Here is a 72,089-nt window from a genome sequence, read left to right as displayed (position 1 = left end):
CTTAGTTCCTCTTCGATGGCGAGGAAATACAAGGAAATGGCCATTTGACACAGTCATATTTTCACAATGGACTTTGACCAATTAAAAAAAAATAGTTAATATAGGTTTTTATATAACATTTCTGAAAATACCCCTATTTTCTACCATCAAAGAAAGAGAGAAAAAGCAAGAAAAAAAATTTCACGTCTACTGTCGAGATCCAATCAAGTCTACCCAACACCAACCACCAAAAAACTTTTGTTGGAAAAAATGGTTTAATGGGTCAACTTTGAGCCCAAATTTCAGTGGGACCCACCTTTTAAATAATACGGGACCTAGCATATTCACGTTCTACTCCGCGAGATGATTAACGTGATATATTTATTTATCGAAAACCATTTAAAATTGAATGAAATATTAAGCGTTAAAGTAACCCACATAAACTAAGGATTATGGAAGAATTTGATTTGTCAAACACTTATCCCACATAGGAAAGTTAGGAAACTTTGGTGTGGTTTATAAGGTGGAAGTTTGGAATTGGGTTTGGGCCCCAAGGGGTACCAATAGTCTTTGGAAGGGGGAAGACCTATATCCCATTGGGTTTGGTCATAAACCCACACGCGCGCGCCGCCGCCGCCGTCCGGCCGGCACGGCACGTGCCCGAGTCCGGTCCGGGTCCGGGTCCGGGTCGACCTTTACACTATATTAACTTTTTGGACAAAATTTATTTAAAATTTTGGGCCAAATTGTAAATAATCAAATTCTTGGGTACAAAATTTATTTAAATTTTGGCTTATTCCGGGTGTTTTATTTTCTTGTAACAGTCGACTGTTTCGACTGTTTACCGACCAAACAGTCGACTGTTAACCGACTTAACAGACACGACTTTTAAGAACAGTATGTCTGTTCGGATTTTTGAGGCTTGTCTGAAAGGTGATGACTGTTCGAATGGCCACGAACAAGTCTATAAATAGCCAGCCTTTCTACCAGAAAATTTACACCATTTTCATTGCAAACTTTCTGTGCTTTGAATCTCATTTCCCTCTCTCTCGTTCTGATATTGTCTCGAAGTCAAAAACACTTCGTTGAGTTCGTTGGAACTCCTACTGACTGCAGTGCTGCTTCCGTAGGAGACGAAAAATTCGTTCTATCCTGGGAAACGATTGCTGAACGCCTTTAGCACCATTGAAGGCAGCAAATTCGTTTTAAGGACACATCGTAAAGTCGGTGGGCTCGAATTACAATTTCTGATCCTGTTGATCAATTCCTGCATTCAGGTAATTCTGTCCGATTGTTTTCGAAGGAGTGAATTCAAACTCTAGAAACAACAACTTTTTCATTTTCTTCAATACAATATCAGTTTTTTGAGTTTAAGCTATAGATACTTTTTTTATTTTTTATTTTTGCATTAAATCATATAGAATAGGATTATTTCATTTTGTATTGTCATCCAAATGAGTAAATAATGTCAAATCAAAATCAAATGCATAACCGGTATATATCTTTATTTTGTATTGCATGTATGTTCTATAGCTTATATTCATATTTTGTTTATTCTAGAATACATTAATCTTTTGAGAATAGTTGTCTGTTGAAAGTAAAGAAACTATTCATGTTTCTGGGCATACTTGAAAAATAGAATGGAATACTCATATTGATGTAGGCAACATATCCATGTTTGAAACCGGATCAAACCAAATAAGCGAAAATCAAGTTGAAAATAGATCGAAGACTCGAAATTTAGAATATGTTCAATCTTAAAACATACCGATTTATGACAAAATTTTATGTTTATTAGAACATTGCTTTCTCTTCGTAATTTTATTCCAATAAATTATATTTTGGCTTCTGTGTTGTTTGACAGAGCTAAAAAATAAAAAAAAAATATTAGAAAGTTTGGAAGTTCGTAATTTCAAAATTCTGCGAGCTTGGTTTACCACCGAATTCAATTCTGATAGAGGTAAAAGTTTATAGGTATACTATATTTGCATTACATCATTTGTTATGCACATATAATAAAAGTCCTCCTCAACATTTGTTCATTTCGCATTACATTTTCTACCTTGGTTCAATTCCGCATGTATGAATAAAAATAAATAAATAAATAAATAAAAATAAAACAAGAATAAAAATTTAAATCACCTTAATTAAATAAATAATAACTAAATATGTATAGATATCTTTCATAAAAAATGATGAGAAAGGAAAAAATAGTTATAAGGATCTTTAGAATAATTGTTGTAAGGATCTTTGGTTACAACTCAATCTTTTGAGAGAGAGAGAGATTAGTTACAATTCAATTTTTCATAAAACTAGAGATAAAAAAATAATAATAATAAAAAATAAAAAAAGAGAGAGAGAAAAAATAAAAATAGAAATAAATATAATCAGTAGAAAAAATAATTTTTAATCATTATTCTAGCGTTCGTAGAATGGAAAAGAGAAATATTGAAATAAACAAAAATGGATATTAATTTATTAATTAATTTTTTTTTTTTTGTGAAAGCCTTTAAAAATTTTGGGATGAATGAGAGACAAATTTTGATATTTTATTTTAATACTTTCTACTTAAAAGTTAGTATCTTAGAAACTTATAAAAGCTTTTAAAAAATCATTAACAATTTGAATATTTCAAAACTTATAGAGACATCTAAAAATCTTTAATTAAAAACACTATGACTTTCAAAATTTTTTCAAAAGTATATAAATGTTACACCAATACTTTAAGAGAGTTCCAAGAAGTTTACTCATAAACTTTTTAAATTCCAAAATTTTTTAAAAAGTTTCAATTAAATACATATTCAATACAATTCTTCTCAAAAAATTTAAATAAGGAAGAAAAAGGATCTGTGACTAGACAATGGCTTAGGGATGTCAACGAGTCGAATCGAGTCGAAACTTGAGGCTCGAGCTCGGCTTGGTTAAAATTGTCGAGCTTTTTTCTGGCCCGAGCCAAGCCAAGCAAAAGCTCGCCAAAATTTTAGGCTCAACCCGAGCTTTCGGCTCGAGCCGGGCCGGCCCATTTTTTTTTCTCACTCTCTCTCCCCTTTTTTTTTAAGCTGCTGGTAAATTTAAATTCAGCAACAGTATTGAATACATTGATATCTTAGTGGAGAAATTTACCAGTTTTGGAGAAGCACCAATGATTTATAAAGCAGAAGTAACTCTTTATATTTTGTTCTCCATTTATTAACAAAATGAACATATATAATATATTATTCTTGAAACCACGACTAATAAAAGAGCTTTTTCTAACTTATCACGAGGCAAAAGACATGGTCAATGAAAAATATTGTTATGGTTATGCTCTAGTATTTTGCTCCGAGAATTTGCATCTCTAAAGAATCTTATCTTTGTAACGAGTAAAAGTCCAATATCTTATGGTTGAATGACATTCTATCAAAGTTCTATTTCATATTATGACTTTATTTAGAAGGATAATACAGCTTGTACACCTCAAGGTGTATACACGGGTTTACATCCCACTCACATGAAGGGGACTCTACTCATAATTTATTGTATGTAGACCCCCCTTTATGTGAGAGGGTGTAATATACCATTAAGTATGTGTTGCATCACCCTAGAAGGGGAAACAGTTAGTTTTCTTATTTTCTTTTCCCCAACCTTTCTTTCGGGGTCTTTTTCTTCTTTGATGGAAGGGGGAACAATTAGTTTGTCCATCCATTCCTTCAATGTAGAAGGTTAGTCTGCCATCATGGCTCAATATACCTCCACATATGCTCTCAAGCAAGCTTGGTCTCATACCACCGAGCTTCACAATCTTTTACTTAGAACGAGCAATGAAACTATCAGCAGTAGCTGGACACAGTCACCAATCGTCAAGCTCTGATACCAAATGTTAGAAATAAAAATGGGATAAACACACTTCTTATATTAAATAAAGACAAATACAGGGAACTTAGCAACAATCACTCACAAGACTACTGTTATATTTCTGCACTCCCTTAGAAAGGAGCCAAAGCTCTCTCACTCTCAAAATTTTTCAAAATTGATCATAATGCACTCTCTCAAAACACATTAGAACATACACTTAAAACTAATCAGAACATCCTTAACAAAATGAGGTAGCTCCATATTTTATAGTATCTATTGGCGGTCGGATTGGAGCAAGGAGCAGCATCATCAGACCAATAAAAATTGAACACATCAACAACCCATCTTCAATTATAAGTCCAGCCAATCAGAATACTATGCAGATCTCTTTGAGCATAAGAAAATATGGTGGCTTGGAGTTCTTCATTAGGAAGAAAATGGTCAAAGTTTGCAGTTGGAACTTCACAATTAAGAAATCATATTATTGCCTAATATATGTTGCTATGCTTTGTGATTTCTGGGATTTTAGCAGAGAAGACGTGCTGATTTTTAAATTAAACAAAAGCAAACCAAAATGCCTGGCAATGGAAGTATCAATATTAGACCATTTATATCTAGCTCAGGATTATAATTTGACGAAGATTGAGACTACCGAAAGAAAGTGCCTAATAAAATCGCTACAGAAGGACCAAAAAATATCGCCAAATTCCTTCAAATTAAAAATAATAATAATAATAATAAATAAATAAATAAATAAATATATATATATATATATATATGAAAAAGATGAATTTTACTTTTTTTTTTTTTTTTTTTTTTTTTTTTTTTTTGGAAAAAAACAAAAAAAAAAAAGGAAGCCATCCGGGGCTGCCATATAGCACCTGTCACCAAACCCTGTTTTTTTTTTTTATCGTTGTCTAAGTAGGTTTATTCGGAGGATTAGGTGGCCCATCCTACCCCTAAACCCCCGCCTCGCACATGCATACGCTCTAAATCTCATGATGATGCCGTAAATGCAGTGGTAGTGAGCATTTGGTGTGCAAATAAAAAAACCAATAAAACAAATATGACAGATATTCCAACAATGCTGTTATAACGAAAGATAATAATTACAGAATCTGTATATAATCTTATGGAGGGATGGGTTTAATTCAAAAATGCCGATGATAGCTATTATACCCTGAAATAGCGTTAACAGATAAAGGCCCAGAATGTGTTCATCATACCAAGGCAGTAAGCGACAGAACTAGCTCAGCTCAAAAAGTGTTTAGCGTGGAGCTAATATCCTTTGCAGTTATGACAGACAATGGCGTGTTGAGCACTCATGCTAAGTTGGACTGTCTTGAGCATTAAAATCATGATTATATAAAAATCCTTTCAATTTACATTAGTAGAATATTTATATAAAAATCATGATTAGAGATTATGTTAATTATATTGATAATGAGTTTAAAATTTCAAATTAAAAATTAAAATTTCAGTTTTCAATTTTTTAATTTTTCAGTTTTTGATTTTAACTTTCAGATTCATTACAAAATTTTAACCTCATTATTATATTTGTAACTTATATTTAATTTGATTAATTTTCATTATGAGAGTATTGAATTTTTCTACTCTAAAAAGGGCTACGATTTCTCATTGATTTTCACAACACAACAAAATAAACATTTGAAAATACTCTTTAGTCACTTTATATTTTCTTTTATAATTTTGACAACTGATAAGGGCTTGTTCATTCCCTCACTTTGATGAGCCCATAGAAAGAGAATCGATTACAAGTTTTAAGGGTTTTATGTTGGGGTGGTGCAGTGTTAAAAGTACTCGTAAGAAGGGGAGGTCATGCGACTTTAGAACAGCTTTCGCGACTCTCTTAGGCCAGCTTTCTAGTTCTATTCTCATATTTATATTATTTGACTCATGCTTATAGTTGACAATTCATTGCACAAATCACGTAATTTTTACAACAATCTAAAGTAGTGTGAGTGGTTTGTGTGATTCATGGTAGTTGTTAATGTACTCATTATCATTATACTTCAATTTTTTTATTTGATTCTTTTAAATTTTAAAACCTTTTATAATTTCCATTTTGAAACTTACTGCATAAATTTTGCATTCTTGGGATCTTATAGAATTTTCTTCACATTAAAAATAACAGTTTTCTAATTTTTCTTTCACTATTTTAATTCTAAGAACGTGTTCCATTTTTATAACTTATTAAAAGTTTTGAAACATATTGTTATTTACTTGTTTGCTAAGCTTACTTGAATTTTATTTTGCATTATTATATACGTAATTTCTAATTGCATTCACAAGTTAATATCACATATATTTTAAATCTTGGACACACAAGTTACAATTCTGAAAATGCTATGAACAATACTCATTTTATTGTCTAAAAAGTCCATTGTTAATGTAATATTAATTTATGATTATTGTATTTAAAACCTCAATATTCGCTCAATCTCTTATATTATTACTTGGAATAGTTGATGCTAGAGAATTAATATAGTCAAGTTTTAAATGTTTGACTTAAGTGAAAATTTTATTGTTGGTGTTTATATATATACACAAACACACACACACTTCTCTTTCCCTTAGTAGTTCATAATATAAGAATGACACCTCGTGAATATACTAATAGTGTTAAACTCGAAAATTTTGATGGAAAAAAAAATGGAATATTGGTTTACCATTCTAGGGTTAATTTCAACTATAAAAGAAGATAATGAAGGTAGAGAATCTACCTCATGGTATAACCCAAAAAAAATTTGAACTCCATTGTCATAATCAAATTTTAAGTGCTCTTTTTGATAGACTTTATAATATTCATCAAAATATCATGAGTGCTAAAGAGCTTTGAAAAACTTTAGAGGAAGAATATAAAATTGATGATGCTGGAGTCGATAGATTTAATGCGTCAACCTTTAACAAATATGTTATAGTGGACGAAAAATCTATAAACGAACAAATTCATCAATTCGAAGGTTTACTATGACATGTAAAAGAAAAATGGTCAAGTTTTAGTGATGACTATAAGGTTTCATGCCTTACAAATAAACTTCCACCTTCTTGGTTGGATTTTGCTAAATGACTTAGACATAAGCAATGGATTTAAGCATTAAACCAAGTGTTCAATTCTTTAAGGATAGAAGAGCATCACAGAATTCTTCTCAACAAAGTTGATGAATCACATGCTAAAGCAAATTTGGTAGAAAATTCAAAAACCCCTTCTAGCTCCTCAAAGCAATTTAATTCTCGAGATAATAAGTGGTCTCTACTAATACATCTTATTGGAAATAAACTATTAATGATGAGTATGAGTCCATTATACAAAATTATACTTGGTTTTATGTGATTTACCTCAACACAGTAAGGAAATAGGATGTAAGTGGGTATTTAAAAAAACATTGAAACCTGATGGAAGTATAAATAAACATAAAGTTAGGTTGTAGCTAAAGGATTCACTCAAAAATAAAAAGTTGATTATTTTGATACATATTCTCCTGTTATTAGAATAACTACTATTAGTACATTGTTTGCATTAAATACTATTTATAAATTGATTATTCATCAAATGAACGTTAAAACTATATTATTGAATAGTGATTTAGATTAAGAAATATACATGGAACAACCAAAAAGATTTAAGGTCAAAGGACAAGGACAGAGAGTATTTAAATTAATGAAGTCATTATATGACTAAAGCAGGCTCCTAAACCCTAGCATAAGAAGTTCAATAGAATTATACTAAATTATGGATTTAAAATTAATGTACATGACAAGTGTGTATATTGCAAAGAAGATAACAACGAGCATATAATACTTTGTTTATATGTAGATGACACATTAATATTTGAGATAAATTTAAGATTTGTTAATGACGTGAAGAGTTATAAAATTGCTAAAATAATCGATAATGTTGAGAAATTTTATCTTCAAGGACTAGTAAAGACAAAATATGTTGTCTTGGCAGATGGGTGTAACTGTTTCCATACTCCATAACCATATGAGAGTCCAGATCTAATTTTGTAACTTGAAATTACATTCGATATCTATACCCAAGGATCTTGAAGAAGATATGACTTTTCAAATCATTAAGGACAGTAGAAGACAATTAAAATCATCTTACATGCAGTGCTATTCGTTGCTGAGCTTGCAACAACACACTATCTTACTCAAGTTTACATTGTGTTGTACTCTAGTTTTCTCACCCATCTTTTTTTGATACCACTAAGAGCTGTACAAGAAATTTTTGAAACTATAAATCCTAATAAACACAAAATGCATAGCTTTGGAGTTTCATGTTTCTTTACCTTTCACTAGATCAAAGTTATAAGGAACCTAAACCAGTGTAGTAAAAGACTGATTCCAAAAGAAAACATAGACATAGAAATAATCAATAGAGATCAATAGAAATATAATTTATTAAACATATCCTATTGCAATTAGCAAAATCATGAGAAGAAGACATATTTCAAGAGGAAAATTGGTTTGGACAATGGAAAAACAAGTTCACACATTATATTATTTGCATGGAAGTATATCTGTAAATTAGACCACTAAATTTCCATAAACTAGTTTTTCAAATATTATAGCGCCAGTTATAGAGATAATGCAATCCAATGTGAGGGCTAAAAATACGAGTAAATTTAGCAAAACAAGATACAGATGCTAATCTTTCAAATAGGGGTTTTATTTTACTGTTTACTGGTCATTTTGTCTTCATTGGAACACATAAATACTTCTTCCCCCACCCCTACCCCACCTACCTCCACCCCCAGGCCTACCTCAAGGTCCCCTTTGACCGTCCAAAGATTTTGAGACAATTCTTTTTGGGGTTCAAATTCTATTGAGAGGTTTATTTAATGATTTTGAGAATTAGGTGTTTGAAACAAGTACTATATAGGCTATAAAAATTAGTATTTCCTTTTTCATATTGAATATATTATATTACATAAGAGCGAATGAAATTGAAAGGGAACAATTTTTTAGATAATCAAACTTCTGATCCTGAGCAACACAAGTGCAGTATTTCGATATGATCACATCTCCTTGCACTTCACTATACTGTTTTGTGAGTAATATAATATAAAGCATCTATATTTGACGAAAATTGTAACCAGCTTGTACCATCATATAATATATAATGTCCACAAAAATTCATTATGATCATGGTATTATTGACTTCAATGTAAGGAAACGACTCAATAATATTGCAGCAACTTGCTTGATATACTAGTCAATATGCATTTAGTGGTTTCCATATTGGTAGAACCTATCTTCAATTTTCTATCACAGATGCTGAAGTTTTATACATCTTTAGAAAAATAACACATACATATGGAGTTCATTCATGTATATGTTGAACATATAATATCATATTCACCACTGAATTAAGTGTAAACTCCCAAGAAAGGTCAGGCTTAAAAATTTTCATTCTAGCAAGATAAAAGTGAGCATGCGTGTTCTAGATTCTGAAATCAGGAAGGTATCAATGGCTATGTCATCAAAAGTACATATACCAACGCTGTCCAAATCAATGTGGCAGAAATCAATCATATAGGATTTGTTTTTTCCTCGAGTGTTTCAATTTTCAATTAGTAAAGTATGCGGGAATTGAATTATGTCCTACAGTGTATCCTTACCATCACAATTTAGATTGCACTACATTGGTTCTCCTATTCTGGTTCTCCCTGCATAGAATTTAATGTAACTAGAAATCATTACAATGAGGAAGCAAGAAGGATGTGGACGGGAAAAAGGGAGATTTTAACATAATGCAAGGCGGCATAAGGCAATTGGAATCTATGCAACTCTTAAAGTGGAAAAATAAGTTATTCCACAATAAAAGACACATCATGCATTCAGAGATTGGTCAAGTTTAACATTCATGCAAGTGGCGTAACTTCTTTTTAATACCAAAGCAGCCAGGATATAAACAAGTATTGTTTCTTGTAGCTTGACACTGATTTGTATGCAGTATAAGATCTTGTGTCAAAAGTTTTATTAAATGTTTAAATATAAAAGTCCTTCTAAGATCCTCAAAAACAATAATTTTGTTTGTTGATCACATAAGAAGATACATGAAATCCTCTTTAGAGATATGATAGATATCAACGGTGCCTCTTCATCCTTCTTCAGTTCTTAGGTCCTTGTTCTCCTGTCAACTTCTAATACATTTGTGTGTTCAAGACAGGCTTCACAATCTTTCTCATGGTACCTAATGCACACCCGAAATTTCTGACAAGTGATACATAGCGATGTTAATGAATCATCCTTATAACAGATGCTACAACTTCTGGTTAATACTATATGTTGGAGTAGATTATAGATACATGATCATCATTGATGAATGCTTAGCATTCGAAAGTGTATTAAATTGGAAATATTTCTCTTCGCAAAATTTTAGAAAAGTGTATGTCCTTGATGAAATCATTATCTAGAATGAGATCATTATCCTCTGTGCTCACAGGTACATTATTCACCAAAATCTGGAGAATAAAGAAAAATCAGGGCAGTGAAGTGTTTTCAGAACCGTGAAAATTGTTTGCAGTAAACTTTTGAAGGATTTGGAATTTACCTCGGCGAGTAGGTGTGTTTTTCCCACAAAAGAAATATTGTCTTTTAGATCGATGACGTTTTGGCTGGAGGCATATGAGATTAAAAAAAAAAAAAAAAAAGAGTAAGAGAAATTTCTTAATCAAATCAATGAGAGTCTTTACACTATTCCTCCGGACACAAAGCACAGATTGACATGGGAAGATCAAAATAAAGAACAAGGTTTCTAGCCAGAAGACATTCATCCCCATGTTGAACATGTCAATAATCAAAAATAAAAAATAAAAAAAGCTTGACGTAAAAGGTAATAATCACCTTTCACATAAATGAAAATTCTTTCATGGCTCACAAGACCACCGACATCCAGAGAGGATTACTTCATGGCAGTTCATACAAGTGAGTTGCAAGTGGAGAATGAAAAAGTTTTACCTGAACTTTTTGATATTCTTACCCAGCTATCAAACAGGGAAAACAAGAAAACATATTACATCAGTAGATTATTACAAACTTTGAGTATCTACAACTACCACGATATCCATTTACATATTTAGCCTACTGATAAATGTACATTAATCAATGATGTTCAATTGGTTTGAATATCTTCAGTGGGTAACAGTGTCATTCTAGAAATGATGCAGAAACAATTTGAGATAACACCAGAACAAAGCCAGCTAATGCATAATATAAAATGACATCAATCCCAATCCTAAGCCCTAGATCGACAAGAAAAACATATGACAAATATCCACGGTAAGATATAAGTCTTAAGTTTACCTCAAAATCGCGTTTCTTTTGTCAAATTGATTTTTAAGTTATATAATAAAATTGACATACTACTCTAGGCATGTTGACCAGTGGAAGGTGGGTTAGAACCAGAAATTTCTATGCAATTTGTTGAGGAAATACTACGAAGCTAAACATTTCTCTTTCCATCCAACAAATATTCCTTCATTGAAACATAAACACTTTACTTTCTTATCCTCAATTGTTTGGCAAGGAGTTTAGGTCAGAGTGTTGGAATAATTAATTATTCCATATGTGGGCTTCACATTGGATTGCAAATTTTACGGGTTAGATGTATGGCTCATAATGATATTTGTGTTTGGGCCAAATTTATTAAGTGATCAATTGGGCTTTTTACACCTTACGGGTTGTAATTAATTTGATGTGGTCATTTAAAGTATGTAGGCCGAAAATAAACCCTAATTAGAATTCTAGTCGTAATGTGACGACTCAAATTATTTCCTACATATAAAGGTTAGATCCTCTCTCCTCACCATATGTTTTATTGGCTTACCTCATTGATAGCTAATACTTTGTGAGGAGCAAGGAGGGGAAGATCTTGGCCGCTATTATAACTATTATTCATATCAACAATGACTTCCACAGGTATGAATTCGATTTATCAATTTATTATTCTTTGATTCTTGTTCTTAGCATGATTACAATAAAATTCAACACAGAGACTCATTCAACTCTAAGGTCTCACCAAGCTTCATCCTGTTCTAACCTAACATCTATGCGTGGTGTGGCACTGAACTAGAACAATGAGACCTCAATGCTTTCAAGTGTCCAATATAAATAACGAGTATGTAAATCCAATTATACACCTAATGACAATAAGATAAACAGTTCTCTAAGAAATCTACCTCTTTCATCACCATTACATCCTTTCTTTCATTGTCTAAAAAATAAGTATGCCCCATTGATTTTAAAACTCTCCATGAGATTTGCTGCGTTAACATTTTCCCAGATCCTCCTCCACTTCATTCTTCAATTATTTTAATCAAATCCTCGACAGCATCTATCCAATATGCTCCATCAAAATAAGGTCAATGAGCTGTTGTTGTTTTAACATTGCGCTTCGCTTTTGAAATAAAAAAGTGATCGTAGAAATTGGTGCAATCCACCACCCCATCATTTTCCAATGCCTTTTTAATCATTTTCTCACACCTGTGTGCAAAAAAATTCATTGAACAAATATGAAAGCAAAACTTTAAGACAAATAGACTATTGTTCTTAAGAAGTAATCCAACTTCTGTAATGAACTCATTCAGGCTGAATCAAAAATTACTAGGTACACAAATGTATATTGAAAAAGCTATCTAATAAAAAAGAGTGACAAATAAATCATGACGGATACTTCATGTATAGTGCTATATTATATTATAACACTACGTATGAGAAAGAGAGGGCAATGGGGAGAAAGAAGGAAAAAAAAGATATGTACCAGTTGCATAGCTTATTTTGATTTGGTGTCATCTGCTCATTTGGATGGCAATAAAAAATGTATTCATCCCCTTGTTGAGGTGGGCACGCCCATATATAGCAATTTGTAAAACCATGATTCGTTCAGTAATCAAGGTATCTAATCTGCGATAACATCATATAAAAAAAATAGCCCAGTCAATTCACATGTCTCGTTAGCAACTTCAGTTGCAAAATAGAAAGAAGAAGAAACAATGTAGTTGGAGACACAAAAATTACTAGTATCTCATGGTACACAAAGGTACGTAGAGAATCACCGGCAACTATTTTTTTTTCAGGTATAAAATAATTAACTGAATCAAGATGAGAAACATAGACACAACTCGAATTGGGTTCTCTATAATTTGATCCAAACTCTTGGATATACATAGCAAAGACACAAACATCTACGCCTTCATTGTTTTGGAACAATAGGATCACCTAAAATGAAAGGATTGTCCAATCCAACAATTAAAACTTAAATATAATAGAAAAGAAAGGAATACAATGAGATCAAAATTAAAAATATTTTCAAAAAAGAGTGAAAATCTGCATTACATGCATAGCTTCTTCCAACTTTTATTCTATATGAAACATTAAACATTCATTATATCATAATAATAGCTTCATTTATTCATACTATGTCAAGCATGTAAAGTCAAAAGTTAAGGGTAAAGAAGTGGAGAAGACTACAATCAATTCAACATACAAAGACATCCCTTCCAAAAATCACAACATCACTTTTTTAACAAGAGCCTATTTAAATCTACACTAGACATGTCCTAAACACCAAATTCATCATTCCCTTAATTTATCCTCAATCACTACTAGCTCCTTCATGTATATTTTCATTTCTTATCCCATCCATTCTAGTATGACCACACAGGGCCGCAAGTCAAGGGAAAAAATGACCGATGAAATAATCAACCAATTTTTTTTTAACATATTCATATGAACTAGTATATCTTACCTTGGAAACTCTACGTGATACTTATGAGTCTTGAAAATATTTAGAAATTACTGCTTCACTTTTAATTGTTCTTTGGTAGATAAACCACAAGACCTGATACTCGTGAGAAATAGAAAAATACTTTAGATTATTGTATACATCTGTGACATGCCTAGGGAGAAACTTTAACAAAGGGCGATAGCTATGATCCGGCGAACAATCCATATGGAACCATCAAGCAAGAAAATCTTAATACAACGACAAAAGTGTAATAAATTATGGCATAAATACACGTATAATTTTATAAAATGTACATATGGTAACTTAAGCATATGCCAACAACTTTAATATGTACGACACCTTCAAGTAAGCTTATTTTTTAGGAAAAAATTTTTGTGTTACTTTTCATTAGCAGAAAACTATTAATTGAAGTTTTCATTCCAACGATATGAAATTGTTTGTCTAAAATAAGCATATTTGATGATGAAACAATTTTTGTAGCTGGTATGTGGCACTAGTGGTGCAAACTACTCTAAATCTACTTGCAAGTTTTTTAGGCTACGACTAGGCAAGGCTTGTGATGGGTTGCGAATAGATAATATAATGAAGATTTACCAATATTGCAGACTTACTTTTAGATAAGAAATTAGGATTAGCTATGAGGGAATCCTTATATTTGATTTATTCTCTTTAGGTTCAAGAGTCTCATCGAAGATTTTAATCATAAAAGGGCATCGTGCTTTTGCATCACACAAATTATTGAATATCAAATGGAATTGATTGACATCGAGTTTCCTCTCTTAGTCCCCGTTTGGCTCCCATTAAATTATATTTTATTTTTCTCTTTCCTATTTTCAATTACACAATTTTCCATAAAATAACATTACACGTAAATCGAAATTTTTTCTTCTTTTTCAACCACTCATTTTCTAAAAAAAAAAAAAATACTATTCCACCAATTTTCATTTCAAAAAATGGGGACAAACGGGGGCTCAATTTTATCTTCTCTCTTGCTCTTTTAACTCTCTTCTATCTCTCTTCTTTCCCATCTTCTCTACCTTATGTTTTTACAGAGTGTGCTGCATCAAATTCATTATCCAATCAGAGTCAAGATTAGAAAATTAATATTTAAACATATTATATGTGTTGCTTCAATGGCAAGCACATGTCATGGATGACATAGATGAAAAATTATTTTCCACCACAATATTTAAGCATTCTACATTTGTGTCTTCAATCCAATCTTTTCCCTTCTTTTTCTTGGGACAGGGAAATTGAAATGAGGAAATACTCGCAAGTCCAGTCATTGTGTACAAATCATTTAACTCAGTAAATTTTCTATTCTCACTATTTTCCTATTTTTCTTTACTTTATCCAACCTTAGCTTCTTTTACTCCTGGTGTAGAATAAAAAGAAAATGTGGAAGCACTCTCGATAAGATCATTATTTTCCTTACTAATACTTCGTGATGCAATAGAAACTTGATAATAGGCAAAAAATAGTACAGGAAATTAGAGTCATTGAGAAATTTTCATATTTTAAATAGATAAAAACATATCAAATATGAATTGCATATCAACTTTATAACTTACATCGTTGTCATATTGCCCAGATGTTTCTTTCTCTTGGTAAAGACTCTCAACTCTAAATATTCGATAAGCTCTATTTTGGGTAGATTTTTTTGCTGCTATAGGTATGGATTTTTGACCAACTTCTTTCTCATCTAAGTGGCAAATCGGACAAATATACTTCTTTTTCTTGTCTGGGTCTAGTTCTTCATTATACAGGGTACAAATGTGATGTTGCCAGTGTTTGCATTTGTCGCATCTTACCCACTAAAAGCACACAATATTAAAGGCATGAGGTTTTAAAATGTACAAATAAAAATGATCATAACTAAAGGTTTAAAGAGGGACAAGCTGACCGGTTCTTCATCTATTGGTTCATTCTTTTCCGCCTGAATGTTACATTTTAAAATATACCGTTTCCCACCCAAAGATATTCTACGACTTTTAAAATAGTGACTTGTTCATTAATCTCATTGTTCGTCCTATAAAAATCTGCGTTACATTCGACAAGTTTTCTGCACGATGAACATGAAATTGATGGTGGAGTAAACAGTAGCATATCTTTGGCACATAAACGACATGTATTCTCACTAAGGAAACCCTGCATGATGCTCAGTGAAAAGGGAAAACATTAATACAAAATCATAGATGCTTTTTATTAAGCTAACATAAAAAAGTAATCGACAAACCTGAACAGTGTGCTTATTCAGACTACGCATGTGTTCTTTTAACCGATTTTCGTGAAAAAAATCGTTTAAGGAAACTCCAGATCTTTACATTTGCAACTGAAAATAAGTTGCATCACATGATATGGTTATTTATTTTACATTGGTTTTGGAACGATTCTAAGAATAAATCATGGGAAATTAATGTTAATTAAAAAAAATTTGCCTACAATCCATTTACAACAACTAACTGTTGAGTAGTAAACTTGATTTTTGGACTAAATAATATGGGCTTAAGGATTTTGCTTATAGGCTCAAATCAATTAAAAGGCCCAACATGCATAGCATTTCTAGAAGCATTATCTAGAAAAATCTATATAAATATCTACTAGAAAAATCTATATAAATATCTAAGTAAGATATGTAGTTTTATAAAGAATATCTAGAGAATTCTAGGAAAATATCTTGATATGTGGTCTAGGTGTCTCTAGAAAATGTGTGGACTAGAATCTTCTTGTAAACACTATATAAAGAGGTGGTGCCCTCCATTTTGTAACAAGCCAAAAAAGTTTGTAAAGTCTTGAATTTGAGAAATACAAGTTTCCTTTTTTCACTTCCTTCTTCCTATTAGTGTTGTCCTCTCAAAAGCCTTAGACAATCCAAGTTAGTAAACCCATCTTTCATCCAACAAACTGGTATCAGAGCCCCAAGGTTCTTGTGAAAATGGCAAGTGGGATGATTCATTTTCAAGTCCCCCAACTCAACAAGGATAACTACGACAATTGGAGTATAAGGATGAAAGCATTGCTCGGGTCGCAAGATACATGGGAGATCGTAGAGAGAGGCTACACGGAGCCACAAGACGAGGTTGCTCTATCCCAAGCACAAAGGGATAGTTTGAAGGATGCAAGGAAGAAGGACAAGAAGGCGCTCACCCTCATCTATCAAGCCTTAGATGAAGGCATGTTCGAGAAAGTAGCTTGTGCTACTACAAGTAAGGAAGCATGGGAGATCTTGCAAAACTCACACAAAGGAGTTGAGAAGGTGAAAAATGTTCGACTTCAAACACTTCGAGGTGAGTTTGAAGCTTTACATATGAAAGAATCGGAATCAATTTCTGATTACTTCTCTAGAGTATTAGCTATTGTGAATCAATTAAAAAGGAATGGAGAAAAGTTGAACGACACTCGAGTAATAGAGAAGATACTTAGGTCTTTAGATTCTAAATTTGACTACATAGTTGTAGCCATTAAGGAATCTAAAGATCTAGATAGTATGAGTGTCGATCAACTCATGGGATCTTTACAAGCCCATGAGGAAAGACTAAGGAAGAAAGTGAAAGAAGAGCCATTAGAGCAAGCTCTTCAAACAAAGCTCACTTTGAACGAGGGTGAAGGAAGGTTCAATAGTAGAAGAAGCCAAAGAGGAAGAGGACGAGGCCAAGATCGAGGAAGAATTGCATTCTACAAGGAGGAAAGAAGACAAAGTTCGTTTTCTACTAGAGGTCGCGGAAGAGAAAAAGGTACGAGGAAAAATGAAGGACCAAGGTATGACAAATCTCAAATTAAATGTTACAATTGTCAAAAACTTGGTTATTATGCTTCAGAATGTAGAAATATTACTAACCAAGTTGAGGAGAAAGCCAATTACGCTTGTCGGGAAAGTGAAGTAGATCCTACACTACTATTGGCTTACAAAGGTGAAGAGAGCAGAAAAAAAAATACTTGGTATTTGGATACAGGAGCAAGCAACCATATTTGTGGAACAAAAACATGTTTGTGGAGTTTGATGAATCAGTAAGCGGTAACATTACCTTTGGAGATGAATCCAAGATCCCAGTGAAAGGAAAAGGTAAAATCTTGATCCGCTTAAAAAATGGTACGTATCAGTTTATCTCCAATGTTTATTATATGCCCAATATGAAGAATAATATTTTAAGTTTGGGACAACTCTTAGAGAAGGGTTATGATATTCATTTGAAGGATCATAGTCTTTCAATAAGAGATCAAAGAGAAAATTTGATTGCCAAAGTCCCTATGACAAGAAATAGAATGTTTGCGTTAAACATTCAAAATGATGTTGCTAAATGCTTAAAAGCTTGTTTTAAAGATTTATCTTGGCTTTGGCACTTGAAATTTGGGCATCTTAATTTTGGAGGCTTAAAGTTGTTAAGTAAGAAGAAAATGGTGAAAGGTTTGCCTCCAATAAATCATGCGGATCAATTATGTGAAGGATGCTTACTTGGAAAGCATTTGAGAAAAGGTTTTCCAAAAGAAGCATCTACAAGAGCTAAGAAGCCGCTAGAACTTGTACACTCCGATGTTTGTGGGCCAATTAATCCAAGCTCTCTCGGTAAGAGCAATTATTTTGTTCTTTTTATTGATGATTTTAGTAGAAAGACTTGGGTCTATTTTCTTAAACAAAAATTGGAAGTTTTTGAAACTTTTAAGAAGTTTAAAGCTCTTGTTGAAAAAGAAAGTGGATATAGTATAAAAGCCTTGAGATCGGATAGAGGAGGAGAGTTCACCTCCAAAAAGTTTGAGAAATATTGTGAGGAGAATGGAATTCGTCGTCCATTGACGGTTCCATACTCTCCACAACAAAATGGAGTAGCCGAAAGAAAGAATAGATCCATTCTTAACATGGCCCGCTGCATGCTCAAAAGTAAGAGATTGCCCAAAGAACTTTGGGCTAAAGCTGTTAATTGCGCCGTGTATCTGTCTAACCGATCACCTTCTAGAAGTGTGTGGAATAAGACACCACAAGAAGCATGGAGTGGAAGAAAGCCCAGCATCTCTCACTTACGAGTATTTGGGAGCATTGCATATGCTCATGTACCAGATCAAAAAGGGTCCAAATTAGATGACAAAAGTGAAAGGTATGTCTTCATTGTCTATGACTCTCGCTCTAAAGGCTACAAGTTGTATAATCCAAGCAATGAGAAGATCACCATAAGTAGAGATGTCGAGTTTGATGAAGAAGGAGCTTGGGATTGGGGTGTCCAAGAAGAAGACTATGACTTCTTACCATTCTTTTATGAAGAAGAACAAAAGAATGGAGAGCAGCAAGAGATTATCAGTCCACCTCTATCACCTACTCATGGAAATGCTTCTCCATCATCTTCACAAGGAGAAAGTTCAAGCGAAAGGACACCACGGATGAGGAGCCTACAAGAGCTATATGAGGTAACCGAAAATCAAAATGATCTCACACTTTTTTATCTTTTTGTCGATTGTGAACCAATAGGGTATGAAGACGCGGTGCAAAATAAAAGATGGAGAGATGCTATGGATGAAGAGATTAAGGCTGTAGAGAAAAATGACACGTGGGAGCTGACAACTCTTCCCAAAGGAAAGAGAGCAATCGGAGTTAAGTGGGTGTACAACGCAAAGAAGAACACTAAAGGAGACGTAGAAAGATACAAAACAAGATTGGTTGCCAAATGTTACAACCAACGGTCGGGAATTGATTATGAAGAGGTATTTGCTCCTGTTGCTCGTTTAGAAACCATAAGATTAATTATCTCTCTTGCAGCGCAAAATAAGTGGAAGATATTTCAAATGGACGTGAAATCAGCTTTTCTAAATGGTTATCTCGAAGAAGAAATCTATGTGGAACAACCAATGGGTTATAAAGTAAGAGGACATGAAGGTAAAGTCTTGAAACTAAAAAAGGCTTTATATGGGTTGAAACAGGCTCCAAGAGCATGGAATAGTAGATTTGACAAGTATTTTCTAGAAAATAACTTCACAAAATGCCCTCACAAATATGCCCTTTATACAAAGGTAAATGAGAAAGGAGATATTTTGTTTGTTTGTTTGTATGTAGATGATATTATATTTACAGGAAATAATCAAAGTATGATAACTGAGTTTAAGAAGGTCATGGCTCAAGAATTTGAGATGACGGATATCGGTCACATGGCCTACTATCTTGGGATAGAGATAAAGCAAATGGAGGACTGCATTTTCATTTCACAAGAAGGATATGCAAAAGAAATTCTAAAGAAATTCAATATGGAGGACTGTAAGCCCGTATGCACCCCCGTCGAATGCGGAATCAAGTTGTCGAAAAATGATGAAGGTGAAAAAGTAAATTCAACACTTTTTAAGAGTCTTGTTGGAAGTCTAAGATATTTGACGTGCACAAGACCAGATATCCTTTTTGGAGTTGGGCTCATTAGTCGCTATATGGAGACACCTACCATGACCCATATGAAAACTGCAAAGAGAATTCTTCGCTACATCAAAGGTACACTTGATTATGGCTTAGTCTATTCATCATCTAATGAGTTCAAACTTGTTGGATATAGTGATAGCGATTGGGGCGGAGATAGTGATGATAGAAAGAGTACGACTGGGTATGTGTTTTACTTGGGCGACACAGCTTTCACTTAGAGCTCAAAGAAGCAATCGATCGTAGCACTATCTACATGTGAAGCTGAATATGTTGCAGCTACATCAAGTGTCTGCCATGAGATTTGGCTTAGAAACTTGTTAAAGACGCTTGGAATATCACAAGAAGAGCCAATCGAAATCCATGTTGATAACAAATCGGCATTGGCATTGGCAAAAAACCCAGTATTCCATGATAGAAGCAAGCACATTGATACAAGATATCACTTCATAAGAGATAGCATTGCAAAGAAAGAAGTGCAGCTGAAATATGTAACCTCCCAGGAGCAGATAGCCGACATTCTCACTAAGCCACTCAAGCATGATGTGTTCCGCAAATTAAGAACTCTACTTGGAGTAGCAAAATCAAGTTTAAGGGGGAATGTTGAGTAGTAAACTTGATTTTTGGACTAAATAATATGGGCTTAAGGATTTTGCTTATAGGCCCAAATCAATTAAAAGGCCCAACATGCATAGCATTTCTAGAAGCATTATCTAGAAAAATCTATATAAATATCTACTAGAAAAATCTATATAAATATCTAAGTAAGATATGTAGTTTTATAAAGAATATCTAGAGAATTCTAGGAAAATATCTTGATATGTGGTCTAGGTGTCTCTAGAAAATATGTGAACTAGAATCTTCTTGTAAACACTAAATAAAGAGGTAGTGCCCTCCATTTTGTAACAAACCAAAAAAGTTTGTAAAGTCTTGAATTTGAGAAATACAAGTTTCCTTTTTTCACTTCCTTTTTTTTATTAGTGTTGTCCTCTTAAAAGCCTTAGCCAATCCAAGTTAGTAAACCCATCTTTCATCCAACACTAACTTTATTCCGATAAATGAAGAGGTCGATTAGGCTTCGACTCAATCTATAATCGTTGATTAGGTAGTAGTTCACATGTTAGAGTCTTGAGAGATTCACAAACTTAGAATCGAGCTAAATATCATGAATCAACTCCCACCTGGATCTAAACTGACGTTGCATTGTGCATCTAAAGATGATGATCTTGGGCATCATACTCTTACTAATAACATAGAATTTCAGTGGCATTTTTATGATCAGTTGTTTGGACATACATTGTTTTTCTGCACTTTTGGGTGGGGTTCAAAGAAGCAAAGTTTTGATGTTTTTACTTCAATATTTGGAAGTGGAAGATTTTCTGATGGTCTTTGCTTTTGGCTAGCTAGGAGTGATGGCATCTATTTTCATAGTTTGAAAGGAAGCACTTCCAAGGAATATTACTAGAAATAAAAATGATTAATATATGATTTATTTTGTGCACTCTATATGTATTTACAAGTGAATAAAATTAATCTATCCATTTGCTATGCCCATTTCAAGTTCAAATTTATCATGAGAAAGAGATTTGAAAGTCTTCAGAGATTTTACGAGTAGATTATGGATTCATATACAAGTACAACGTGTTCTTGGAATTTAACACGCAAGGAGAAGATTTTGATTACCTTGAATTTCCAGAGCTCTCACGACCTATCCAATCTTCTTCCTCCACGAAGAGTGTGCATAAAAAGCAGTGGCAATGTAACTGGGTAAAGGGATTGAAGTTTTGCAAATAATATATTAAAATATGTGTGTATATATGTCTCATGTATATATAGATATGGAAAGAGAAGAAGCACACTCAGCTTTTTCTATTACATGTTGAAAGTGGAGAGAGAAGTGTGTTATTTTGTTTCTTACCGATTTTGCCCCAAAATATTTATAATGATTTTCTTGATACAATCCATGCAGGGATACTTTTATCACTTAAAATGAAACACAATGCATGCACTCATAACAGTTGTACCATTTTTGATTAAAAACAGAGAGAACTCGAGTGCAAAGCCGCCACATCATATTAAAATTTTAGGATAAATCTTGATATACATAATTTATTTATATACTTAGGGGTGTCCACACCTGTACACCAAGCACAACCCTTCTAGCTTTAATTTTGTTTCACTCCAATTTCTAAATTTAAGGTCTATTATTGTATTATTAGATAAGAGATGAAAGATAATTAAAGTTTTATATGTTAATAGTATCTAGTAATCCTCAAGTAAACGTAATGAAAATTTAAATTATTTGCTAATATTATTTTACACTTTATATTTTAATTTACAATCTAAAATCAGTAACATTTTACTCTCCCGTATTAACAATCACGCTGTCCCAATATACTCATCTTCGACACCATGGTTAGAGGCGGATGGAGGGGATGTAGTAACTTAGCCCATTTACAAAAATAAATTTGAAAAGGGAACGATACATAACTCAAGCGTTTAACGTGCACCACTTCAATTTTAAGAATCAACAAATTGGGTTATATATATATTACAAACGGCTCCTTAAAATAAGTAACCTGTTACAATTTCAACAGAAATTTCGGTTACAAGTCGACGTCATATCTAATAAAAAACTATAGCAATCCATAGGAATGGAATCTTTGCGATTATAACCAGTGAATTTGCTAGTTAATGTTATCGAATCGACCGTTACAGCAATTGAAATTAATTGATCCCGAATCAAGCAACCATCATTCTTCGTTGAGATATTTTGAATCTGCATTATAATCAGGTATGTGATTCCAGGTTTGCAATCATATGATCGCGACTGTATTCATCGTGTGGGGTCGAAATCAACCCATTCATGTTTCGACGTGTTGTTGTGTGACTGTAACATATAAGCATTACGATTTATTCGTCGATTGAGGAAGCTGCATTACGAGTGTGGACGTGATATCATTTCGCAATAGACAGTTGCTTATGTGACCTCAATACATTACTTACGAGGCCTCGATATGTAACATATATTTAGATCTTTGATGTGACTGGGATTAATTTCTATGATAATGTTATACGTGTGATATTGAAATTTATGTATGTGACCTTGAGTTGTATATAAAACCATAATTTCTATCAGTGCCAAAAACTATGTGAAATGTGACCATAATCGATACTTCAAACTGATTTGTAACCGGTATTCTCATCTGAAACTGACAGTTTTCCTGTGCAATTTTGCAAAAAAAAAAAAAAGGATATGTGCAGGTTTGATTGTTATATGGATCACAGTCAGCACAATGATGCTTGATCATAATTGTTAATTAAAGCTCGTGGAAATAGCAGTGACAGAGTTTGCTCTAAATCCTACTTAGGTGGCTATCACAATGTCCTACATATTGAATGTTGATTTGCCTCCAATAAGAATAAGTAGTAACAGTAATGTTCTATTGTACGTGACTCTACAAAGTTTCGAGCGTGACCCTTCAAAATACCCAGTAAACGTTGAGGTGACATCTACTGAAATAGGATAAGAATTGCTCAATTTTACATTGGCCAAGCCGAATGAATTTAACGTACAATCTAGTGCAAAGGTATATCTATTGTAGAATATAACAACTAACATATGTGAGGCAGTTGTAAAAACATCATGTCACATTAATGAAAGTGTGATCACAATTGTTTCCGTTCCTGATGCAATGAGTATAGAAGAAGACAGAGTGTTTCGCAACAAGAAAATTCTCAAATTGAGCATGTCTTTCTTTGCAATAGAAAACATGCTTGAATATGCGGTAGTTCGATCAGACAAAAATGAGTATCTTGTCAAGTGCTCACAAAAATGCATCTCCCCACCCCCCAAAAATAAAGCTCAAACAAGGGCTTAGTTGGGCTTGGACTTCATATATCGGAAATTTTCGTATCAACATCTTTATGAAATAAATATCCAAGATTTACATTGTGATTTTTAAAATCCAAGTATTACTTTGTGGTATGTTTAATATTTTTAAAACATGTTTTCAATTCTTGAATGATTGAGATGGATTTAATTTTTCTACAATTACTTGATCACTAATTGTATGAATATTGTGGCCTGTTTTACCTTCAAAAGATAGAAAATAAGGTAGACATAGTGTCAATTGTCGTAAATTTCAATAGGGAATAAAAATATATCAATATACTTTACGTGATCTTTAAGTATTCATAGGGATGTCAATTTGATTCGTTGACTCAGGATGCTCAGGGCTCAACCTGAAAAAATGCTCGAGCCAACCCGACTCGAGGCTTGGGCCGAGCCTCATTACAAAAAAAGGTAGGAGAACTGCCTTTAAAAAAAAATCAAATTGTCTCAGCTCAATAAGGTCAAAGTTGAAAGCTCGGGTTGAGCCTCAAATTTTTGGGCGAACTTTTGCTCGGTTCGGCTCAAGCAAAAAATAATCAGTCTTAATTTTACTCGAGCCGAGCCCAAGCCTCGAGTTTCGATTCATGAGCCGGCTCGACTCGTTGACATCCCTAAATATTTATAAATTTTTAATGCATTTTATATGTTCTCATTAGTCATAAGCCCCTGATTGGCCCCATTAAATTACATTTCATTTTTCTCTATCCTATTCTCAATCTCACAATCTTTCATAAAATAACATTACGCATAAATCGAAAGATTTTCCTTCTTTTTCAACCACTCATTTAAAAATAAAAAATAAAATAAATACACACACACACACACATTATTCTTCCCATTTTCATTTCAAAAAATGGGGGCCAAAATAATATTACATGTAAAAGAGATTAATATAAAGCGATTTGAGATCCTAGTACGCTTTCATCATCATACTTTTATAAAATTCACAATTAATTATAATCTTGCATTTATTTTTTATTTTTTTTAGTTAAGTTATGTCTTGCATTAACAAGTAGATTATTTAATTTATAGAAAGAATCACAAATTTCAATTGTTTCGGTTAAAGGTAAGTTAATTCGAATTTGAACTAGTACAATATCTGTGGGAACGATACTTAGACTTAAAAGTCCATTTTACTACTTTTAATCGAACCACTCACTTCTGATAGTTTTAAATGGAAAGATATTTTCGTGAATAACGGACTTTCATATGAAGACCAACAACTACCTTCCGCTATCCACTGTCACATGGATGTCTAAAATTGAAGTCTCAACCTGATTCTTCTTCCTCAAATGTTTTTCTCAATCAATAATTAAACTAGAATAAAAACAAACCAAACCAGAACCGAATGATTCGGTTTCTATTTGATTCCATATCTTGCATAAAAAATAAATAAATAATCATTGGTTCATGGTTTGATTCGATTCACTTGGAACCAGAACCAAATAAACCCGTTTTGACCCCTACTAACAAATTCATGCTCTATTTCCAATCTTGAATCAAAATTTGAAATAATTTTTATACCATTTTGCACTAAATTTGATATCGACTCCAACCCATTATACCACATTAACAGTGTTCATTTTCTTAATTTTTTTATTCTTAACAATTTATTTATTTAAAAAATTATTTTACAATTACATAAATTACTAAATAAATATTTATATTAAAATTAACGATCATTAATAAATTTAAAACATATAGTATAATTGATTGAAAGAAAATATTAAATCGTGTCATTAGAAAATAGTTTTGTTTGTGATATATTTCGTGTTAACTTTAAATAATCGTTTTTGTTACATTTTAAATTTTTTTCAGCATTCTTATTTTAATTTATTCCTTAACTACTTTTTATTACATTATTAAAATACAAATGCAAATGCAAATAATAATAATAATAATAATAATAATAATAATAATAATAATAATAATAAATAATGTATGACACAGATGGACACAAATACCCTTAACCAATTTTTTGCAAAGTGAAAGAGAATGATAAAATTGTATTTAACCATTTTGGTGCAAAATATGGTGTTAAATTGACCGAACAGAGTTTGCACCATTTTTTTGAGTACAAAATGGTGTTTTGAGGATATCATTGAAGATTGCCTAAGGTGATTAAACACAATTCAAAAGACTATTAAAAAATATATATTAAGAAAATATATTCTTGACAAACGATAATAGAGAAAATGAGAGAGAAGAATTGTTGAATTCAAACTTCCTTGACATTGATTGTAATTTGAAATGACAAAGCTCTGAAAATTATAAGAAAAACTTTCAACATTTAGAATGCAAATACAAAGAGCATAAACAATTTCTACTCGAACAACTAAGTACACGAGTAACATAATTTATTAGAATGTCCATGAACCTTGATATTCTAAGACCAATGTTCTATATTTTAAGGAAGTGACAGAGAAATCAAAAGATAGCCATGGTGGTCCATGGCACTTTGTTAGATTGTTAACTGTGTTTGATCCTCCTAGACATGACAGTGCCAAGATCATCCGTCGAGCCTAATTTTTTCTTTGCAAATTACAACTATGCCAGGAAAAGGTATCCATTTGGCCCCATGACGGTAGAATTAAAGATTTGTATGGAAATTCGTTTATATACTAAAAAAGAATGATATTATTTCTTACTTAAATCTTACATAGTCAACTAAGTTAGTTCACAATCAACTTTGAATAATTGAATCTACAGAAGTCATCCTTAAACCTTAGGATCGTGAATTTCAGAATTTAATAGCCATATAATGCATTGCCATCCTAATATAATAGTCCATCCACATGTAAATGTATTTTGGGTTTTGCTATACTAACATAGAGAATGACATAAGGAATGACCGAACACACATGTGAGAGATCGACATTTTTCAATTCATGCGGGACCCACGTGCAAAATGTAAGGGTCGGTCACCTCCTCTTTTATCAAGCAATTCAGTCACTTCAACTTTATCCAAGCATTTTTAAGTTTAAAATTGCACATCTTTGAGGTGAGTTATATCGCCCAGGTCCTAGTGGTCCAACTAAGTGGCCGCCTGGCTTTGTCACTCTGAGAAGGGACCGAATAAGAATCCTTTTTCACAGTAAAAGGCCTTCTAACGGTTATTTTCTTGAAGCTTATTGGGTGCCCAGCTCAAATTTTGTGTACACAAACTGGTCAGCCCTTGTAAGCAGTTGATAATAAATTTAAATGTGTTATTCCAATGTATTATGTGGTCGGTAGGATCATGCTACATATCAATGGTGTCAAAGGAATCAATTAAACTCCTTGGACGGTTGAAAACAAAAAGCAAGAAAACAGACTGATTTGGATTTTTTTTATTGGATGTGATTTTTAAAAAAATTTCGAACTGTCCAATTACTTGTCGACACGTGACGCCCTTATTTTTTACCCTATTTTCTACCCTGGATCTGTAACATCTTTTCAAAGGAATTGGGTTGGATAAGATTATGTCAATCTAGCCGTCAGCTTGGATGTGGTTTAACATATTTTTCATGAATAATGCTATGTGTAGTCGCTCACTGCGGCAGTCGCCTTACGTGGCATACACATGGCAGGTAGTTATTTGATGTATTAATGAATAAAAAAACTACCATATTAATGCAAATTTATATATTTTTAAATAGTGTTTTGATATCATTTTAACCACACATTCTTCAATAAAATAATATTATATGTAAATCCAAATTTTTTGTTTTATTTTTTAACCACATATCTTCTATCAATACACTATTTAAAATACATTTTTCTCCAAAATAGGACTCAAACAAGGGCTTAATTCTTACTTTTCTCAAAAGATAACAGTTAATGTTTACTTCAATCATAATTTTTTCCTCTCTTAAGTTCACTTTTAATGTCAAAATTGTTTCTAATTAGGTCTTATTCACTATCAAGTTCGTTTCCATAAACCAACTTTCAACAATATCCGAAAGCCACAGGAACATCACATCACCACTACTTGTCCACAATGATGAAATGGTCTCTAACTTGTTTGGAACGAGATTATAATCCGTTTAAATTACAAATAAATATGAGTAATTGACAAGTTGGCAGTATTTGTGGGTCGAAAGAAATTTTTAACAAAAAAAATATTTATCAAAGTATTTATAATTTAAACATTTCCCAAACAAGTTTGAGATCTTTATTTTAGTGGGTATAACAATAATCTACTGAAAGTGGAAATTTTATTTTATTTTTTCCTCTTAATGTGCTAATGAGAATCATGACGAAGATGAAAGTAGAGTTCTACCTAAACTTATTCATTTTCTTGTTCATATGCCAAACTTTTGAGTTCAAGGTGGTGATTTTTGAGTTCGATAATGACATTTCTTTGCTTCTTTAATTTGTTTTTATACTTTTTTGACAAGGTTGGCTCAATTATTTTAATTTTTTTCAATTCGTGTATGCTTTTCCTGTTTCTTGAAGCACGATAAAATTCTTATGTAGAATTAAACCAAAATGTGTATTTCAACATAAGCACATTAATTAGTTGTGTTTGTATTTCATTATAATATTCGTATAACGAGAGAAAAATGGGTTCATGAAAAACATTGATAGTAATTGTGTATATGAGTTAAATAACCCCATATACCTGAGTATTGAGGACAGAGTTGAAAAAGATTGATATAGAAGAATACCGCTACCAGTCAGTTCAATACATTATAATCAACTACTATAAAAGCTTGACTGAAAATGATAAGTAACTTACATTTGCTCTTAAACATAGACAATGCATATATTTTAAGAACGAATACTATTTTATCAATGGTTGTAAATATGAATATGGATAGCAATTTAAAAGCACATTTGACACATACTTTTTTAAAAGAAAAATAATTTTTCAGAGAATATGTGATTAAAAAGTAAAGTTATGGACTAATCTAGTAAAATGTATGTTATTTAAAATGACTTTCGAAAAAAAAAGTAATTTATAATAAAATTCTTTGACAAACAAGCCTTAAATCAAATATTTGAACGTTTACAAAACGCTTGCATGATATCTTCAACAACTATTGGCCATTGGTCTTTAAGATCACTGCAAAATTTAGACTGTTCGTTAATGAACAATACAATAGAGATTTAAGTGCTTATGTAAATATAAATTGAAGACTACAAAATGTAAATTTTCCCGTTTAAAAAGTTCATTTTTGCACTTCATATTGTTATTATCACATATTACTGTTTCAGATCGAGAAGAAATATTAAAGTTATCCTTCTAGATTTTGTTAAAAAAATGTATTTTTAAGATTGCAAAAATTAATTAATTAATGTATTTTTATATTTATACTAGTTGACCCGGTGGTCAGAGTATAAATAGTTGTCGTACTTTTTTTTTGGAACGATGACCTTCTCATTCTAAACGTGCTCTTTTGGCATGGCTTTTGAAAGCCAAAAGGAGCGTTTGAAGTCCAAAAGCAATTTTTAGATCAGTTTGGCTAATTTTATGAAAATGCTTGTTCTAGTTAGAAAAATATTGAGAGAAAATTGGTCCAATATAACTTCTTATCAAAGTACTTTTAGAATAGGAAATTCTTTTAAAAATTAGTTTTCAAATGAAAATTAAAATAACGTTCTCCAAAGGCTCTTCTACCAAAAAATAAAAAATAAAAAATTAGTAAACGGACTAGTGAGCACGTAACACATAGATAGTCGAGGTGGTGGTTTGGGATTAGTTTATAGTGGGTGATAACAATTTTGAGCTCAATATAATGAGCTTTGTACCAAATTAATACCTCATTTTAGTGATGGCAACGGGGCAGGTTCGGGGCGAGGCGCCATCATTCTGTCCCGCCCCGCCCCGCCCTGCCCTGTTTCCCTCAAACCCCACCCCGCACGGCCTGGGACAGGGCAACTTTTTGTCCCCTTTGTTGTCCTGTTTATTTTTTTATTTTTTATTCTATTTTTAAAGTTTCAAATTATGTTATTATTAGAAAATAAAATACAAATTCAAAATTAATTTTTAACGGGTGAATTATCTAAAAATAAAATTATTTTTAATCATTTTTTCTTCACGGGGCAGGTTCGGGGTTGGGCATGGCAGGCCCGCCCCACCAACCCGTTTAGGGAGGCGCGGGTTTTATTGCCATCCCTATCTCATTTTAGTTCATGTTTGAATCTCATTTTTTGAGAATATATCTTGTAAAAAGTAAATTTTTTTTTAGTTAAAAAGGAAAGAAAATTTAAATTTATGTGTAAAATTATTTTATAGGGAGAACGTATGATTGTTGGAAAAAATGAATTTAAAAAAAATGAGTCTCAAATAATAGCTTAATTTACTTCTTACTTTTCTGAAAAGATAGTGGTTAATGTATACTTCAATCATAATTCTTTCCTCTCTTAAGTTCACTTTTAATGTCAAAATTGTTTCTAATAAGGTCTTATAACCATCAAGTTCGTTTACATAAACCAACTTTCAACAATAACCAAAAGCCACAGGAACATCAGTACTACTTGTCCACAATAATGAAATGGCCTCTAACTTGTTTCGAACGTGGTTATAATCCGTTTGAATTATAAATAAATAAATATGAGTTATTGACAAGTTGACAGTATTTGTGGGTTCAAAAAAAAATTAACATAAAAATATATTTGTCAAAGTGTTTATAATTTAAATGTTAGATATTTTTCATCATTTTGTATGTATTTATTTTTGTTTTGCGAATGATTTGCCGCCCCGAAAGAGAATTGTATTTTCAAAAGTATTTGAATAGGTGCATTAGTTCGTTTTTAACAATCACTTTCAGTAGATGTACGCAAGGATTTCAAGGGACACACTTATTCGAACGGTTGCCTCAATTTCTATAAATTCTGGGCGAATTCTCGTTTGCAAAACACATTAAAAAATTATTATTCTTTCTTTCTCTTGGCATCAATCAGTTATTTTCGAGTGTCTTCTTGATTTGATCAAATAGTCACAATTTGAATCAAACGTCTCCATTATATCCTAAGAGAGCTTTTCTATCATACCCCAATTGTGACTTTGTTGAATAGGGGAGAAATATCTCTTAAAAAATAACGTTTTTTCATGTCTTGGAGTTCATTAAGTATTCAGATTTCCCTACAGTTTTCTCAACATTAATACTTCCCAAACAAGTTTGATATTTACCTTATTGAGTATAAATGTAATCTATTGATAGTGGAAATTAAATATATATATTTTCCTCATAATGTGCTAATGAGAATCATGACTAAGACGAAAGTAGAGTTGGACCTAAACTTATCCATTTTCTTGTTCATATGCCAAACTTTTGAATTGAAGGTCGTGATTTTTGAGTTCGATGGTGACATTTCTTTGATTCTTTAATTCGTCGTCATACTTTTTGACAAGGTTTGCACTCTTTTAATTCTTTTCATATCGTGTATGCTTTTTTTCCTCTTTCTTGAAGCACCGTGGAATTCCTAGGTAGAATTAAACCAAAATGCGTCTCTCTCTCTCTCTCTCACACACACACACACAAGCGCACAAACGAGAAATAAGATATTTATTATTTTCATTTAACTTAGTTTGTCAATAAAGCAATTCAGCGAAAATAATTGTATAACCATACTAGAATGTTAAAAATAAAAAGATTTTTTTTTTCTCAGGCGAGTGTAATATAAAGCGAAAGTAACAACTTAAGCACGTTAATTAGTTGTGTTGCTGTTTCATTATAATTTTCTTATAAGGAGAGAAAAATGGGTTCAGGAAAAGTATGGATGGTAATTGCGTATATGAGTTAAAATAACGCCATCTACTAGAGCACCGAGTACTGAGTCGGAAAAGACATTAATGATCAAGAAGAATATCACTTGGATCAGGTTAATACATTACAGTCTACTACTATAAAAGCTCGACTGAAAATTATAGGTAACTTATATTGCTTCTCAAACATAGACAAAGTACAAATTTTAAGATCGAATACTATTTTGTCAATTGTTGTAAATATGAATATAAATAGCCAGTTAAAAGCACATTTGACACATATAATGTTCTAAGAAAAAATTATTATTTTAGAGAATATGCTAATCCAGTAAACTGTGTTATTGAAAATGATTTTCGAAAAAAATAAGGTCCTGTTTGATATGGTACATTTTCCATGGAATTTTCCACCTTTTGGTACCATGAATTTTTTGTGGGAATTGGTTTTCCACCCTTTTTTTTTTTTTTTTTTTGGCTATTAGAACAAATTTTATCTACAATTGTAATAAATTATATTCCTTTAATTAACAGTTTTCGTGAAAAATAAAACCAAACGAATACCAAAAGATTCAAAATTTTAATACTTTTCAGGTGAAAAAGTATATCAATCAAACACATTTAATTGATAATTTTCAATAAAACAAGTTCTAAACAATTCAATTCCTTAGAATTCGTTTTCTTTTTACCCAAATTTCATTCTTACAATTAAATGGATCCTAATTTATAATAAAATTATTTGACGAACAATCTTTAAATCAAATCTTTGACCGTTTACAAACCACTAGCATGATATATTCAACAACTAGATTGGACCTAATTGGTCTTTAAAGTGCTCATGTAAATATAAATTGAAGACTACAAAATGTAATTCTTCCCGTTTAAAAAGTTCATTTTTGCATTTCATATTGTTATTATCACATATTACTGTTTCAGATCGAGAAGAAATATTAAAGTTATCCTTTTAGATTTTGTCAAAAAATATGTTTTTTTTAAGATTGCAGAAATAAATAAATTAATCTTTGTTCTCTGAAATTGAACGTGACCTGGACTATGCAAATCTTTGCATGTTATTATTATTATTATTATTACTTTTTTAATTTTCTATGACAAATTGATGAATAAATAATGTGGCAAAAAAGGTTGGCAATTTTATTGCAGTGTGCAAAAGTTGTCACCTTTTTATAAAATATAAACTCTAATTCACGCCGCCAACTTTGGCTTTGAGGAACTTACACTTCATTAAGGCGTCTACACATTTTTTTTATTAAATTGGAATCTTAATTAATTAATTTAAACTTTTTAACTGAAGAATTCAGAAATAAGCAGTAAAAATAATTTCTCAGTATATATCCTCCAGTATAGTTAGTGGCATCGGATTCCAATCCTGCTTTTTAGGCTATGCGTTGTGTTTTAGATTATAAAATTCCCATTATTATCGTAATTTTGGAGATTCTCGCCTCAATAAAATAGTTTCAGTCCACAAAATATTTGATAATTCAAGATTTTTTTACACTTATTTACAGGAAAATTTGCATTGGAGTTATCCCAGGAAATATCAACATAATTAAGTTCTTATACGGGAGAACTAAAAAGTTTATTTTCATAAAAAGGAGTGATGGATGTATAATGTGAGTCCAATATAAGATTAAAACTTCATATTTGTGCAAAAGTTGTCACCTTTTTATAAAATATGAACTCTAATTGCCGCCGCCAACGTTGGCTTTGAGGACCTTAAACTTTATTAAGCCTCCTTCGGTAGCAATTTTCACCATAAAAATTCAATTTCTTGACAGTTATTCATTATTTCAGTCGTCATTTTGACGTCTTCATTTACAGATGGGATCCATTTTTCTCTAACGATCAAAAAATCAATTTTGATACTCACTATCGAACCGGCTCTGGGGTTTCTCCACATTTTCTTATTAATTGGAATCTTAATTAATTAATTTAAACTTTTTAATTGAAGAATTCAGAAATAAGCAGTAAAAATAATTTCTCGGTATATATCCGCCAGTATAGTTAGTGGCGTCGGATTCCTAACCTGCTTTTTAGGCTATGCGTTGTGTTTTAGATTATAAAATTCACATTATTATCGTAATTATGGCGATTCTCGCCTTAATAAAATAGTTCAGTCCACAAAATATTTGATAATTCAAGATTTTTTTTACACTTATTTACAGGATAATTTGCGTTGGAGTTATCCCTGGAAATATCCACATAATTAAGTTCTTATAAGGGAGAACTAAAAAGTTGATTTTCATAAAAAGGAGTGATGGATGTATAATGTGAGTCCAATATAAGATTAAAATTTCTGATTAACTTTTATCTCTATTTTTTTATGAAGTTTCCAAGCATTATTAAACAAGTATTGAAGAAAAAGGAATGATTATGCAATGCAATCAGAGTCGATGACATATTATTATTACAAAAATGCTGTTTGTACAGCAATTTTCACACTTCCTCGCAAAGGTGGAGTTCACGATTATTTTAATCGTAGACCCTACCCACTTGCATGTGTGTGCGCGCTGTGAAAAAGGGTGTGAAATGTGATGTACTTGTAGAATGGTTGTTATTATTATTATTATTATTATTATTATTATTATTTTTGGGACAATACTTGATAGATTTTCATTATAAATTGGGAAAAAACACATAAAAGCACTTAATCATAGGCTGTCAAATTATCCCTTTTATTTTTCTCCGGTTTTTAGTCATCGTTTGTTCAGCATTTTCGAAATGAGAAATCTTTACCCTGTACACGTATTTGTGTGTTTGAACTTCAAAAGTGAGACGCAAAATAGAAAGAAAATACTATTTTGAACATTCTTTGTTATTTTATATATTTTTTTAGAAATTTTTTTATATCATCACTTGATTTTTCTAGATGCATAAAAGGTTTCATCCCGCGTTATCAATGGCAATCATGATAAACAAAGATAATTATTCAAGGATGAAGGGCGGCTTGACTAGAAATATTGCAAAATGCCGATTAACACTTTAAAAATTGAGTAATTCGTGTAGATTATCGAAAATTTGGATAAAGTACGAAGAAAATCATCTCAAAATGTTTTTATTTAATTACTTCAATAAAAAAACAACCAATTTACAATAAATTCTAAATCTATTAAAAATTTAATCTTAACTTTTTAATAAAAGAAAGAAGTAACCTCGACTTACCCTTCTAAACAATACAACTAAAACTAATATAAACAATAAATGAACCCTAATTTCAACAAGAATATGAAAAAAGATAATTTGAATTTATAAATGACTGAATTTGGACAAAAAAAAACCTAATATTTTCATTTTTTTTCATCTAACGGCACTTAGTACTACTAGTCAAAATTGAATGTACGTTGCGCGTTATTCTGAAATACTTTATATAAAATAAATATTTTTTATACAAATTTGTTTTGAGGATTTGATAAGTCTCAAAAGGAATTAAAGAGAATAAAAAATTGTATCCTTAAATCTCAACTTCTGTGATTCTAAATTTTTTGATAATGAAATATTACAAACGAATAACATTTTTATTGCATTTGGTACATAAGAATTAATTGTTAGTACATAAATACAAACACATTAAAATTCCTATATACATGAATGAAAATAAATTCATTTATAATAACTCTAGATTCAAGTAGATCAAGATTCATTTAGTCTATATTAATGTAATTGTTAATTAATTGAGAATTAATAATACGAAATTTGTACATGACAAGAATTATACAATATTTATTAATATATTGAAAAATGAAAAGTAAGGTATTATTGAAATAATTGAATTATAATAGGGTTAAAATAGTTCAAAAAATTATTTTCACTTAATATGAAATTTTATTATTATTATTATTATTATTATTATTATTATTATTATTATTATTATTATTATTATAGATTTAGTGCTCGTTTGGTACAAATTAAAAGTCAATTAAAATCAATTTTTTAATTGTTATTTCATTATTCCAACCATTATTTTTGAATTCTTCTCTTAAAGGTAAGACCTGTTTTATCTCTAATGATCCAAAAATGAATTATCAAAATTCCTACCAAACAAACTCTTAAATTGATGTTCTAACACCAATCTTATATATATACACGACCCTGCTACATTTACAAGGGTTTGTCTTTACAGACCCTTGCCAGACACTCACAGTGTGAGCCTCGGCATTTTTTTTTTTTTTTTTTTTAATGTAGGACCGACCCCTGACTGGGTCAGGTACAGAGCAATTTCCATATATATATTGGGCCAGGGTTGCTATTGCTTTCAAATATTGCGTCCTCCAATAAAACAGTTGTCATAGATGCATCTGATGCATTCGCTGTTCTAAACGTATGGATTTCAGTCTTCAGTACGCGTTAGGCTCGCCACCTTTCCCACCTCGGACACGGACTATGTCTAATAAAATAATTATTATTTTTTATATAATAAGCTGTTGGTCACATCAAACTTACCAAGTTTTTGGCGTTGGCAGTATTACTAATACAAGCAGCATGTTTGAAATTGCTTATAAGTTGTGGGGTACCCTGACTCTTCATTTCCAATGTTGCATATTGAATAAGAAAATTAAATAGTTATGAATAACATAATAAAAAAAAATTAATTTTTTTTTAATTCGAGATCGAGTTAGGTCAAATAATTATCATTTCTTTATTTATTTACATATTTTTTATTAACTGAACAGGCTTATTTTTGGGCCCCCTAAACTTCATGTAGATATTCCCCCCACTCCTCTCTCATTTAACCAATAAACAGAGGCAGAGCAATGGCAAATCAGGCAAAAATACCAAACCGCAAGCAAACCAGCCATACCCTTTATTCCTCTCTTTATCTAACCCAAAGTTCTCTCTTTTACGCCATAATCTCTCTCTCTCTCTGGAGTTCTTTCTCTCTAAAGCTTGTTAAGGTTGCGTGAAGAATGGTGAAATACCAGAGATACAATCTGTATAATCACTGGAAGAAAAACAAAGAACACGTGGTTCATGATGACGAAGAGTCCTACCTCCGTTCGATATGTGGAAACTCTGGTTACTGCAATAAGAAGCCAAGTCCCAAGCTTTTATATTTCGCTGTTCTATCTCTCTTATCTTGCAGCTTGATTTTGGCACCTCAGATCCTGTCCTCAAACTCCAACTTCTCAGTATTTTGTAAGCCCTATTTCCTATTTTTTTCTTCGCTTTTTTTTCTTTTTTTTATAATACTTCTTAGTTTATTTATAGTTTTTGTTTTGTGTGGCTTTGCTGATCCTTTTCGGTTTGATGATGAAGGGCTTGGTTCTGAACCAGATGGAAATGGTTTATGTTCCTCTGTTCCTAATGGTTAGTATGCTCAAAACCCTCATATATTTTATTTTCTCTCTGTTTTTCTGTATGGGTGGGGTGGGGTGCGGTTGGGGTGGGGTAAGGGTTGGGGAAATCTTTGGGAGCCTGATAATTGTGGGGTAGGCATAAATCATAACATTTATATGTATCTTCAATCAAGTGGGCTATGGAATAATTACTAGCTTTTTCTTTCAATTAATGCCTAAGTTTGGATATATTTTGCTGTTCTTATTGTTTCCTTGACTATTCTAGCATATTTAGATACTATTAAAACGATAAGAATTTTGGAGAAATGGGTAGATAGCTTTTTCCTATTTAATTCTGAATTTATGACATGATTTTTCCAAATGCAGGAACTATTTGTTGTGATAGAAGCAGCATGAGGTCAGATATATGCATAATGAAAGGGGATGTGAGAACTCACTCTGCCTCCTCTTCTATCTTCCTCTATAGAAACAATGGAGTGAATGATTTTGTTTCGGCCCCATCTGATGGTGAAAATGACGAGCTAGAAGTTATTCAGCAGGAAAAGATCAAGCCCTATTCTAGGAAATGGGAAACCAGTGTAATGGCCACTATTGATGAGTTAAACCTCAAAGTAAAAGGAAAAGAATCCAGCATCCATCACCGGTGCGATGTCCAGCACAATGTCACAGCTGTGTTCTTTTCTACGGGAGGCTTTACGGGTAATCTTTACCACGAATTTAATGATGGGATTTTGCCTCTGTACATTACTTCTCAGCATCTGAACAAGAAGGTTGTTTTTGTCATTCTTGAATATCATAACTGGTGGATCATGAAGTATGGTGACATACTGTCTCAGCTCTCTGATTTTCCGGCCATAGATTTTAGTGGAGATAAACGAATTCATTGCTTCCCGGAAGCTATTGTTGGCTTAAGAATCCACGATGAGCTCACTGTTAATTCTTCATCGATGGAAGGGAATAAGACTATAAGAGACTTCCGAGAACTACTAAACCAGGCATACTGGCCTCGAATTAGAGGTCTCATTCAAGAGGAGGAGGGTGAAGCTCAGTTGAAAACAGAGAAATCTGCTCTATCCCCATCATCAGATAATCTGATAGATACAATAAAAGAGAAACAAGAATCAAAGAGGCCTAAACTGGTTATAGTTTCTCGGAATGGTTCAAGAGCGATTAACAACGAAGATTTGCTGGTCAAAATGGCAGAGGATATCGGGTTTGTGGTTGAAGTATTAAGGCCTCAAAGGACATCAGAACTTGCAAAAACTTACCGAGTTCTTAATTCAAGTGATGTTATGATTGGAGTCCATGGTGCTGCCATGACTCACTTTCTCTTTATGAAGCCGGGTTCTGTTCTCATTCAGGTCATTCCTCTTGGCACAGATTGGGCAGCAGAAACTTATTACGGGGAACCAGCAGTGAAATTTGGTTTGAGGTACATTGGCTACAAAATCCTTCCGATGGAAAGCTCGTTGTACGATGATTATGACAAATATGATCCCGTTTTAATCGATCCACAGAGTGTGAATGACAGGGGATGGGAATTCACAAAGAAGATCTATCTCGACCGTCAAACTGTGAGGCTGAATCTAGGAAGGTTCCGTAAGCGCTTGCTGCGCGTGTACTACTACTCCATTGCTCAAAAGAAGAAGAGTTTGCATCGTCAATCACAGTAACTTTAGCTCCTTTTCGAACATTATTTTGTGACAAATTTCTTTTGGGTTATCCGATATTTGTATATCAGCAAGCACAAAAGGAAAGAATATGATTGTAGAGACTAGTGTAGTGAATTGTCATTTTGTATATCAAGTAGAAAAACAGTAAGCTTCTTGTGGTACATAAAGAAGATGTTGGGAAAAAAAGGGGAAAAAAAAATAAAAATTCTGTTAATTTTCTTGTGTTTGATATAAGCCTTTATTAAGACTTCGGATATTATCTTAAAAATTTAACCTTGTTAAGAAGAGTAGCACAATTTTTTATAAGTTAGTTTATATTTTTCATCTTTATTTGGTATGGGATTTATCCCTTAATGTGCTTCCACAAGATAGTGATTAGTTTGAGTAGACTAATCTTGAAACCTGTGCTATAATTTAATCTTAATCGAATCGAATTATTCGTGGAGTTTAGTGGACTCTAATATCATATTAAAATTTGTAGTTCCATTTTATCTTGGTAAGAGTAGTCCAAAGTTGGTCTATATTTTTCATTTTTATTCGATATGGCATTTATTCCTTAACAACCTTTGCTTCGTTAGTGAAGTTTAGACAAGAGCGACTACTTCGAGCACGTTTAGCACTTAAGTAAAAAGGAAAAAATACTTAAAAAAGTATATTATAAGTCTAACCAAACTCATAATCCATTGAAATTATAAGCATTGTTCGAAGATTTACCGATAACTTGAGCCTGCAAAAACTGTCACTTTATGGGGGGAGTTTTACCCAATTTATTGTAGGAAAATGTCAAAGTATCCGAATTTTGGTGACCGACCGTCACATGGAGCGTGGACTCCTCGTGAATAAAATAATGCCCGAACCCCAAGGTAAGAGTGTTCGGTCATTCCGCATGTCAACAATTATATTTGTGTAATATGATTCTTTATTGTAATCTCCGGAAAAGATCTGCTGATTCTTATGCAAGTTTAATAAACAATTTAAATGGTATATTATTGCACATGTTTTCTTAATCTGCACATGCTTGTATGATGCTTTATATATATATATATATATATAACGTGACTGATAACATTAATTATCCTATAAAAAAATTGTGGCTAGATTCAACTTCTGAGAAAATTACTTCATCCCAATTTCCATTGGTCAAAATCATTCGATTGCAACTCACATGGTTTCTAAGTGACTAAATCGGATCTATGGACAAATAATAATGTCCTAATTAGTCAACCCTAAGTTTGAATTTGAGTTGTATGGTTGAAGCATTTCAAATATGTGATTTTATATAGAAGATTGTATCTATAATATTAAATTTGTTGCTTTGTCACTCTCCCAAAAAATTGTTAAACAAACTTTAAATGCTAATGACTTCAACTACATTTTTGGAGCATGCAGTGTGCTAAAATAATGAGGCTCATATTCATAAAAATGATGTGATTTACATTAAAAATTTTAAAAACAAAATTTATTGTATTAATAAAACATTTTCATATTAATATTATTATTATTATTATTATTATTTCTTTTTCTATTTTGACTACAATGTATCCTCCTGTGGGCGGTGATCTACTTAATACTTTTACACGACGAAATATTTGCCTGTTGATGGTAAGAAATGATGTGACATTTATTGATCAACTAATATGAATTTACATAAAGTAATGATGTTATAATGCTAGAAACCAAGTAGAATAAAGACACAAGATTACTGAATTTTGTATAATAGTATAAAGAGATTTCTTGGTTCGATCCCCTTTTTCAGTTTCCCTTCACCCCATTATAGAGGCTTTTGGGCTTGAGCTTGTCATCCTATTCATGTCTAGTTGTAGTGTTATAACTTAGGACTATGTGCTTGTTGGGCCATTTCAATTATTGCAAGAATAATTTTACTTATCCAAGCAATTAACTAGAACAATTAATTATGCAAATAAATAATCCAAGAAAAAATGAAAAAAAAACGCAATACCAAATTTTTACGTGGAAAAAATCCTCCAGTGTAGAGGAAAAAACCATAGGACAACTCCGACCAAAATCCACTATAATAATTAATATATAGATTACAATATTTAAATTTATGCCCCCCAAAACTTGAATTTTCCACAAATTGAAATTACCACAATAACCAATCCCTAAGACAATAATTTATCTCACCACAAATCGCCAAATTGATTAATCTTGTAAGAAACCATTTTGAATGGTACACATATGAAGTACCAAAAATACAACTTAAAGAAAATTTCAATTTGTATTATATAGAGAAGAAAAATAACCTGTGTGAATCCACACCAAAATTGAAAGAATAGCTTCCCTTCCAATTATTATTTTTCTTCCCAGCAACCTCAGTTTTCCTCTTCTTCACGCACAGCAGGGTTTTTCTTTTCTTCAATTGTAGCCGCCTTTGTTGACTTTTCTAATGGTAGCCTTTTGTTTTTCTCTCACACAATTAAAAGTTTTTGTCTTTCTCTCTCTTACAATTTGGAAGCCACAGAATTGTGTCTCTCTCTCACGCGTCTCACAATGCTACCGAGAGAGAGATGTATATATATATATATAAAGGTCAACCTTATTAAAAGGAGTAATCTAAAATCTTTTTAAGTCGGTAATTATTTCGATATTTAATCGATGTAAAATTTTTATCACTTAATATGCCTCCATAAGATGGAGGCTCAGTTGAGCACATCAATCTTGAAATTCGTGTGCTCATTTTTAGAGTCTTAACTGGATCGAATTGTTAGTTGAAACTTAATGGGCTTGATAACATGTTAAGACTTGGAGTTCCACCTTAATAAGGTCAACCTTATTAAGATGGACCCCAAGTCTTAATTATACATATATATATATATATATATATATATATAGCCACCGTTTTTTACTTCAGCAACAATTCCTCTCAGCTATGTTTTTAAATTAATTAAAGATAATTTAGCAGATTGGGCTTAAATGGGTTTTAATGGGCTGCAATGGGCTGGACCCACTCAATAATCTCTCTCTCCAGCCCATTGAGGAAGGAGACTACCCTATAACAAATTAGTTAGAATCCATGCCGGCCAGTTCGGCACAAAGCTCAAGATTTTCTCTGGTCACAACCTTTGTCATCATATCAACTGGATTCTTCTCTGTATGAATCTTTTCTAACAATATCAATTGTTCTGCTACTACCTGTTGTAGCCAATAATATCTCACATCAATGTGCTTCGTCCGAGAATGATAAGTAGCATTCTTGCTCAAGTCTAATGCACTCTGACTGTCATAATTGACTACATACACATCTTGCTTCAAACCCAAATCTTGGAGAAATCGTTTCATCCAAAGCATTTCTTTCACTGCTTTAGTTGCTGCAATATACTCAGCATCAGTTGTAGATAAGACAACACACTTTTGTAATTTTGACTGCCATGAGACAGCTCCCCCTGCAAAAGTAATCAAATATCCTGAAATTGATTTTCTACCATCAAGATCATCATCCATATCTGCATCTGTAAAGCCCTCCAAAATTGGTTTTGAACCTTCAAATGTCAAGCACGTCTTAGAAGTACCTCTTAGGTATCTAAAGATCCATTTCACTGCCTCTCAATGATCTTTACCGAAATTAACAAGAAACCTCCTGACTATCCCAACTGCATGAGCAATATTTGGCTGTGTACAAACCATGACATACATTAGACTCCCAACCGCAAAGGAGTAAGAAATCTTTGCCATTCTTTCTTTATCTTTCTCCTTAGAAAGACAAGTCACCTTATTCAATTTGAAGTGACTACCAAGTGGTATCCCAAAAGGTTCATGTTAAACCTTTCCAACACTCTCTATACATATTTCTCTTATGATAACCATAACTTTCTAGCTTTCCTATCATGACAAATATGCATTCCCAAAATTTGCCTTACTGGTCCAAGATTTTTCATGTCAAACAACTTGAACAGATCTTTTTTCAAACTGCGAATTAACTGAACAACCTGTCCCACTATCAACATATCATCTATATATAGTAAAATGATAATGAAGTTACTACCATGAAATTCACCAATATAAATACAATGATCTGCATCTGTCCTGTTATAACCATGAACCACCATAAAGGAATCAAATTTCTTATACCACTGTCTTAGAGCCTGTTTCAACCCATACAAACTCTTTTACAACTTGCAAACTATATACTCTTTTCCTCTTACTTCAAATCTCTCTGACTGAACCATGTAGATTTCTTTCTCCAAATCACCATGGAGAAAGGCGATACTAACATCTAACTGCTCAAGCACAAGATCCAAACTAGTCACTAAATCCAAAACTACTTGAATAGAAGACATTTTGACGACGTGAGAGAATATCTCATCAAAGTCAATCACTTTCTTCTGATCGAAGCCTTTTTCCACCAATCGAGTTTCATACTTCACTAGCTTTTCACCATCTTTCTTCAGCTTGAAAATACCCAATTATTTTTCAATGTTTTTTTACCTTCAGGAAGCTCTGCTAGCTCATAATTGTTATTCTTCTGCAAAAAATTCATTTCTTTCTGTATAACCTTTACGCAGCTTTGTTTGTCTTTATGAGATTCTACCTCTTGAAAACATTCTAGCTCTCCTTCATCAGTTACCAACACATAATCTGATACTGGATACCTAGTTGATTGACGATGTTCCCTGGTAGATCTTCTAATCTGAGCATCTAATATAGTAGACTGCTCCCCCTGCTCAACATCCTCTAAATCATCATCGTCAACCCTTACTGGCTCATCAGTATGATTGTCGACGTGTGTCTCTCCCCCCTGAGTGGAACTATCTGAAGGCAAAGAGACAGGTATAAGTCCGTGACATCCTCAATAACATGTCTTTGATTCCCAGATTTTTCAACACTGCCAACTTTTGATTTTCATAAAAAATTAAATCTCTTCTTTTGAATACTTTCTTCTTTTCTAGATCCCATAATCTATATCCAAATTCTGCATCTCCGTAGCCAACAAAAATGTAAGGACTAGCTTTACTATCTAACTTCAACCGTTGTTCCTTAGCCACATCACATGTGCAAATACTTTGCACCAAAAAACCTTCAAGTGAGAATAAGAAATATCTTTTCCTTTTTTCAATTTTTCTGGAATCTCAAAATCCATAGGAGTTGATGGAGACCGATTGATTAGGTAGCACGCTGTTCAAACTACTTCACCCCAGAATGACTTAGGTAACCCAGCCATCCTTAACATACTTCTGACCTTTTCTACAATGGAACGGTTCATTCTCTCTACAAAATCGTTGTGCTGTGGGGTACTAGGAACTGTCTTTTCATGTCTAATATTGTGTTCTGAGCAATAATCTTTAAGCACTTTAGATGTATATTCCCCTCCGTTATCAGTTTGGAGACATTTTAAAAGCTTTCCACTTTCTTGTTCTTTTTGGGCATGAAACTCTTTGAAGTACTGATAAAATCTGGTCTTTTGATCTCAAAAAGAACATCCACAACTTTCATGAAATATCATCAATAAAAATAAGAAAATATTTATTACCACCTATGGACTCCACCTCAATGGGACCACACACATAGAATAAATCAAATCTAAAATATTAGATTTTCTACTAAATGATTTTTGAAAGGATACTCTATGTTGTTTACCAAATAAACAATAATAACAAGAGTTTCAAGATGTACCTTTTGTAAAAGGAATGAGAGACTTCTTTGCCAAAATCTGTAATCCTTTCTCGCTCATGTGAGCTAACCGCTTATACCACAAATCTAGTGAAAAGTCACTTTCAGTTGCATTTACCGTTTCACTACACACTTTTACTTATGTCTTATAAAGTGTGCAACAAACCTTCCTCTAGCGAATACCATCGACCCTTTTGTCAATTTTCATTTTCCACTGCCAAAATAACTGTCATACCCTACTTTATCAAAGGCATGTGTAGATAACAAATTTAGGCGCATGTCAGGAACATGTCGCACGTTCTTCAATGTCAAGCTACATCCAATATTTGTCTGAAGACAGATATCACCAATTCCCGCAATACTGGCAAAACTGTCATTACCCATTTTCACCGTGCCAAAGTTATCTGATTTGTATGAAGTGAAGAACTCCCGACTTGGAGTAACATGGTAAGAAGCTACTGAGTCAATAACCCATTCAATAAATGAATCTGCAACATGACAACATTGCTCATCTTCAGCGGAAAAATTGCCACTACTACTTCTTCTAAAGCGCTAGCTGCTGTATTTTGATTAGTCTTTTTCTGATTTTTCTCCTCTTTCAATTTATTCTTCCAAGCCATGCAATGCTTCTTTATATGACCCTCTTTATCACAATAAAAGCATTTGACCTTTCCTCTTGTTTTTGACTGACTTTTGAAGTTACCAAGTTCCTTAGAACCTCTGCTTTTACTCCTACCTCTGTTCTATGTAATAAGAGTCTGTGCATCATTCTTACCCAAATATTTCCTTCTTATTTCTTCATTAAATAAACTGTCTTTAACTAGATTAAGTTTAAGCACATCATTCGGAGCAGAGTTACTAAGTGATACCACCAACTTCTTCCAACTATCAGGCAATGAACTCAAAAGTAATAATGCTTACTTCTCATCATCTAGCATTATTTTCATTGTGATCAATTGATTTATCAAGTCTTGGAATTCACTCAAATGCTCAGCAACTGATTTCCCCTCCTTTAGCTTCAGATTCATGAGCTTTCTAATAGCAAATGCTTTATTTTGAGCGGTCATTCTTTTATAGAGACTCTCAAAATTTTCCCAAAGACTATGTGCATTTGTCTCTTAAGATATATGATGGAATACATCAATGTCAACCCACTGTCTAATATATCTAATGGCTTTCCTGTTCCAATCACCGTCACTCACATTGCTTGGTTTAGCACTATCACCTTCAATAGGTTCATGTAAATCTTTACAATACATGATATCCTCCATTATAGGTTTCCAAATAGAATAATTTGAAGCCGACAGTTTAATCATAATGCCAGAAGTATTCTCCATTTATTCCTTAATAAAATTACACCCACACAACCTGAGCTCTGATACCACTTTGTTGGGCAATTTTAATTATTTCAAAAATAATTTTACCAATCCAAGCAATTAACTAGAACAATTAAATATGCAAATAAATAATCAAAGCAAAAATAAGAAAATGCAACATCAAATTTTTACGTAGAAAAAACCCTCCGGTGTAGAGGAAAAAATCACCGGGCAACTCCGGCCAAAATCCACTATAATAATTAATATATAGATTACAATATTCAAGTTTAAGCTCAAAAACTTGAATTCTCCACAAATTGGAATTACCACAATAATCAATCTCTAAAATAACAATTTATCTCACCACAAATCACCAAATTGATTAACCTTGTGAAAATCCACTTTGAATACTACACATATGAAGTATCAAAAATACAATTTAGAGAAAATCCCAATTTGTATTATATAGAGAAGAAAAATAACTTGTGAAAATCCACACCCAAATTGAAAGAATAGCTTCCCTTCCAATTATTTTATTTCTTCCCAGGAACCTCAAATTTTCCTCTTCTTCATGCACAGCGACAATTTTTCTCTTCTTCAATTGTAGCCGCCTTTATTGACTTTTCTAATGGTAGCCTTTTGTTTTTCTCTCTCACAATTAAAAGCCTTTATCTTTCTCTCTTACAATTTGGAAGCCACAGAATTGTATATATATATATATATATATACAATTAAAAGCCTTTATCTTTCTCTCTTACAATTTGGAAGCCACAGAATTGTATATATATATATATATATATATATATATATATATATATATATATATATATCCAACAATTCCTCTCAGCTACGTTTTTTACCTAATTAAAAATAATTTAGTAGATTCAGCTTAAGTGGGTTTTAATGGGCTGCAGTGGGCTGGACCCACTCAACAATGCCACCACCCATTTGAAGAGATTTGATTGATTGGAGAATTTGATTGTGATGGAGTCATGATGATATCTAAGCTTTAGGCTTGAACTTTGTACAATCTCATCATTATCCTAATTGACTAATTAGGATAGTATTACCATCAAGAGAAATTACTTTTCATGTCATGTAATGATGATATTTTCATATAACATATCCTATAGTCGGACTCAAGCCACTATTGAAGGAGCCTCAAGCCAAATCCAAGCTAACCTGACTAATTCCTTCAATAGGAGACCTCTTTTGATTAGGATAGTACTGCCATAAAGAGAAATCACTTTCATGTCATGTCATGATATTGTTTTCTTAGAACATATCCTATGGTTAGACTCAGACCACTATTAAGGGGCCTCGAGTCAAATCCAAGCTAACCTAGCAAATTCCTTCAATAGGAAAGCGCTTTGAGCAAATCATATCGACAACATGCTGCATTAAACAGTGCATTTCAGCATTCACATGTCCCCTACCCACCCCCTTTTATTTGAATTTTCATGATTTTCTGTAGAACAAATGATTATTCCTATCCCAAGAAGGAACAAATTCACATTTCTCATCCTAATTTTTCCCATAGAACAAATAAATTACTCTCGTCCATAATGCTCGTGTGGAACTCAAAAAAGGCAATATCAATATGCGGCGCTACAAATTTGAAGAAATAATACAAAGTTCATCTGGTAAGCAGATTAGACAAAAGCATGTCAAAAATGAACACATAACAATGAAAACTACAAGGCATTGATTAATATTTTTCGTATGAATTAACATACATTTGTGATAGAACATGTCATTTATTGATCTGGAAATAACCAACCAGATATGACTAGGAATCCATTTTCCCCTCGGATGTATGTACAAATGACTACTTAATAGTTTCTAGATTGGCTTTTCTTGAACTTTCCAAAATTGAGTCCTAAAACTAGAAGTTAGCTCCTTTCAGCTAGCTTAAAATGGGCTAAACCCACCGTTTTGTTAACTTTGCTGAAGCACGAACTGGAGGCGGTGTTTTTACATTCCTACTTTCATTTCCATCTGCAGAAGAATGAATTCTCGTGTTAACCGCATGTTACATTATATATAAAATTTTTGAGTCTAAGTCGAAAATGACTTCACTTACAAGAGTCAGTTAAAACACCTCCAAGTGAAGATCTCCTGGATGGTTGAACGCCAGTAAGTGACTGTCTCCTGAGGGCCCTTGCATTGGAATGTATGGGTGACTTCATATCATGCATGGTGCTATTTCCATTGAAAGGTGTTAGTGCTTCAGTCGGTTTCTGTTGGTTCCTGTGTTTTGCATTAAACATCTTGAGGATACTATTCAATCAATCACATTTTGCAATGACAAAAATTGGTGCAACGTTGAACAGTAGACTTAGAACAACTTACGATTACACAGTACAATACAATAGCATACCTCTTCTCTGACCCATTAATTAATTTGCCAATAGACCGCAGTGATTTCCTTATCTGAGATCCCTTTCCATGAGTGATATTAGTTGAGCAAGGTGTCTGGATTTCAGAATAGATGGAAATCTCATTTTGCTGCAATCTCTGGACCCCAGTCTTTGATCTCACATGTGGCTCCGGTGTTTTGAGATTTTGTAAGGATGGATCCTTCATTGCAGTATCGACGACTTTTACCAATTGACTTTTGAAAGCAGAACTTGTTGGACTCCTAGGAGCCCTATGATGTGTTGAGTCTATCAAAGATCCACCATATTTATATTCTTGTGTGTAACTATTGTTTTGTAAGCATGTTACTTCTGGCTTCACAAACTTGATTACCTCTTCTGGCTTGGGTGTTTTGGGATTTTGAAAAGATGGAGCCTTCATTGTAGTATCAACGATTTTTACCACTTGACCTTTGAAAGCAGAACTTGTTGGACTCCTAGGAGTCCTATGATTGGTCGAGTTCACCAAAGATCCACCACTATATTTATGTTCTTGGGTTGGACTTTGCTTTTGTAAGCATGTTTCTGGCTTCTGGAGCTTGCTTACAACTTCTGATAATTTAATCTGCTCAGAATCCTGTTTTGTGTACCTTGGTCCTTCCAAACTTGATCTTCGAGAACGCATTTTCGCCAAAGGGGTTTTGGATCCCCTTGTGTCGTCATAATTCTCTTTCTGTAGCGGTAAGTTGTTAGTGCTTTCAATACTTAACCTTCTTGGACGAACAGGTGTTCTCTCAGACATTTGTTTAGGTTTCTCGCATGGTGTTCTTGCTGGCTCCTTTGAGTAGTTAACCAGAGGAATCCCAGTTTCCTTGTTGGCCAGTGCCTTTTTGAGATTCTCAATCTGTAGAAGTTTAAGCAAATCAATGATAGTGTGCTTAAATATTATCCTAACTTCAAATTAAACCTCTCAAATTAAAAGTCCCAGTTTACCTGTGCTTTAAGCTCTAGCACCTCAGCACTCTCTTTATTTACACGAGCTGTACCAAGTTCAACAGTCGCCACTCTCTGAGCAAATTTCAAAGTACTCATTGTTTCTCCTAAAGAATCTCCATCTGGACTCACATGAGCGAACATCAATGTTTTTGCATTTCCTCCTGCTCCATATTAGAACAAGAATCAGAACATATCATACATGTAAATATATTTTGTGAAGAACCATCTTCTCCCTGGTGCAATCCTCCTGCACTTGCCACTTCATTTTAACTCATATAATATAACTTACGCCACATTTGATAAAGTAAAAAGACACTAGAAGACAGTATTAACCAAAAAATAAAAAAATTAAATTAAATATTGTTCAATGTATTACCCGTGCTACCTTATACTGCGTTCCAAAAGTACCCCTTATAAGCTTACAGTAATCACAATGTACGGAAAATAAAGGGGGGATTGCATAATGATCAAGTGTTTATGTATCATCGGCGCCAGTATGACTTGTGTAGTAGCTAGGAAACTATTATATGGGACTGAAAAGGTTGAGTTGAATTAGTTTTATAAACTACCTAAAGCATTCTGCAGAAGTAACGTTAGTTTGCTGTTTCTGTAAGGAATATGGGAGTTCTTCTGTGCCAAGGCTGCAATAACATCTCCTAAACAAGCAAGCGACTTATTTATATGCTGCGCTTCTTTGAGTCCATCACCAGTAACTTCTGATTTATCAACTCGTTCGCTACCTGCAAGATCCACCAAATGGAGGCAACTTCGAAGTATGCTTCCAGATACATCTTTGCCATGTACATGTACAGTCAACACACTGCAAAATCCGTGTTTTATCAGTCAATGTGTGAGAGGACAACAATGAATAACTATATGATATGTTTTGTAGGGAGGAATAAAAAGTACTGAATAATATTAGAAAAGGAAAATAAGCTAAAATTTTATTCATTATAATTTCTAGTACTGCATGCGGAATATGCACATAAAGTAGAAGAAAAATTGACCTGTGTGAACGACTGCTTCGATTGTTAATGGCAGTGGAACCAACTACACGATTCCCTTCCCCGAGTTTCATCAGGTTGATGACATCCGTAGTTGACTTTACAGGACACATAGTAGCATTAGGAAGAACCAAACCGTCATCACTTGCACAACTACGGATCTCTAATTTATTGGCAATTAAGAAATCAACACTTTGGATATATGTATATTAAGTTGCATAAAATAAATTTGTTTGTTCTTTTTTTTTTAATATAAATGAACTACAAACAATATAAAGTAGAATACAGATATTCAAAATATAAAGGATATTTTGTATCTGACAAATCTTCAGCAAGAAGATCACGAACTTGTTCGTTATATATCTCGACCATCTGGACTTGAATTCTATATTCTACTATGTCCTTTCTTTCATCAGTAAGTTGAAAAAGATCATTAACGGCCAAATAATTAATCCCCAATTCATTAGCCAATACACCTGCAGGACCACACTTTTAACAGAGAGAACGGATTACTGAACATACCTCCAAATAATTAATTTTACCACACTTCACATCAAACTAGCTCTTCTACATAAATTTAGAGTAAATTCATAAACCAAACAAGAAATGCCTCTATAGTAGGGAAAAACTGAGCATGTGCAGTTTGCTATGAGAAAGAAACTCACCATAGTATATGTTTTCCCAGATCCAGTTTGACCATAAGCGAAAATGCAGACGTTGTAACCATCCATTACAGATCTAACAAGTGGCCGAGTTTCTTTAAATACATCACCTAAAAAATTAAATAGATTCATCCAAAATGAAAATCTAAGACCAGGATTTTCTAACATGGAAGACGGTATCAATTAATTACATTGAGTGGCAGTAGGACCAAACACGTGATTGAATTGAAAAATCTTCCTTTTGTCTTTTTGTGGTTTCAGATGGTCTACAACCACTAGAGATCCATCATCTCTGATATAATCTATCACATTTTTTGCCCCAGCATTGAAGATGGGTCTAATTCTGCAGTAAACTCGAATATTTCCTGATAAAAAAATTTAAAATTATAGAATAGTTAAACTAAATAGATTAGTGATGCAAAGAATAGAAATTATGGAAAAATATTTTATGTATGAAGGATCTGGATCTTCATTTCATTTAATTTCTTAGATAGACCTACATTGTATCTGATCGAAAACTATGGCCATTGCATCTACACTCGTCATTGCTCCATATCCTTAATGATGTTCATATATACTCAATACATGTTCATATAAGATAATAAAGGTTATTTTTCTCTCTAGCACCCACAATTGCATTTCTTCGGACGGTTTATGTTGTATCTCATCACTAAATAAAATATTGAAAAATTTATAAAGATGTTACTTATAACTACTCTGAAACAAACATATTATGAATTCTAATAAGAAAACAATGAAAAACATTCAGTCTAACCCTTTAGATCTTGAACCATGTTGTACAAATTCCTGTTCTCTTCTACAACTTTATGATATCCAAGAGCAGCAGTAGACATCTCCTGCACTTGATCTCCTGAAATCATGCAAAGCAAAGTATTTCTTTTGTTATTGTACAAAGTTCAGTCAGTTTCATGGTTATCATGTTAAAGTTCATTAGAGAACAATTTGCTCCTTCCAATTATTAAATTTGAGAAAGTAAAAGATGTTATATCATATGAACATGCTATATGTGGCTTTTCCTCAACGATCGATCAAACAAGGCAGATGTTTTATCTTCTTTTCTGAGAGATATTCTTCTCTTGAAGGAAAAAGTCATTCGCAGGAAGATATTTTGACTACAGAATTCTTTAAAATGTAAAGAGCATCTAACATATGACAGTCTAACCATACTGACAGCTTATAACTCATGTTATAGACACGATTCATTTAACTTATGGGGATTGACATTGGGCTAGGGATTAAGGTCCCTTAGCATAAACCATACCAATTTGTTTCAAATCACTTTGAAAACGAGTTTGCAGACTTCCAAACTCTTTCTTCGTACTTGATAGGAGCATCTTAAGATTCTGCAAGCAATAAAACTATTATTGTCAATTCTACATTCATCTTCATGTGCAGAAAACAGTAAGATATGTATGTATGCCCCAAGGAGGCACACAAAAAATTGTCTTATTAGATAAGACACTAGAAAAAGAAGGATTTTTCAAAGAATCATATATTGTCACATTTTTCATGATAGAAAATCTATTATCAAAACTCTTAACACAAAGGCACAAGATGGTTACCAGAAGTTCCCTTTCTTGCTGCCGAACTAGATTCCGATGATTGCACTTACCGTTCATGCCGGCCCTCCAACACTGTGGATCAAATAATTCATCAAAGTTCATATTGAACTGGAATAGTATATTATATAAATCAAGTTCAATTTTTTATGGAATGCACCTATGTTCACCATAATATGATTTATCTAACTTCTATTAAAAAATCATCACTTTTATGCATTATCCATGCAAGTTGGCAGTAAGAGACTTCAAACAGAATAAGGCAATTGAGAGGATCCTGTGCCGTTGCTCTAGATGTATGGAAAAGCCATTACCTCCTTGAAAGATTATTTTTCTTTTTTTGATGGGATAGAGAGCATGGATTATTTTTCTTTTTTTGATGGGATAGAGAGCATGGCCTTCGACCTTGTCCACAGTAACTTAACCTTTTAAATTAATGCTGGTATAACTGAAAATCCCACCCCCATGATTTCGTAGTTAATAGTCCGCATATTGAGAGTGAGCATCAACAATTTTGACAAATAAAAGAAGTTGACCAGATAAGGATTTGCAATAGTTCTTGAGATTAATTCTAAGAAGTATATGGACTCCAACAAAGTGAGAGTAAATTAAGAATATGTACAAATTAAGAATAAATTGAGAATATCTCATCTCACTAAAGCATGTGTACAAATTAAGAATAAATTGCCTCAAGATTTGACACTTTTGCAAGAGGCACAATGTGGAATGCACTGGTGAGCAATTTGTCTCTCTTAAATGATCCAATGGACCCCGTTTTAACTGGTTGAAGATACATCAATAATATTTTCATCAATCTCATCTCACTAGAGCACAAAAATCTTTCAAAAATTTATTTCCAAATCAATTGGTTATATACCAGCTGTTGAAAAAACATTGAAGTGTAATCATCATGAATGCAGCATTTTAGAGAATGCGATACAAAAGTAAAATGAATTATTCATTTCTTGAAAGCTTTGTCTCGACCAAATTGGATTAAATTCACTGTTAAAAAAGGAATCAAGAAATTCCGGTTGCACGTTCTTATCCTGTCAAATGCAACCTTGTCCGGTTGTATTATCTAACTGTTAAAACTCAGCATGAATCTTAGGAATTGTGGACTAACAATCACGAATCTGACGTGCCTCTGCCGTTATTGAGAATAACTGGAAGCATCCTTCCAGAATATCCCCCATTTTTACATTTTATCTAGTTACTTTGGAGATAAGCTCTCTCAAAATCCACAGTAAGATTTGAAAATTTCGCGTATTCTAGAAACTGCATTTTGAGAATTAAAGAATGCAACAGTTTTTGTTAAATAACCAACTTACCTCAGGCAATTTTCTTTGAAACTTTTCCTCCAAGCAACTGGAGAAGATGTTGGTCAATAATTTGACTGAATCCTGTTAATCGATAAAAATGTAAGGACAATTATTTCTGGAGTTCCAATTGATAAACCCATAAAATAACTATCAAACTCAATATTACCACATTTCCACTATGAAAGGAAGCAAGTATATTACTGTCCATGTTCTCCTTTGAATCTACCATATGTTCAGCAAGAGCCTTGAATATTACATCTGCATAACCAAATGAATTTTAATCCACCAGAAATTAGAAAACATGTGAACAAAGAACTACCAATTTTTACTACCAGTTAAAACTACAAAAAGTTATAAACAAAAAGCATACACTTTACAGTTCTAACTGAAGATGATTATCGGCTAAGAAGATGCTCGAGGTAAATGCTCCTATTACTTGGAAAATGAAATTGGTCTGGGAAATTTCCAATGGCATACCCCTTTTGTGATGGAGTAACATTAGAAATATGAGGACTACAAAGTAGCATTAGAAATATGAGGACGGACAAATTATCCTTCACCAAAACAAAATTATAGTTCACCAAAGCAATAAAACACAATCAACCAAAATAAATATGGTTTTAACAATGCTAAATATTACTATTACTATTACAGCCTATACTATTCCTCGTTAATGCAGAATGATTGTCTCCTATAGTACTCTTTCAAATGACCACTTTGAATTAAATTTGCAATTATAGCTCTCAATCATGCATGTACATCACACAAGTAGATCTTCTTAATATGAAATAATAAAACTACCTTCAAATTTTTGGATTTCACCATCTGTTGATAGTGGTTTATCCAAGCCTGCTGACATATCTAGTTGCCTAGAACTATTAAAAGTAACCATTCCTGATGTTCGTGCATGAATCCTGCCAGCAGAATGTGTAATCAAAGGAGATCTGGGTGGCTTGTAAGTTCCATTCCCACCAGTCATTTGCTTCCACTCATGAAATGCCTTAAGAGCCAAAATGCAATCAGCTACCTTCGATGACCCCTCTTCCAAATTCTCCTGTGAAGATATTAGGTATGCCTGCTTATAAATTCGCACTCGTGTACTTATTAAGTGATTGCAGCAAAAAAAAAGGCATTGAAATTTTACCCTTTCAAAAACAGAAGCTTCAAAAACAGGTAGTTTTAGTTCTTCCACGGCTACTAAAAAGTTCCTAATATTCTCAAAATATTGATATGCTGTTAATGGCTGCGAATCCCACTGGAGAGACTGTGAAGGTGAGTTACTGTCCACCACCTAATTACGATTTTGTAATGCAAAAGAATCAGAAGTCAAGATAAACAAATCCTACAGTATTTAACTTTCTTAAACAAGCATTCATGTGTACACATTCAAGTACCCAACAAGTAAAAAATTACCTTTGGAACTGAACCTGGTTGAATCTTGTTAATTAGATTGCAAAGGATTAAACCATTTCTCAAGCAAGAAATGAACTCTCTCTCCGAGGGGCGGCTAGATATTCCAAATGGTCCCACCACGCAATCTAGCCAATAGGCAGCTTGATGCCTTCGCAGAGCTGCAAATTCAGTAAAAAAAGAAAAATTAAAATTAAAATAATAATAATAATAATAATAATCAATTTTCAGAAGTCGGAGAGCCATTAAAAGGATTATAAATATAAAGGGAAAGACGCACCTCCATTAACGTACTCAAATATGCTCAAGAGAATTAGAATAAAGCATGGATTATAAAAACACAACTTCTAAATTCCAAAAGAGAAATAAAACATACAAACTTTGCTCAAATTAGATCTGAATATTAATAAGTAATCAAAAATTTTATAAAAAAACCTAACTCTTCTACCAAAAGAGTAAAGAAACTACAATTATACTCTCTTCTGTTTTGAAGTAAATAAAATTAATGAAATAAATTTTAAGAACACAGAATTCACGGGAAAAAGAAAAAAAGCATTATTGAAAATAACTTGGTTTATGAATTCAGTATAAGAGAGATGAAATGAGATTACCATAAATAACGTCACCAAGAAAAAAAAATGTAGAATAAAAAAATAACCTGCGTCTTCAGCTTTTCTTGAAGCCAAGTTCAACTCATGCACTCCCACTTGTCTTGTTGGATCCTCCATTAAAACTCAAATCTTTAGTAATCTATAATCAAGAAAAAAAAAATATATTCGAAACCCATTAATCCTTTTTCTCTCAAATTTAATCGAAAGCACGTAAAAACAGCATATATTTATTATAACCAAAACCGAGAACATACTTTGGAAAATCTTTCTTGACATAAGCTTCACTGAAGAAACAAAACAAAACCCTAAAATTTTGAGAGAGTGAAAAAAGGCAAAATGGTTTTCCAATTAATCGGAATCTTTTTTCAGTTAAGATGATGGAACAATAATACAGTGGCTTCTCTGTTAATTAATAAGACATTTACCTTTACCAGTGGAGAAAATGAGAATCGGATCCGAGGCAAAGGCTCCGGAATCGTGCCGTTACTTCTACTAATTTGAATTCAATTAGTGGGGACTGCAAATAGGTTGATCTAAACCGTTCAGTTTTCCGCGCCTACCTAATATTTATCGTCGATTTCATTGGGTTCGGCTCGGGGTTCAACTACGAGATATGTGTCTGCCAGTAATTTTGGGATTTGTTATAAAATTTATTTTTCACAATAATAATTACAGCCCAGAAATTTTAGATTTTTTAACTTTTATAGAAAGCAATTAGGCGTGGAAATTACAACGTTTTAGCTCCAAATTTAAATGGAAATCATTGGTGCCACCTTCTAAGATGAAAATCTAAAATAAGTAAAGCTCTCGTTTGATTCTCATTCTTTGATAATAAAAATGAAAAATATGATTGTTATTCATCACATCAAGTCATCATATTTGACTCTTTATTTCTTGTGTGAGTCCTGTAATGACTATATTTTTATTCTCATGCTTACAAAAATGGGTACCAAACATGGTTTAAATTATAACTTGAACCTTGCATTGAATTGAAGTTTTATTAAAGAATCAAGAAGTATGGATATTTTGTATTGAAATTCAAGAAGAAAATGTGACCAAGAAAGTAATTGTAATCAAAGTCATCACTATTTTTTTTATTATTAATTTTTTTTTGTGGTGACGGAGAAATCTGCAATCGCTACCTTTTGGAGCGCACTGGATAAATACTCTGGCTGACGCAATAACCTGTAAATCACGCTAGTTAGGTAAATTGAACTAAGCAAAACTCTATGCGACAAACTCGATCGAAAAAGTGATCGAAGTCATCGCTATTTTTTCATTGGAAAATCAGTTTGATCATTAATAGGCCAGAAAAGGACAAAAGAATAATGGAAAGAAGATCCATTTATCATTTGTCATAGTTTCACTAATTCATTCAATAATCAATCTAAACGCAATTATATAACTCAAAATCCAGGTCAAGAATAATTTTTTTTTTAAAAAAATTGCACTATTTAAATTATTTCTTTTTTACTACCAACTTATTGATTATTACCGCTTTCGTTATAAAATATCGTATTGATCGTTATAGTTATTTAAGGTGTGTACTATCCATATTCACCCGTTTACCTTTCTTATTTTTATTTTATTTATTTATTTTGATAGCCTTGTTTTTTCAATTCTGTTTTTGTTTGCTATCATGTAAATGATGAACATCTTCAATTAACCCCCTAAATGGGTTATGAATGTACACCTTCGGCAAATTTAAATAGAATGATAGACTGGCCGTCATTGCACGTGCTCTAGGTGTTTGTGGTTTCGCAAATAATTCTAATTGTTTGGTCAAAGGAGCTATTTAGATGCTGTGTTGTCTAATTCATAAATTCTAGATATCTTTTACGGTATCGCTCTTTTTGATAAGAATATTGAATGTATGTGGCAAAGGAATCCACCTGAAATTTTGATAGTGGTGGAAGTCCCTTAAATTGACAATTTTCATGAAAATAAAGTCAAACGAATACGAAAAGACACTTTTATTTCAACATTTTTCAAGTGAAAAATTATACCGATCAAACACAATAATCGACAATTCTCAATAAAACAATTTCTAAGCAATTCAATTTCCCAAAATTCGTTTTCTTTCCACCCTAATTTCATTTTTACAATCAAATGGATCCTAAATGTTTTGTTTGTTAGCCATCAGATATTTCTATTTTTGTTGTTCGTTGAATCTGTGTTGAAAGTACGTTCTATCTTCTGATAAAACGATTCTAGATCGTCGTCTTCAGAAGGGAGAATACAACGAAAACATTTTATCTATAAATAATAAATTAATCAAATAATAGTCAAGAAAAAAAGTAAATTAAGACTAAATGTAAATAGTCATTGGCAATGACGTTAAAAACTTGTTGGATTTTTCTATCACAAGTATAGAGATTGTAACAAATAATATAGTGGACCTTTGACTCTAGATCATCATTTCCACGAGGACTACACTTTAATACTTAATTAAATTCTTTTAACTCCTATATGATGAAAACAAATCATTGTGATTTGGTGATTTTGATCTAACTATTTCTAACTAATTGAAAGTATCAAAATTACACATAAAGATCAAATTAATGTTTCAAATATGGAATAGATATTAGGGCATAACAATTTCATTTATTGATCACTTTTAAGTCTTAATTTAAGATTTACAAATCTAATGTAGTGTTCTATTCGTTTCTTTTATTGTATTCAATTAACTCCTCTTGAATTCTAATTGAACTTATTTAACTAATTTAATCACATATTTCCATGTAAATCAATCTTAGTTAAACGTACTATATGTTCTAAGAATTCATATAACAATCGCAGTAATTAGAATTGGTATCTCCACATGTTATGCTAAATTACTAGATTTTACTATGTGCTCTAAATCTAAAACTAATCTCTCGATTCGTAAAAGATTCGCAAATTCATTGAATTAATGATCAAGTAATTCTAAGCGTTAAATACATGAATAAAATAAACACATAAACTTTTAAAGAACTTGAATCTTGAATAAAAGATATAAAGAGTCTCAAATTGATTACATTGTTCACCTTAATATATGACTTAGCTACTCAAAATATAAGAAGAAAAATAAAAGATTTGTATTGAGTATATCATTGGATTTTAAAGAGAGGTGTAGAAAAATGGATGATTCTTGCACCATGATTTTCTTTTTTCTTCTAATCAATGCATTAAATCCTTGATTTCTTTATTTTTTCCCCTCCTTTAATTCGCTCTCCTCAATATCAAGTTGTGATTAGGGGTGAGCGCGGGTCGATTCGGTTCGGCTCTCTTTAGAATCGAACCGAACCAAAATTTTTAGGTATCTAGTAAATAGAACCGTCGGGTCCAAATATAATTATTGAACCGTTCGGGTTCGGTTCCGTTCGGTTCAGTTTGGTTCGGTTCGGTTCTATACTATAATTAAATTTTTTAACATTTATAACAACATTATATAAATACAACTAATGATACATTCAATGGTTTTGGAATGTCATACACTAGTAGACTACCTTGTTCAAATGATCGCTACGGTCAAAGTTTCGGTCGGCGGAGGTCGCAACTTCAATCGGAAGTCACAGCATCGACCGACGATTGTATAGGTTTTGAAATGTCAGCGAGGCTGCGAGCGTGAGTGCGAGAGTCGAGACAACGTTATGCACTTTAGTGTAGGTGTTTAGAGTTATTTAGTGGATTGGATCTTGTTGGGCTAAGAAATGAAACAATAAAATTGGTAATGGGGCCAAAAATTAAAAAATTAGAAATGAAACAAATTATTGGGCCAAAAATTTGGATTTAGAAATTATTAATTTGTTTAGAAAAAATTAAAATTAAAATAATTTGATTTACTCAATATAAAAAAAAAATTAAAAATATTCGGTTCTTATTCTGTTCTTGGTCTAGAACTGAGAACCGAACCGTACCCGTCGGTTCTCAATTCAGATACTCGTTCAGGTATTTAATTTGACAAGAACCGTCGGGTTCGGTTCAATTCGATTCGAGTTCGATTCGGGAGATTTGCCCAATCCTAATTGTGATCTTTCTATCTCAATCTGTGGAAACCCTCAAAGGTGCCTCCATTCTTTTATTTATGCTTTTCTCCATGATTGTGCCGAATGTAGAGTTTCTTAGGCTTCAAAGTAGGATAAAAAAGGATCCCTAGAGCTTCAGGCAGCGCCTCACCACCATAGGAGCAGCGCCATGTCAATTTATGGATGGCGCCTCGATGTCAGGAGTGTGGCACCGCTGCGTCAACCTCTGTTTTCTGTTTTTCATGGTGGCGCCGAGGCACTGCCATTTCCCTATTTTGGTTTCTTCTTCTTGTGGCACCTAGGCACCCCTATAGGTCATATGCCGCATTTTTTCCGTCTTTTGATATAGGAAATTGACTCTTTTACCATTTTGTTACCCTTTTCTCATTTGTTTATGCTAATTGCCCTATTTTCTTCACTTTTGCAGTAATTTATACTACCTCGCCAACTTATAAAACAACACTAATAAACACATTAAAACTGTTCAACACTCGTAGATCTAGCAAATAATCAAGTTAAAATAGTATAAAAGTTGTGAACTACAATGGTCGGCTTCCAGTTTGAGATTTCAAATTTGGATATGCATGTTAAATATGATTTAGATTCCTCATTGTTTTGAATTAAATCGATTTGGTAATTGTGCATTGTTTGACATGATTTAGCTACGATTTATAATTTGTTTATAATTGATTAAATGACTTTCATTCTATACATTTCTTGAAACTCATAAATATTACCCACACTTAAATATATCTAGTTATAATTTAAATCAATTATAAACAAACATATTTTTACCTGAATTCAATTAGTTGAGGTGGTGTGTTTTATATTTTAAGAGTACGATATCGATTAACAAGTAGTAAAGTGGACAAAAAGTCGAATAATCATATTCACAAGAATTATCTATTTAACTATTGATTTAATTATGCCTAACTTCTACTCGAGTGAAAACAATTAAAAGTAATTTTAATTACGATTTTAAATACAATACATTTATGAAAACAGTTAAAAATTGGGGTCGTTGGAAGTGCGTAATTATACAATTTATATGTACAATCACAATTTACCTAGCTATTCAATTAATCTCAGCCATCAAATTCCTAAAACAATCAATCATGCGCAGTCAATCAAATTCTTTTAAATTAATCGATTACCTCTCTCAAGTTCAAATCAATCATACTCAATTAAGTCATCTCTCTCTCTCTCTCTAGCGGTCCGGTTTGGTTCAATTTCAAAGGAAACGAACCGAACCGAATACCAATGAGAATTTTAGAAATTGAACAATTGGTTGCATAGCTAAGTGTAGAACCAAACCGGAAATGAACCAATCGGTTCCGATTCGGTCCGATCCGGTTCTTTACATTAAAAATATCAAAATAAAATGTTCATTAATAAAACTCTAAAAATGCTACCAACGTGATACTTTTAACAAAATATAGAAAAATCGAATATACTATTCAAAGATCTGTTTAGGTATAGATTTAAAAAGTGAAAACAAAATAAAAATTTCACATCTTATAGATGAAATTATATATTGTAAATACATTTATTTAGGTATAGATTTACCCAATATTCTAATTTGGCTTAAAAATCAATTAATCAAAGAATTATAATAAAAGAAAAGAAAGAATCAAAGTGAAGAATGAAAGTGATAGAGTCTAAAATTAAGAAGGAACCCGATTATTTTTTATAAAAGTATTGGAGATTGAGTCATATATTTTATCCAAAAAATGAAAAAAAAGAACAAATTCAATGAGAATTGTTTGGTTCCCGCGGTTCCCATACTAGAACCGAGAACCGGACTGGAATCAGTTGATTCTTAAAAATTTGTCTTGAAATCAAATTATTTTTTAGAAGATTTGGAATCGAATCGATCGGTTCTAAACGGTTCCGTTCCTATTCCACCAGTTCTAGGTAAAAGTGTGTGTGTGTGTATATATATATATATATATATATATATAAACAATCTCAAAATTAGAACAAGCATGTATCTCTACCTTCTACCAAAATCTCGATTTTGAGTACATGGTAAAACAAATAACTCATATCTTGGCACATACAATTCACAAATTAATGAATTATTGATTAAGGAATTCAAAGTCATGAATAATACAAGTAAAATAATCCACAAACGTCAATCAAAGATAAAAACAATATAAATGAAATTAAAGTTCAAAATTATGTTAAAATCACCTAATCGTTTAGATCATGGGGAAAGAATATTACAAGGAGTCTAAGTACATCGGAGAATTTAAAGGAATAATGAGAAAAAGTATCATGATTTTACACCAAGAATCTCCTTCTTTTACACCAAACCTTAAAAAACACCCGTTTCTTGATTTTCTTTACTTGTATTCTCTCTGAAAAGCCATCTTTGAACCTTCCACCCCCCTTTAATTTGATCTGGAAGTGCAAAAGATAGGAGTGAGGTTATCTCACGCCTTATTGATAGTCGTAGTGTGGGGGGTTCAATTTCTGAGACATAAAATTGGACTCTTTGTAGGCACAGTGTACAGATAGTTCTTCTTCCCCGATCTGTTGAGGCACATCCCGCAATTTACCTCCTTCACAAATCTCTAAGGACGAGGCCATGAGGACCCTCAAGATTGGGGTTGAACCTTCTTTTTTTTTTTTTTTTTCCTTTAAAGAACAGGTTTTACAGTGGTAGAAGCGTCTTGGGAGTCATGCCTCGAAAAGTATTCAAAATTTCCAGAAAATAATTTTAAAAAATAACCTTTTTTGTCCTTCAAATCTGGTTATTTTCAAGTTGTGAAAATGTACAAATTGGTTCCTAAACTTTCGATAAGTTACATTTCATTCCTGAAACTAAAATTTTTCCCCAAATTCCTCTCTTAGTAATTCTTATCAATCATATGCAATTCAATTAGTCTTCAATTGCTCCAAACCAATTCCAAATTTGTTAAAAACTTTCTTTTTCACTACAAAATGCCTCCAAGTCTGGGTTCTAAAATAATAATATTTGTACCAAATAAAATAGAAAACTACTCAATCAACAAATACTTAGGTGGTGGTCATTTGGTGGAGGGGATGGTTGTTTTGTTGGTTGCCCTGAAGCTACCAAGGTGCTGTTGGTTCTAGGCAGAATGGAATCTGAGTTGATGAAATTTGAAGCTTGAGGAGGATCAAAATGGGATGTTAATGAAGCTTAAGAGAGTGTAAAAAAAAAGGTTGTTCCTTGGGAGTAGGATAACGTCGTGAGAAAAATGTTTCCAGTAATTGATGTTGGCGAACCAAGGAGGAAGATGTGACCTTTTTTTTATTTATTTTTTTTCGTCTACATATTTTTTTTAATTTTAAATTCTTATCTAAGAATATTGAAACGACAATTTTTCCCTTTTAATTTTAAATGTACATGTCAACTTGGTTGACTAACTGAAAAAATGAACGTAATTCATCCATTTGAATTAATGCGGTCAATTTTTCAAAGGCTAGGAACATCCTTGTCCAAAAAAGGTTGGAAAGGTTAGGGCCTTTTGCTGTTATTTATCCAAAATGATAAAATTCCATATTTACAAGTGGTCCCTCAACTTTATATGTGTCAAATGCACCCCAACACCTATGATGACATACTTCATATTTGTTATATATTTGGGACTAAATACTAGTATTTAATAACAAAAGGATTAAAAGTTTTGTACCTAAAATATCTTGAAGGCATTATTGTTGTGTTAGGTGTAACCTTTCTTGGTGTATATCTACTAAACTTTTTTACTACTTAAATAAAAGTATAATGAACGTATTTACGGTGCATTAATATTGTGTTTATCACAACCTTTCTGGATATAATACGTAATGTGACGTATTTAAAACGTATTTGAAGCAAATCACAAGGCGAATGGCATTTAACTCGTCTCACGATTGGCCAAAACCAATAGACTTTAATGTGAAAGCATAAATTTCTTCTTCTCATGAGATTTTCGAAAGGTTACACCACAACCACAAGAAAATTGGTGTTACCATATAAAGGAAGATTTCTTCATAAAGTATTCCTTCATATAGTAACTATTTACAACCTTTCCATATTTCCTCTCCATTCTTTTCATTTTTCGTCATTTTGAGCCCAAGAAAGAGTAATATTATCCCCATCGAATTCTGCAAATATATTATTATTAGTAAGCCTCCATAAATAAGTAATTTCAATTACCATTTTTAGGTTGTTTCCTACACATACTAAGCCACAGTAAGTAAAAATTTCCACCAAACCTTGAAAGGTCAAAAGCATCTGCAATATTTATAACCCCCCACTCCACTCCAGTTCTCCACATTATTTCTTCATTTCTCAGTATACTGAGTTGCTTTTGAAGGGTGAAAAAATGGGAAGAGTAAAGGTAGAGATTAAGAAGATTGAGAACACCAGTAGCAGGCAGGTAACGTTCACGAAACGGCGCGGTGGATTGCTGAAGAAGGCCAAGGAATTGGCCGTTTTGTGTGATGCAGAAGTTGGCGTTATAGTTTTTTCAGGCACAGGAAAACTTTATGAATTCGCCAGTTTTGGGTACGTTTATGTCAAGGAAAGATTTTCTTTTTCATTTTTTTAATCATGAGTTAATTTAATCCAAGTTTTATATCGTTTGAATTTATTGAAAATAAATTGCATTTTTCAAAATTTCTTAGTTGTGTCAAACTCGATCGAGTCATTCCGATTTTTGAAAACTCCGTTCAGTGGTGTCAGCACCACCATCTATAAAATCGAGTTGTTTCGAATTTCAACTTATTTCTTATCTGTCCAAATGATCTGGCACGTACAAGTCAACAATAATAAATGAATCAATAAAAGTTATATGAGAAAATAATTAATACTAATAAATATATGTAACTAGGGTCTAGCGAGCTGAGCAGTCTCAACTTGCGCTCGAGATGAATTGCTGGTGCAAATCGAGTAGCAAAACACTCGTGAGAACCATCTAGCGAGTTGCTAATATTTTTTTGTACAAAAGTGTAATTTCTAGTTTTTTTTTCTTTTATTTATTTTATAAATAGTGAGCTGTTAGTGGTGCCAGGTGAAAGTTAGTGTCTCGACCCATTTTACATCCCCACCTATGTTAGGGATGTCAATGGGACAAGTCAAGGTTGGGACTAAATCCCCCGCCCCCACCCCGTAGAGTAATTTTTCGCTTCGTACCCGTACAATTACCCGTTTAAGATGGGTCAAGTCAGGTTACGGGCGGGGCAAGGTCCCTATCCCTTTTACTACTTGTTTAATTTTTTTTTTTTTGATACTTCATTTTATTGCTCTTTATTCATTAAAGTGAGACAGTAATATTTTTATTGATTTTTTTAATTAATTTATTTATTTTTAAAAGTTAAATTATTCAAATATATTTAGTAAATTAAGGTGTTTATTGTTTGTCATATTTTTTAAATAATCTTAGCTTTCATCTTCTATTAAAACTAATGAAATTTTGTGGAGTTTTTCATTTAAAGTATTGAATTCTTAAAAAAAAAAAAAATGTTAAACGGGATGGGGCCCTTGTTACATTACTTGCCCTGAATACCCGATTGAGCGGGCCCGCAGGTATACAAGTTTTTTTACCACCCCTATAGCCCACCTTGAAATGAATCTGGGAGAAATGAGGGAAGCCAGGTTCGATCCGGGCTGCCACGAAACCCAAACCAATTGAGTACCTCTAATCAGGCCTCAGCCTTTTTCATTATTGACCGTGGCCATGTTGGCCCAGTTGATACCACTATCCCTTTCAACTCTCAAAGAGAAATAGAGAAAGATTTACTTGATGGTCAAGTGGGCTTGGGCTTGGCTTTATATGGGCTAGATTTTAGAGGAAATTAGGCCCACTACTGTTAAAAATGAATAAATTAGATTATTGCTCTTGAAACAAATTAAAATATCTAATAGCAGTAATTAATACGCCCTAAAATCGTTCCAAAAGCTCCCAAAACCAATTGATTATAAAGAAAAACTTCAAATCACCCCCCAAAGCCCACGATTCACCTAGCAAAGAGGAAGCATCTTCACTTACTCAAAGAAGAAGGCGATTCATCCACCCATTAAAGGCTCCACCCACCCGACACCGCTGATTATAGGCTCGAATCATGGTTGAAGAAAGTGAATCGATGGGGATGAAGAGAAAATCGAGTTTTGTTGAAGGAAATTCAAAGAAAAAGAGAGAAAAAATTATTCACAAGTTTATAAACCTAAGGTTAGTTAATTTTCCATTGTTTTAAACTTGCTTAGGGCTTATTCGAAATTTATTTTGAAATGCTTACTTTCTTCTGTAATGTATCTTGCATTTTGTGTAAAATCAAGTTGTGTTTTGAGTCTTTAGATTTTTGTTATATCCCCTAAATCCCAATTCTAAAATGGCGATTTTCTCCAATAATTTCATATGCAAAATTGTAATTCAATAACGAGATCGAGTATTTTTGATTCATTGTGTCAACAGAGAGAGTAGCTTAAACTGTTCAAATGGTTGCAATGCTTCAATTCCAATGAGTTACATTCCTAAAAAATCTTCAAAATGCGAAGATTCCGATGCTACTTCTTTGATGACGAAGAATTTGAAGCACAAAAAAGAAGGAACCTTGATGAAGGTTCAAATCTGAATATGCAGAGAGTTGAGCTTTCCTACTATTCGAAGCAGAGCTTTGTTTTGAATCCTAAAACTCTAGATTTTGACCTGGGGTTGTTGGAAACATGGATTATGGTGTTGAACTTGAGGATAAAGAAGATATTGAGGGCAATTTTGGAGTCTTGGACTTTGAATTGATGGAAGAACCTATGGAGGTCATTGAAGAACTCAAAATTAGTCATGGAAAAGATCCTGGCAAAAAAATTATGGGGATTCAAGCTAGTAAAAGTAAACAAGAAGCGAAAAGTTGACAATTGAATTACTTGCAACTAAATCATTTACATTTTTGGAGATGAAGAAGAAACTCTTGAGAAAGAGATTTTTCACTTGATAGTGTTGTTTCAGTGGTCATAGACTTCCAGAGTAGTGTGACTTTGTGTTTTTGCGCACTCATGGCAAATAGTTTTACTTGTGAGTTTGTTACGTAGCATGTGAGTAACATATTCTTGTCACTTTTGGAGTGTAAGCCACTTTTTAATTATGGTATGTTACAAACATATTTTTAATTATTATCACATGTCTAATGGATATTGGGGAATTATAAATTTGCTTTGGCATGTTAAACCTCAAAGTCGAACTATTGTAGCTACAAGCAAGATGCAAATACTATTGCAAATATATCATGGTGAAATGGTTGGAGGTGCGCAAAAAGTGAAAATTGCTTTATATCTGGATGATTTCGTATCTTGCACGAATTTGATTATAGACTGACTTTTGTCAACAAGAAAATCACCATCATACTATTTTTGTCACTTTTTTTTAGTGTTTGTCACTTTTTTTTTTTGAATTTCGTCACTTTTCTAGTATTTATTACTTTTTTTTTGTCACCTTTTTTGAAAATGTGTTACTTTTTTCATTTTTGTCACTTTTTTGAGCTTGTCAATTTTTGAATTTTGTCACTTTTTTAATATGTGTAACTTTTTTGATTTATGTCACTTTTTTGAATTCGCCATTTTTTCTAAAAATTCCTTCACTTTTTGAATTTTTGTCACATTTTTAGTATTTGTCACTATTTTTAATAATTGTCACTTTTTTAGTCATTTTTTTTTTAATTTCTATCACCTTTTTTTTCCTTCTTCTTTTCTAACGGCAAGCATCACTTTTTAATAAAAGTGACATTGTATGTCATTTTTAATTAAAAAAAAAGTGATACTTAACTTTAAAAGTGACATTGTGTCACTTTTTGGACTGTTTGTCACTTTTTTATTTTCAGTCATTTTTTAAATCTGTGTAGCTTTTTTTTTTTTTTAATTTGTGTCATTTTTTTAAATTTTCGAAACTTTTTAAAATTTTCATGTTATATTTTCCTAACATAATCAACATGTAAATTGTCTTGGACATGCTGATTATGTTAAGAACCGCCACTACGCTCATGTAGATTGTCCTGGATATGCTGATTATATTAAGAATATGATTATTGATTCTGCACAAATGGATGGTACTATTTTTGTGTTTGTCATTTTTTTGAATTTTGTCACTTTTCAAGCGTTTGTGTTACTTTTTTCGAGTTTGTGTCACTTTTTTCACTCTTTTTGAAAAAAAGTGACAATTTTTATAACAAAAGTGACATTATGTCACTTTTTTTATTTTAGACAGTATTTTTTACTTCCAAAAAATTTTTCATATGATTTTTCAAAACATTTCTAATTTTAAGGGTATTTTTGTAAGTTGCCCTAGATTTTATTTCAAAGTGGTCCAAATCTTGCAGCCCAATTTTTGAACTGCATTACTCATCAATGTTTTTACTTATTTTTCTCATGTTTGCAGCATGGAACATATCATAGAAAGGTACAAGAGTCTGCGCCCTTTTGAAGTTGCCCAACTCGAGAATGTGGCGAATCAGGTAATTCAAACATTTATAGTTCTTTATTTTTATTTTTTTTATTTTTTCTATTTTTTTGTGAAACACATATTTTAGCTATACAAATGTAAAAATATTTGATCTTAAGATTCTTGAATTAATTGATATAATTTGATTAGGAGTTATCATCAAGTGGTTGGATCAAGATATTTCAACTGATCGGAACCACCCATTAAATTTCAATTGTTTTGCAGAGAGATGCTACTCTACCAGGTTGAAATTTTATAGTATTTGTACAGGTTACACACATACAAGAGGATTGGTAATTTTTTTTTTTTTTGGCAATTTTTTATTGGGGTGGGACCCACCTCCATTGTGAGTTACCTGTACATACCCTGGAAAATTCAACACGGTAGAATAGCAAAATTCTATTTTGTAAGGATAAATTCATATGTACAGAATAACTTCTTACAGAATGTTGCCAGAATATTCTCATGATGTAGGGCCAACCATGAAAAAAATTGCCAAAAAATACCCTACCCACCCCCCTAAGTGTGTTTTCTGGCAGTATTTTGTGAAAACTTTTTCTATACATCAAGCATGGCTCATTTTGTAAATGTAATTTTTGAAGCCTCGGGATTCTGGTCCGATTAAATGTCCACCTCTAAAATTGAACAATCATTTAAATGTATATTAACTAGTTAGATTTTATTAGTTATAAAAGATTCCAATTTCTCGTGCCAAAAAAAAAAAAAAAAAAAATTATATATATATATATATATATTCGATTATTTTCCCAAACTTTGTTATATGAAGGTGGAGGTGCATGCTGACGTAAATGCCCTGAAAGATGAACTTGAAAAGCTCAAGTTAATGCACAGGTATGTCTTTGCACTGCATTTTTCATATAAGTAATATAATTTGGTGTAAATATAAATTTGTAAAATAAATACGTGATTTTTTCGTAATTCCTCTTGCTTTATGGTAATTTTTTTTTTTACCACGTCATGAAAATGAAGGCGGATGCTAGGAAAAGAGCTCGGCGGGTTGAGTTTACAAGAATTGCAGGATATGGAGCATAAACTTTCCGAAGGGGCAATGTTGGTAAAAAATGAAAAGGTATTTATTTTTATTTTTTTTAAAACTTTTCTTTATCATTTTTCTAAAAAAAATTATCGGATATAAGACTTGATTAATTTCTTCTTTTCTTTTAATTTCAGGAGAAAAAGCTGTTCGAGAAGCTGGAAAAATCGAAACTGCAGGTAAAAATTTGAATAACAATTTAAGGAGAAATATGTTTTTAAAAAATTAAAGATCTAAAGATAGCTGAAAATGGAGTAGGAAAAGCATTTATTGCCTCATTGATTTTTTTTTTTTTAACTTTTTTCAAAAAAATTTACAACCTAAAATGTTTAAAGATTGTAGTTTCACTAAATTATTTATTTATCATAAATTTTGTTTAACTTTTCATAATATTTTCTTTATTAATCTTTTCGAATTATCTTACTAAATTTATGTTTTTGTTAAATTATGGAAAGAGACAAAAAGTTGTACAACAAAATGAAGCACTTCGTGAACAGGTAAAACCAATCAAACGCTTATTGTTCTCCTCTTTTCTTTTCGGAAATAATTAAATAGTTCACTCTACAAAAATTGAATTTAGAGTGGCTAATTATTAATTAATCACTCATCACTGTGTACATACAGGTTGAGGAGCTTAAGCACCAAGTTGGGCTGTCACGATCTCATCGTCTACTTGGTAGAAAAGATTATGGTACAGCATTGACGTCTGTTCGAGAAGGGAGTTCGGATATTTCTTTACGCTTGGAGTAGGTTCAGTCGATTAATTAATTAATTAATTAATTTTTAAATTTTAGAACCATATGTGCAGTTCACGAGAATTTATATATTAACACATACAATCTTATTTTATTTTTTAATTTATAAAGTTCTTTGAAATTTAGTTTTAATATTGGTGAAATTTATAGGCTATCTTTAGTTGATCGTCCCGAAAAGAGGAAGTTGCCAAAGACGGAGTCAAGTTTCAAGATCCCGATGGACACAAACTAGTGTTTCAGTTTTTTTCCCTAGCAAGAAAACCTTGTTATGTTGATTAATGTGTTCGAGAGATTTAAAGTCAAATTCTAGATTGATAATTAGTTTTTTTTCTCGTATGCCAATACAAGGAAGCATGAACCTTTCGAATCAAATGTTGGTAGTCAATATTGCATGTGTAGTAGTGTTAGTATTTAAAGGAAAATAATAATAATAATAATAATAATAATAATAATAATAATAATAATAATAATAATAATAATAATAATAATTACTTGATTGGAAGAGTTTATTCACTCTTTTCATATGACTTTTCAAGGGTTTTTGTTTTTGTTTTTGTTTATTTATTTATTTTTTTGCGACAATTGCTTAAATTTTAGAGCTTCCATCTTATCTTTAAATTTTTTGTCACACAAGAAAAGTAGAAAATATTCATTGCATATCTCAAATAAGGATATAGTTTTAGGACGTCGTCATATCACATATTGCTAGCCAAATGGAGTATAGAAAAATGTGGGATTTGTTTGAAGAAATCATTTTTGTACACCTCTATCTCGCTCCCATGTTGGATATTCATACCATTGCCCTCTTATATTTTCTAAGTTCAAGTTCAAGATTGGTTAACATGTTTGAAAATCGGAGTCTTGATGTATCTAACTTAAAAGATTCAACCCAAAATTCTTCTATAGTCATTGAGTTTGTTGCACCCACACATCATATTACTAAAGAAAGTTTCTCCCGACGACTCACTTCTAAAGTATGATGAAGTGTGATTGGAAAATATTTTTTACGTTTGCCAACATTTGTATCAATTAATTTTGCAGTTTAGGATCAAGATATGTATATTGAATCTCACGTGCTTGAGCACATCGAATGTTCTCTCAAATTATTGGATCAAACTCAACAATCATCTTTATTAATTGCAAAAAGAAGTCATTATTCTCAACATATGAAACATTTAGAGGCTGTTTGGCAACCATTATTCTTTAAAAAAAAAATGAGTCTTGAATAGTAATTTTTAGGAGAATGTTTAGTCAAAAAGTAGGAAAAAGTTTTTGATATATGCGTAAAATATTTTTGTGTGAATGTGTATTTGAAAAAGATCACGTAGCAAATTATAACTTAAATTAAGGGAAAATTGCAACAGCGATAGAATCAATAAATTGAATTTTTTTTTATGTTTTTTTCAGACTTTACCTTAACCTTCAATTTGTACCACTATCAGTCTCAAACCTTTGAAAAATTAGCACCTGGGTCCAAATGGATGGAATCCATTTGAATGTTAGTTAACCAAGAGAAAGTGTTTTGAGCAAACTTAAAAAGGACAAAATAGTAAATTCATAATTATTCCACATAAAATAATTAAAAGAAATTTCAAAAATAAGTAAATAAAAATGAGAGGAACTGTTCATCTTCCCACCCCCACTCCCACTCCCACTCCCACTCCAAACCCCCATCCCCCAACCCAATTGATTCTATCACTAATAATCGGCCAGCCTCTTCCTCTCGGGGCAACTTACACTTCTCTCAAGATATCACTACCATTTTTTTTATATTTCACAAGAAAAACAATGAATAAAAGGCTGTTGAAAAATAAAGGCTAAAAATTTGCAAAATGTTTACCTTCTTCCATCCACCAAATTTGGAGAAAAACCAGAAAATAGAGGAAGCAGACTTTCATAATCATTAGCTCAAATGGAATTGTGGAGTAAATGGCAAAAAATCTTTCTTGACTTAGAAAATATTTGAAGATCTGTCATACCACATCTAGAATATGAAGTTATATCAATATATTATCATTTTTCAAGATGAATTAATTGAGAGTTAGTTTTGATGGCTAGGGTGAGTAGATTGGGGTTTGATTTAATGGGTTGGAGTGGGAGGGGGAGTGGTTGGAGAAGATGAACAGTGTCATTCTCTTTTTTTTTTTTTTTTTTAAATTGTTTTAATTATTTTATGTGGAATGATTATGAATTTACCATTTTGTTCTTTTTAAATTTGATCAAAACACATTTCTTGGGCAACTAACGTCTAAATGGATGGAATCCATCTATTTGGACCACAGGTGCTAATTTTTTCAAAGGTTTGGAATTGACAGTGGCAAAAATTGAAGGTTAAGGTAAAGTCCGCAAAAAATTCAAAGGTTTGGGACCGCTACAACAATTTTCCCATGGAAATATTCCAACAATAGA

General features: G+C 32.4%; 3 protein-coding genes across 7 annotated transcripts; 2 read left to right on the top strand and 1 right to left on the bottom strand.

Annotated features, from left to right (window-relative positions):
- The first annotated feature begins 36,267 nt into the window (after positions 1-36,267).
- LOC111392360 lies at positions 36,268-38,772 on the top strand. Its single transcript, XM_023017693.1, has 3 exons — positions 36,268-36,709; positions 36,830-36,880; positions 37,237-38,772. Exons 1-3 carry the CDS (start codon positions 36,481-36,483, stop codon positions 38,541-38,543), a joined length of 1,587 nt encoding a protein of 528 aa, XP_022873461.1. The 5' UTR covers positions 36,268-36,480; the 3' UTR covers positions 38,544-38,772.
- Positions 38,773-47,175: 8,403 nt separating this feature from the next.
- LOC111392362 (kinesin-like protein KIN-14L) lies at positions 47,176-55,992 on the bottom strand. Of its 5 annotated transcripts, none has more exons than XM_023017697.1 (19): positions 55,852-55,992; positions 55,474-55,565; positions 54,819-54,976; positions 54,550-54,696; positions 54,207-54,459; positions 53,572-53,663; positions 53,415-53,486; positions 52,090-52,161; positions 51,789-51,870; positions 51,282-51,377; positions 50,698-50,871; positions 50,510-50,616; positions 50,155-50,333; positions 49,848-50,012; positions 49,410-49,660; positions 48,838-49,001; positions 47,868-48,748; positions 47,571-47,737; positions 47,176-47,485 (listed from the first exon to the last, which is right to left on the bottom strand). In XM_023017697.1, the coding sequence occupies exons 2-19, from the start codon at positions 55,541-55,543 to the stop codon at positions 47,409-47,411; spliced, it is 3,207 nt and encodes a 1,068-aa protein (XP_022873465.1). In that variant the 5' UTR covers positions 55,544-55,565; positions 55,852-55,992; the 3' UTR covers positions 47,176-47,408. The 5 variants fall into 5 exon arrangements, with proteins under 5 accessions (XP_022873465.1, XP_022873466.1, XP_022873467.1 ...); XM_023017698.1 differs by having other exon boundaries at positions 55,858-55,992; XM_023017699.1 differs by lacking the exon at positions 55,852-55,992 and adding an exon at positions 55,681-55,815 and having other exon boundaries at positions 47,589-47,737.
- A 7,569-nt stretch (positions 55,993-63,561) lies between these two features.
- Positions 63,562-70,003, top strand: LOC111392355 (MADS-box transcription factor 23-like). Its single transcript, XM_023017690.1, has 8 exons — positions 63,562-63,949; positions 67,809-67,884; positions 68,659-68,723; positions 68,862-68,961; positions 69,063-69,104; positions 69,381-69,422; positions 69,550-69,671; positions 69,831-70,003. Exons 1-8 carry the CDS (start codon positions 63,768-63,770, stop codon positions 69,910-69,912), a joined length of 711 nt encoding a protein of 236 aa, XP_022873458.1. The 5' UTR covers positions 63,562-63,767; the 3' UTR covers positions 69,913-70,003.
- The last annotated feature ends 2,086 nt before the right edge of the window (positions 70,004-72,089 follow it).

This window comes from Olea europaea, unplaced genomic scaffold (genome assembly GCF_002742605.1).
Source record: "Olea europaea var. sylvestris unplaced genomic scaffold, O_europaea_v1 scaffold922, whole genome shotgun sequence".
Taxonomy (NCBI): Eukaryota; Viridiplantae; Streptophyta; class Magnoliopsida; order Lamiales; family Oleaceae; genus Olea; species Olea europaea.
The sequence above is the reverse complement of the archived record's forward strand: the minus strand, read 5'-3'. Positions and strand labels throughout refer to the sequence as shown.

Excerpts from the sequence above, each read along its gene's own strand:
- LOC111392360 (XM_023017693.1), top strand. The coding sequence starts at position 36,481 with ATGGTGAAATACCAGAGATACAATCTGTATAATCACTGGAAGAAAAAC. Across the intron at positions 36,710-36,829 it reads CTCCAACTTCTCAGTATTTT|GGCTTGGTTCTGAACCAGAT; the intron begins GTAAGCCCTATT and ends TTGATGATGAAG. Across the intron at positions 36,881-37,236 it reads ATGTTCCTCTGTTCCTAATG|GAACTATTTGTTGTGATAGA; the intron begins GTTAGTATGCTC and ends TTCCAAATGCAG.
- LOC111392362 (XM_023017697.1), bottom strand. The coding sequence starts at position 55,543 with ATGGAGGATCCAACAAGACAAGTGGGAGTGCATGAGTTGAACTTGGCT. Across the intron at positions 51,378-51,788 it reads AAGTGATTTGAAACAAATTG|GAGATCAAGTGCAGGAGATG; the intron begins GTATGGTTTATG and ends GCATGATTTCAG. Across the intron at positions 50,872-51,281 it reads CATGGTTCAAGATCTAAAGG|GAAATATTCGAGTTTACTGC; the intron begins GTTAGACTGAAT and ends TTTTTTTATCAG.
- LOC111392355 (XM_023017690.1), top strand. The coding sequence starts at position 63,768 with ATGGGAAGAGTAAAGGTAGAGATTAAGAAGATTGAGAACACCAGTAGC. Across the intron at positions 63,950-67,808 it reads TATGAATTCGCCAGTTTTGG|CATGGAACATATCATAGAAA; the intron begins GTACGTTTATGT and ends TCATGTTTGCAG. Across the intron at positions 69,672-69,830 it reads GATATTTCTTTACGCTTGGA|GCTATCTTTAGTTGATCGTC; the intron begins GTAGGTTCAGTC and ends TGAAATTTATAG.